Below are 72,089 nucleotides of genomic sequence, written 5' to 3'. Positions count from 1 at the left end.
ACACAAGTTGGGGGAAAAACTGAAATGGTGAGCTCAAATTATAAGTAGGATTATTCATTTCCATGATAGCCATAGTCTAGAACTTTCTTTCTTTTTCCAGGAAAGTCGTATTTTTATTTATTTTTAAACACTTTTTAAAAGATGTATTTATTTATTTATTTCTGGTTGCTCTGGACCTTGGGTGCTGCACGCGGGCCTCCTCCAGTTGTGGAGAGTGGGGGTTACTCTCCAGGTCCAGAGTGTGGCTTTCTCCTTGCGGTGGTTCCTCTTGTGGAGCACGGACTCTAGAGCACTGGTTCAGTAGTTGTGGTACTCGGGTTTAGCTGCCCTGGGCATGTGGGACCTTCCCTAACCAAGGATGGAAACTGTGTCCCCTGCATTGGCAAGTGGACTCTTTATCACTGAGCCACCAGGGAAGCCCCTAGAACTTTCTTATCTTCTTATTTATTAAGTGGGTGCTTTTACTACTTACTTAATAAGTAGCTTACTTATTAAGCTACTCTTTTGATGTGCAGACTTTTAAAACATTCTGTTTCATAGCTGATCACCAGAAAATCAGAAACATTGCAATTTTCTTTCTCAGGAGAAAATAAATATTGTAGGTATTCAGACACCACTTAATGTAGTAAAGCATGACATTGGCACCTAATCTAAGCTCCCCAAATGACCTTCTTCTGTTAAAAACTGCACAAGTCTATGGTTTTAAAAACAATAATAAATAGATAGTTTGAAGTGTAAAATAGTACCCCGACTTTGGAGAAAGCTTTGACACTTTCTTATAAAGTTATAAATATGCCCTTGTTCTCTGTTCTGGAAATTCTATCCCTAAACTTTTACCAAAAAATAAAAACACATATTCACTAAGCTTTACTCATAAGTAGCAAAAACTAGAAACTCAAATTCCATCAAGAAGGGAATGGACAAATTTTAGTACATTTCTGCAGTAGAGTACTATTTGGCAATAAAAAATATGTTGATAGACACAACAACATGAATAAGTCTAACAAATGTTATGTTTAGCAGAATAAACTGAAAATAAAAGGGTACACAGTTCCATTAACATGAAGGACAATATTATATAAAACTAAATCAACAGCTTTAAAAATCAAAAAAGTGTTTGCCTCTGGATAAAGGAGAAGATTCACAGAGAAAAGACTTGAAGATACTTTCTGGGATGCTGGCAATGTCTGTTCTTCACATGGGTGGCTGCGCGCATTTGCAAAAAGTCATGAAATCATACACTTAAAATGTGTGCATTTTTACCAGTGATTAATTTTATTTTGAAAAAGGATAAATGGATATATTTTTAAAGATTTTTTCACATATGTCAGGCAAATCAAAAGAAGGACTTCTATTATGTGCCTTCCGATATCACTGTTTGTGAACTTAAGTGGTTCTAACGACAAAATGAACAGATTTAACTCTGCAACTGTGCATCATTTTTCTAACCGGTCTATTTTCCAGAAGGTAAGAGCTTGCCTTTTTTTAAAAAATTTAAATTGTTTGTAATACAGCACATAAATTGCCGTTAAACATGGCAATGCAATGAGAACCTCTAGAAGAAACAGGTGGGATCACTTCCCATTTTTTTCCTTATGACTTTGAGAATAAATCTCCCCCAAATGACACCTTTCTCCTTCAAACACTTCAGTTGTATATTTTATAACTTTTACATATGTCATTTTTACATGACAGTCACAGCTCCCACCTGGAGTTTTGCAACACTGTCCGCATGTTACCCTTTTTTTTAGAATATGCATGTTTTATTCTGAATAATTTTGCATAATAAAAATGAAAGTACAAAATAATTAACACAAAATATTTTAACAAGCTAAAATAAATCTTGAAAAAAAAAAGGGGGAAATGTAATCCATGGCAGAGTTTCCAAAAGTCATATAAGTTTGAAAACATCCTTCCAGTTTCACTAACTGAAAGATTTCAAGGTCAAAAAGAAATCTCAGGATCAAGGATCTAAAATAATATACTACATCCTCTCTAGACAGTTAATATTGATATTGAAGTATAACAGATTCAACAAATTTTAAAAAATCATGTAAATGGCTTAATAGACACAGAGATTTTAACTAACAAGCTGAGAAAAACTTAAATACTAACAGATTGATTTTTTATTGACTTGCACATTCATTCATTCACTTGTTTGTTAATTCTATCAACAAATATTTATTGGGAATAAATAAATAAATTGGGAATAAATTGGGAATAAATAAATAAATAAATATCCAAGTTCTTAGAAGGTTCTAAGAACTTGGACTATGTAGAAGACAAACAGATTAAAATGCCAGCTTTTCAACATGAGAAGAATGCTTGATATTGTACCAAAGGTAAGAAGGTAGGAAAGCAAAATATAAAATTAAAGGAAGAGTATTGAAATTCTTAATAAGGTAACCAGGAAAAGCCTACTGGTAGACATGGATTTTGAGTAAGGACCTAAAAGAAATAACAGAGTTAGAAATGCCAATACCTGGGCAAGAACAGCCCAGACAGCAGCAAAAGCAATGCAAAGGCCCTGAGGTGGGCCAATACCTGACTAGTTTAAGACGTTGAAAGCAGCCCTTACAGCTAAAGCAAAGAGAAGGAAAGAAAGGAAGAAGGTAAGATCAAAGAAACACTGTGGGCCAGATTACACAGGGCTTTTCAGACTGTTGTAAAGAGTAGTTTTTATAGTGCTTGGGATGGGGCTACTGAAGGTTGAAAGCTGAGGGGTGACATGGTCTCATTTCCATTTTAACTAGTTCCTTCTAGTTTCTCTTTTGAGAACAGAATGGTGAGGGTCAAGGGTAAAAACAGGAAAGTCATTTAAGAGGCTACTGCAATAATTCAGATAGAATGATAGAAAGCAGTAACTTGGAACAGGATGGAAGCAGTGGATAGTGGAGATAAATGATTGAGTTTTAATATATTTAATATATAAATTTATATATTAAATATATATATATTTAATATATATAGGGACTGGATATATATATTTAAATTTAAAATATATGTAAATTTATATATTTGATATAAAATTTTATATATTTAATATATAAAATTGAATATATATTTTGAAAGTAGAGTTAAGATTTGTTGACAGATGAAAAGCAAGGTGTGAAAAAAAAAGTCAAAGATTAATGCAAAGTTTTTGGACTAAGCAAAAAAAAAAAAGGATATTGATTCCCAATATTCCCAATTTGGGTTAAGTCCTTGTCATATTAATGTAATTATACCCATTTGACAAGAGGGAATTACAGCATTCTTCTGCAGCAAAGAATAAAACAAATAAAAACCCCTTCCTTGTGTCATAGGATCTCTGAAATTCTTTCACAGAAGTGTTAGTCCTTTAACTTGAGTCTTTGAATCAAATTAAATGTAAACTCTATGTCTTATTGATCTTTACTAATACATGATTTTAAGGTAGAGTAAAATGACATCTCTCTATAGAAGAGGATAAAGTTATAAAAGATACAGCTTAAATAGGAGGTAGAAATTTTAAAGGGTCCAGTTCAGAACTGTGTCTAAGTATAGGTGATGATCTAAAACATAAAATAATCTTTATGCAATCAAATTGTTAAATGTATCACTAATTTGTAGTGCTCATTACTCAATAAAATTGATATGGAGGTCAGCTGTTAGCTCTGAGTCAGCACTAGGTTGAAATCCAAAGTCCACTTCTTTAAGCTGCGGGTGTTAGGCAAGTTATTTAACTTCTCTAGATCAGTTTCTTCATATCACAAATAGATATACAAATACCCCCTTAAGTTCTTATTTTAATACTTTTATTTATTTAATAATTTAAAGTGTCTGGCATATTTTCGGTACCTAGTAATAGTTTTCATTATCATTTGACATGGAGTCAAATTTTCTAACTTACTAGTAATATATGAACTATTTTAATTTCAGAATCCAGTTAGTTAATTAGAAAGTACAAATAATAAATATTTATTGTTGGACAAAAAGTTATATTGAGTGTTTTTTTACATGAGTGATATTTAGAAGATTTGAATTTAGTTTCAGGAGCATCTCTTCTTTAGCACATAACTTTGCTTGGTACCAAGGGTGAAAGTTAATCTGTTCAGTAGACTCACTAAATATCATCCCAATCATCTCTTCTCTTACCTTCCCTACTACAGAGCTTTCTATTGCAGCTAAAAGTAAAACATGGCATAGTTCTAATCAATAAAATCTAAAGAAAACTCCTGGGTAAGGTGTCCAGAAAGATTTTTGTTTTCCCAGTAAAAGGGACACTCTCAGCTGATGTATCTGTCTCTCTCTTTTCCCCCTTTATGCCATTGATTTTCCCCTTCATCTGTGCCTAAAACATGGATAAAAATGCCTTGAGGTCCAGCAGCCATTTGGGGATTATAATGTAATAACTATGGGCTTCCCAGTTGGCGCTGGTGCTAAAGAGTCTGCCTGCCATTGCAGGAGATGTAAGAGACACAGGTTCCATCCATGAGTCATGAGGATCCCCTGGAGGAGGAAATGGCAACTCACTCTAGTCGCCTAGAGACTCGCATGGACAGAGTAGCTATGGCCCATAGAGTCACAAAGAGTTGGACATGACAGAAGCAACTTGGCATGTGGGTAATAATTTGAGAACAAAATACAACACATGGCAGAACACAGAGATGAAAATAATATGCACCTCTGAAAAAATTATCAAGAAGTACTAATATGAACTATCAACCTCCAGATATCCTATTTTGTGAGAAAAAAATTAAAACATATTTAAGCCATAGTAGTCAAGTTTACTTGCAAAAAAGTGAAACAGTGAAAGAATTAGTCACTCAGCAGTGTCTGACTCTTTGTGACCCCGTGAACTGTACCCCACCAGGTTCCTCTGTCCATAGGACTTTGCAGGCTGGAATACTGGAATGGGTTTCCATTCCCTCATCCAGAGGATCTTTCCAACCCAGAGATCAAGCCCAGGTCTCTTGCATTGCAGGCAGATTCTCTACTCTCTAAGTCACAAGGAAAACTCCAAGCTTACTTGCTCTTGCAGCCAAATACAGTTCTAACTGATTCACTACTTCTCTTTATGTTAGGCAAGCAATAGAGATCCACCTTGTTCCTTTAAATTTTATCTTGACTTTTTTTTCTAGTAATATACAATATCATTACTACCCAATTCTCTTTATTTAAATCACGTAAGGTATGCCAGCGGAGAAGGCAATGGCACCCCACTCCAGTAATCTTGTCTGGAAAATCCCACGGATGGAGGAACCTGGTAGGCTGCAGTCCATGGGGTCGCGAAGAGTCATACAGGACTGAGCGACTTCACTTCCACTTTTCACTTTCATGCATTGGAGAAGGAAACGGCAACCCCCTCCAGTGTTCTTGCCTGGAGAATCCAAGGGATGGGGGAACCTGGTGGGCTGCCGTCTGTGGGGTCGCACAGAGTCGGACACAACTGAAGTGACTTAGCAAGGTATGCCAGCAAATTTGGAAAACTCAGCAGTGGCCACAGGACTGGAAAGGTCAGTTTTCATTCTAATCCCTAAGAAAGGCAATGCCAAAGAATGCTCAAACTACTGCATAATTGCACTCATCTCACACGCTAGTAAAGGAATGCTTAAAATTCTCCAAGACAGGTGTCAGCAATATGTGAATCATGAATTTCCAGATGTCCAAGCTGGTTTTAGAAAAGGCAGAGGGACCAGAGATCAAATTGCCAACATCCGCTGGATCATTGAAAAAGCAAGAGAGTTCCAGAAAAACATCTATTTCTGCTTTATTGACTATGCCAAAGCCTTTGATTGTGTGGGTCACAATAAACTGGAAAATTCTGAAAGAGATGGGAATACCAGACCACCTGACCTGCCTCTTGAGAAATCTGTATGCAGGGCAGGAAGCAACAGTTAGAACTGGATATGGGACAACAGACTTGTTCCCAATAGGAAAAGGAGTACATCAAGGCTGTATATTGTCACCCTGCTTATTTAACTTATATGCAGAGTACATCATGAGAAACACTGGGCTGGAAGAAGCACAAGCTGGAATCAAGATTGCCAGAAAAAATATGAATAACCTCAGATATGCAGATGACACCACCCATATGGCAGAAAGTGAAGAACTAAAGAACCTCTTGATGAAAGTGAAAGAGGAGAGTGAAGAAGTTGGCTTGAGGATCAATATTAAGAAAATTAAGACATTCATGGCATCCGGTCCCATCACTTCATGGCAAATAGATGGGGAAACAGTGGAAACAGTGGCTGACTTTATTTTTCAGGGCTCCAAAATCACTGCAGATGGTGACTGCAGCCATGAAATTAAAAGACGCTTACTCCTTGGAAGAAAAGTTATGACCAACCTAGATAGCATATTAAAAAGCAGAGACATTACTTTGCCAACAGAAGTCCATCTAGTCAAGGCTATGCTTTTTCCAGTGGTCATGTATGGATGTGAGAGTTGGACTATAAAGAAAGCTGAGCGCAGAAGAATTGATGCTTTTGAACTGTGGTGTTGGAGAAGACTCTTGAGAGTCCCTTGGACTGCAAGGAGATCCAACCAGTCCATCCTAAAGGAGATCAGTCCTGGGTGTTCATTGGAAGGACTTATGCTGAAGCTGAAACTCCAATCCTTTGGCCACCTGATGTGAAGAGCTGACTCATTTGAAAAGACCGTGATGCTGGGAATGATTGAGGGCATGAGGAGAAGGGGACAACCGAGGATGAGATGGTTGGTTGGCATCACTGACTCAATGGACATGGGTTTGAGTAAACTCTGGGAGTTGGTGATGGACAGGGAGGCCTGGCCTGCTGCAGTTCATGGGGTCGCAAAGAGTTGGACACGACTGAGCGACTGAACTAAACTGAAGGTATTTCTGGGCTTCCCTGGTGGCTTAGACAGTAAAGAATCTGCCTGCAATGCAGGAGACCCAGATTTGATCCCTGGGTTGGGAAGATCCCCTGGAGAAGGGAATGTCTACCCACTCCAGTATTCTTGCCTGGAGAATTCCATGGCCAAAGAGGAAAGCCATTTGGGGGGAAATTTTTCTAAAAATATACCCATGCTTTTCTCACAGAACCTTTTAGTAAACTTATGTGAAATATATACAATAACTATTGCTTCTAAATGAAGAGGAATTTTTAAACAAAATTAACATCACAGTATAGGAATTTTTTAAACATGCATGTTTTTTCTTTTAAAAAGTTAACAACTTTTCTCAGAGAATTGATAAATATTCCCTAAAGGTTGAAAACAATTTTTCTCCATTTTAAAAAGGTGCACTTTTTTAGTTTGTTTATCATAGAAGGAAATAAAGTATACTTTTAACCTAGAGCTACTGTTGTTTCTTCCTCTAAATGAATAAATATGATATTAATGGTAGCATTAAGGCATATCAAATAGTTCCCTAAGTAAATCAAGCTTATGTCCCAAAAGGGCACTTCCATTCGCCTTTTCTTTGCTTTCCTTCCTTCCTTTTCATTTTGGCCTGCTACATGGCAATTGCAAAAAGGAACAAAAATGGAAATGGAAAGTGACCTTAATTTGCTGACATCACATAAGGTTAGCAACCTATAAGGCCCATTTGCAGTAGTTTCACTTAAAGATAAATATGACATAGGAAATGCATTTTATAGTGGTAATACTGATGGTGCAAGAGTAATATAAGTTGACTAAGTGGAGAATCACTTTTCTTAAAAGAGAACACTTTGGACAAAAATCTCCAGATATTAAATTATTTACACATTCCTATTTATAGGTGGTCAACAATGGTTACAATAGTCCATATGACAAAGAACTTCTGAAAAAGAATATTTCTGGCAGAAGAATCCAAAGGTAGCTATATGGTCAAAGTATTTGTTTATTTGTTCTATCCATGTGCTAGTGTCCTCTCAGATAGACCAAACATTCAACTGCCAAGACCATTAAATTTTATCATAAGAACTCAAAAGCATATATCTGGGATTTGATTCAGTACCACAGCAAATGTATTGCTTTTCACATGCACGCACACACACACACACACACACACACACACACACAAACACACTACTAAGCAAGTTTCCATGCAGTCAAAAGGAATAGGAATGTGTGTCTCTATGTGTGTAATGAGAGACAAAGATATAAAATGGAAACCTGATGAAAATAAAATGCTAGAAAAAAAACTCTTCATAAATTTAAGAGAAAAGAATACTTCCAAATTCATTTTTTGAGGTCGGCATTACCCTGATACCAATGCCAGATAAAGATACCACAAGAAAAGAAAACCCACAGGCAAATATCCCTGATGAATATAAATGCAAAAATCTACCAAAAAATACTAGAAAGCTAAATCTAAGCATATTAAAAAAATTATGTACCATGACTAAGTGGTATTTATCCTTGAGATACAACGATGGTTCAACATTAAAAAATCAATTGATGTGATATCCCACATTAGGACTTCCCTTGTGGCTCAGCTAGTAAAGAATCTGCCTGCAATGTGGGAGACCTGGGTTCAATCCCTCAGTTGGGAAGATCCCCTGGAGAAGGGAAAGGCTACCCACTCCAGTATTCTGGCCTGGAGAATTCCATTAACTTCATAGTCCGTGGGGTCACAAAGAGTTGGACACGACTGAGAAACCTTCACTTTCACCCCATTAACAGGAAGAAAGAATAAGTATCACAGGATCATTTCAATAAATTCAGAAAAAGTATTGGCCAGCATCAACGTCAATGGTATAAAATTGCATACTTTTCCTCTAAAATCAGGAACATGGCAAGGATATCTACACTTGCTACTTCTCTCTAACCTAGTTCTAGAAGTTCTAGCCAGAGTGATTAGTCAACAAAAAACAACAGTCATCCTAATCATGAAGAAAGAAGCAAAATTTTCTCAGTTTCCAGATGACATGATCTTGTATATAGAAAACCCTAAAGATTCCTAAATACTGTTAACTAATAAACACAGTCAGTAAAGCTGCAGGATACAGAATCAGCATACAAAAACCAGCTGAAATTCTACTCACTAGCAATGAACTATCTGAAAAGGAAATTAGGAAAGCAATCTCATTTTTAAAAAAAGAAAAAATATGTAGGAATAAACTAAGTAGGTAAAAGATGTGTACACTGAAAACTATAAAAGACTGATGAAAGAAATTAAAGAAGAGACAAATAAATGGAAAGACATCTCATGTTCATAAACTAGAAGATCTAGTATTGTTAAAATACCCATCCTACTCAAAATGATATACAGACTCAGTGTAATCCCTATCAAAATCCCAAAGACATTTTCAAAAAAATCAGAAAAAATTCTAAAATTTATAGGGAACCACAAAGAGAATAAACATACAAATTATTCATTAGAGACAACAGATATCAATATCACACTTTCTCATTTCAAAATATATTATCAACACTACATTAATCATGAAAAAAAAAAGCATGGCACTGCTAAAGACAGACACGTAGACCAACAAAAAAGAATTGAAAACTCAGAAAGAAATCCACACACATATGTATAGTCATCTGATCTTTGACAAGGGTGCCAATACACAAAAAGGAAAGGGTAGTCTCTCTGTCAACAAATGGTACTGGGAAAACTGAATACCACACAAAAGACTGAAGCTGGACCTTAATCTAACACCACACACAAAAATCAACTCAAAATCTATTAAAGACTTCAGAATAAGACTCCAAGCTATAAAACGTGTAGAAGAATACAGAAACAGTTTCAAGACTCTGACCCTGACAAAAATTCGTTGGATATGAAATCAACAAAAGCAAAGGCAACACAAGCAAAAATAAACGAGAGGGACTATGCTAAACTAAAAAACTTCTGCATTGCAAAGAAACTAATCAATAGAGTAAAAAGACTATGGAATGGGAGAAAATAGTTGGAAATCATATATCTTATAATGAATTAGTTTCCAAAATATATAAGGAACTCATACAACTCAGAGGTAAAATGATGGCAACAACAACAACAGGAATAATAACTAACAATAATCCTATTAAGAATGGGCTAAAGACTTAAATGGTAATTTCTCCAAAGAAACCATACAAATAGGCAACAGGCATATTAAAAGGTGTTTAACATCACTAAAAATCAGGGAAATGCATACGAAAACCATAATGAGATATCACCTCATACTTGTCAGGAAAGCTATTAGCCAAAAAGCAAAAGTATTGGTAAAGAAGTTGAACTATTAGAACCCTTGCACAATGTTTGTGGGAATGTAAAATGGTGAAATTGCTATGGAAAACACTATGCAGTTTACTAAAAAAATAAATAAATAAAATTAGAAATGCCATATGATCTAGCAATCTTACTTCTGGATATTTATCCAAAAGAACTACAATCAGGATCATCCTGTGTTCATTGCAACAGTATTCATAATACCCAAGATACTAAAATAACCTAAATGTCCACTGGCAAACAAATGGATAAAGAAACTGTGGTATACATGTACAATGGAATACTATTCAGCCTTTTTTTTTTTTTTTTAAAAAAGGAAACTCTACAATATGCCACAAGATGCATAAATCTTGAGGACATTATGCTTAGTGAAACAAGCCAATTACAGAAAGGCAAAATAGTGCATGATTCCACTTATATGAGATTCCAACTTATATGAGATCTCTAAAACAGTCAAGTTCATAGAATCAAGGAATGAAATGGTAGTTGCCAGGGAGTGGAAGAGGAAATGGGAAGTTACTAATCAATGGGGATAAAGTGTCAGTCAAGCAAGATGATTAAGCTCTAGAAATCTGTTGTATAACACAGTACCTATACTCAATAATAGCATACTGTACACTTTAGAAATTAAGTGAATAGATTTCCATCAAATGTTTTTTCTAAAATAAACCCCTTTTTAATGAGATACTCACCACTATCTGATTTCAAGATACATGGTGATTTCACAAATATTCTTTGGAAATGTTCAATAATTAAAAAAGACTTTTGTGAAAAATTTTAATTTAAGATCTAAGAGCTGAGGCAAATATCAGTACTTACTGCTAGTAAGACAGGATTAATTCCTTCCACTATGTATTCCTGTTAGAATTTGAGACAAAATGACAATAACACAATGATAAAAGATGACAATTTCAGACATCATAGGTAGCTTTCTTCCTACAGCACTCCGTAAGCAGTACTAACTACTGTCAGACAAACAGTGTAAAAGGTTATGAAAAAGGATTTAAAACCTCATGCACTGGCTATCCAATGTATTAGTTAGAGATTACTTTCTAAAGTGAGTAACTGAAATCCAGGCTTATTTCTCTCTTACATAAAAGGAGTCCAGAAGTTGGGAGACAAAGCCAGCGTGGAGGTTCTACAGTCACGAGTCCTGGGTCCTTCAGTCTTTCTCCTCCACCATCTTGCCTTCAGGCCCAAGAGGACTCCTGGAGCTATAGTCATCACGACCATATCCCAGGAAATTGAAGACAGGCAGATAGCTAGGGACAGAGATTTTCCCCAGAAATCCCACCTAACAACTTTCACTGATATTTCATTGTTCACTCCTATCAGCAAGAACGGCTAGGTGAATAGTGTTTCAATTGTCCAAGATTAGAAAGAGTGAATGGATATTGAATAGTCCTTTATACGACACCAGTGTTGGAGGCAAAGATTAATTATATCCTTTTACCTCGTAGAATATAAAATTATATCTGTAGTTGCTATTAAAAGCAAACAACTAAGTGTTTAGCACATGTCAAACAATATTCTAGTTATTTGTGGCATTTAATAATGTACTAATTCACATATTTTTTATAATAACTATAAAATAGGTCTATTTTATCCCCATTTACAATCACAGTTTAGGAAACACTCGAATTAATAGAGGTGGTAGGAAACTTGCTCAAATTAATAGAGATGGTAAGTGTCAGAGTCAGGATTTAAACCAAAGTAGTCTGCTTGACTCTATAGAACAAAAAACTGTATAATAAGAGAAATGGTATTTTTAAACAAAAACAAACATAAAGTGATTCAGAAATGCAAATCTGTCCTAAAAATTACAGTATTTCATTAATGTTAGCCATTTTTTTTTTCTGAATGATAAGAATCTATTATTTTCTTCTTTAAACTTTTCTGAATTCTCCAAAATCCCCTTGATGGATATGCACTACTCTGGTAATAAGAAAGAGAAAATATTTCATAAAATTACACTATCACCAATACATAAACGGGAAAAAGGTAATTGCTCAACATGACAAGTATATAAAACATGAGGTTGAGGGAGCACAACATTTTACTCTTCATAAACGCTAACACCCAACCACTGATGCATTCAGAGCTACGTCAACTAATGCACTTAAATGTAATTCTCTCTAAAGACAAACACTGTTGATCAACAAGCTTTCTCTAAGTAGCCATCAACTTAAGTGTGCTATGTTTAAACAATGCACATTAAATTCATCTCAACCAGGCACAAATTCTAATAACAACATTTATTGGAAATACCACATTGTGGTTCAACAGCCCTTAAAAGACGCTTTAATCAAATTGACAAAGACTGATTGAAAAAAGTCAAAAGGTGTGTGAGGGTGAGGGGAGTGCTCTATGGTCAAAAAGACTAACTTAATGCTACCTCTGTGTAACTCTCAATGTGACAATGTGATAAAGATAAAATCTTCATGCTAATGGAAAATAAAGAAAAAAGGTCTGGAAACTACTAACAGGGTGGCTGACTAAGCATTGTATGAGAATACACTTTGCTTCATAGGTCTTTTATGCAGAGCCATTACAATATAATCTGTGACAATTGAACATTATTGAACCTAAATTTGGGGTTTGGGTCTTTTACATCAACAGCAAAACAAGAGCAATAAAACAAGTCATAAAAAAAAAAACCTTTCCAAGAATTGATTCTATTGCAAGACTTATTCAATTATAGGACTCTTAAGAGCTGAGAATGTTTTTAGAAAAAACAAACAATTCCACTTCACCCCCAAATTATAGACCTTCTAGAAAGAGAATTACCAACAACTGAGGAAATGAACAGAAAATGTTTAAACGCTAGTGAAGTATTCAAAACATGAATTTCAGGGTTCTGTTAGGTTTGATGGAATTAAATGGAGAATGACTTGAGTTGGAGACTGGGAAGTCAACTAGGTCATGAAAAGGCCAATCTCTTTTTCTAAAGTACAGTGAAGGGGGAAAAAAAAATGGAGTTGTGAATGGGTAAATCTCAAAAAAGTTCAGAGTTCAGGCTCAGTGGGTTTAAGAAATGAAACAGAAGTTCAGATGCTTATCTGAATCTTCGATAGACCATTTGAATTTACAAAATTGAGAATGAGCATCTGTCAAAAATAATAGTTTTCTTAGGAGATGGCTGGTTTTTCTACATCTCGTCCAGGCAGAACTATCAAAATCTGAGCTTATCTAGAAGGCTTCTCTGGGCATCTCTCTTCAACAGAAACCAAAAATCAAAACTATTCACTTCAACAGTTTTCAACTATAAGAGAAGCTTGTACAATACTTTGTGTTCTTAAATTGAAAGGTCTTGAAGGGACCTCTCAGTTTATTGTATTTCACTCACACTTATAAAAGAAAGAAGAAACAGTATTCCGTTTTAATTTTGTCACATATTTTAATGAATGTCAAAAGCCCTACTTTCTAGGAAAGTACTCAGCTGATATCTAAAATTAATTCCATAGAATCGTCGAAGCTGATCATGTGCTTTCTATGCTTCTTTTATTTTCTTTCTTTAAAAGGAGATATAATGAGAACATAACATTTTTTCTTCACTTTATTCTAAACAAATCCATTTTTATATACATGACAAAGCTTCACTTTAGAGAATTTTGTGGAGTGATTTTTCTGTTTCTTTAGTTGACTGGTAGGGGAAAAATATTGTGTAGGAGGCACAAGGAGGTGTCTCTCTCAGTGGCAGAACTGAGCTAAGCCATAAATGTAGACATCACTTGTAAAAACCAACATATGTTTTCTAATTTTCAAGTATTGTTACATTTTCCTAATTTTTCTTGAGTGGTGATCTTATTTGTTATACACAGAAGACTTAAAAGAAAACATCACCGGTATCTTTTAAAGTTCATCATCTTGTTCTCTGTTCATGAGGAAGTGAGGTGGAAGGCAGCAGAGACTACTAGTTGTCCCCCAAATACTTCACCCCTTCTTCCATAATGATTAAAGTCTTAGCCATGCAAATAGTTTCCCATAAAAGAAGAGTGGATTTTCCAGCCTCCCTTGTAATGAAGTGTGGGAAGGTTACTAAGCATTATTTAGTGGCATGTAAGCAGACATTTGCTTTGGCAGCTTCTGTGAACTTTCCCTATGGTACAATTACTGCACACACTTTGCTGCATTTTTTCTCTTTCACTAAACCTGGGCTCTAGAATACAAGTAGGGTTGTCTTAGATTCTGAGGATAATGGCTATTCCCTAGAAATAGCAATGAACTAGAAGAAGGCTGAATCCCCGAGCACTTGTGAAATAGATCTACCTGATAAAACTTGCAGGTTTTCTATGGATATAAAAACATTTCACAACACCCTCCACGTTGTTTTTCCTGAACTTGCTAAGCATTCTCCTGTCTCAGAGCTATTGCACTTGCTCTTCCCTCCTCCAAACCCACCCTTATGGTTTGGACCTTTAGTCATATGTTCTTACTCAGATATTCTTTCTCTGGGCAGTTTCCTGCCCACCCATTCAGTGCAGTTCAGCTGCTCAGCTGTGTCTGGCTCTTTGCAATTTCATGGACCGCAGCACACCAGGCTTCCCTGTCCATCACCAACTCTTGGAGTCTACTCCAACCCATGCCCACTGAGTTGGTGATGCCATCCAACCATCTCATCCTCTGTCATCCCCGTCTCCTCCCACCTTCTCCTCCCACCTTCAATCTTTCCCATACCATATATTTTCCTATTTATCTTCTTTACTCTTTGTCTCTCCTACTAAAATGTATAATTCAGGGAAGGTAAAAAATCATATCTGTTTTGCCTATTCATATCCCCAATACTTAAATCAATGACTCATATTCCTTCAAATACTTTTGGAATGAATGAAATCAAAATCAGAAGCTCACAGATATCAAAACAAAGGAGTGATTGTGATGATGTGAAATTAATCACATGAAATTTCTGATTCAGATTAATCATATTAATGCTTTTTAAGCATTTACTGGGTCAAGTGTTACCACATTATCTTCACATGTAACATAATCCCAAGAGATTCTGCCTCTTGTTGTTGTTCAGCTGCTAACTTGTGTCCAACTCTTTGTTACCCTGTAGACCCCAGAGGAACACACCAGGCTCCTCTGTCCTCCACTATCTCCCAGAGTTTGCTCAAACTTGAGATGGTGATGCTATCTAACCATCTTATCCTCTGCTGCCCACTTCTCCTTTTACCGTCAATCTTTTCCAGCATCAGGGTCTTTACCAATGAGTCAGCTCTTCACATCAGAAGGCCTAAGTATTGGAGCTTCAGCATCAGTCCTTCCAATGAATATTTACAGTTGATTTCCTTTAGGATTGACTGATTTGATCTCTTTGCTGTCCAAGGGACTCTCAAGAGTCTCAGCCTTCTTCATGGTCCAACTCTCACATCCATATATGACTACTGGAAAAACCATAGTTTGACTATATGGACCATTGTCGGCAAAGTGATATTTCTGCTTTTGAATATGCTGTCTGGGTTTGTCATAGCTCCATTACAAGGAGCAAGCATCTTTTCATTTCATGGCTGAAGCCCCTGTCTGCAGTTAATTTGAAGCCCAAGAAAATAAAATCTGTCACTTCTTCCACTTTTCCCCCTCCCATTAGCTGTAAAGTGATGGAACCAGACGCCATGATCTTAGTTTTTTGAATGTTGAGTTTCGAAAAGCTTTTCACTCTCCTCTTTCACCCTCATGAAGAGTCTCTTTAGTTCCTCTTTACTTTCTGCCATTAGAGTGGTATTATCTGCCAAAGTGAGTTTGTTGATGTTTCTCTCAGCAGGCAAACTTGATTCCAGCTTGTGATTAATCCAGGGTCGCAGTTCACATGATGCATTCTAAATAGATGTTAAATTGGCAAGTTGACGATATACAGCCTTGTCATACTCCTCTCCTGATTTTGAACCAGTCAGTTTTTCCATGTCTGGTTCTGCCTGTTGCTTCTTGACCCACACACAGGTTTCTCAAGAGACAGGTAAGGTAATCTGCTATTCCCATCTCTTTAAGAATTTTTCACAGTTTATTGTGATCCACAGAGTCATAGATTTTAGCACAGTCAATGAAGCAGAAGTAGACGTTTTCTGGAATTCCCTTGCTTTCTCTGTGATTCAATGAATGGTGGCAATTTGATCTCTTGGCAAATGTTCCATTGCCTTTTCTAAACTCATCTTGTACTTCTGAAAGTTCTGGGTTCAGGTACTGCTGAGGCCTAGATTGAAGGATTTTGAGTATAACGTTGTTAACATGGAAAGATGACCAACCTAGATAGCATATTAAAAAGCAGAGACATTACTTTGCCAACAAAGGTCCGTCTAGTCAAGGCTATGGTGTTTCCAGTGGTCATGTATGGATGTGAGAGTTGGACTATAAAGAAGCTGAGTACTGAAAAATTGATGATTTTGAACTGTGGTGTTGGAGAAGACTCTTGAGAGTCCCTTGGACTGCAAGGAGATCCAACCAGTCCATTCTAAAGGAGATCAGTCCTAGGTGTTCATTGGAAGGTCTGATGCTGAAGCTGAAACTCCAGTACTTTGGCCACCTCATGCGAAGAGTTGACTCATTGGAAAAGACCCTGATGCTGGGAGGGATTGGGGGCAAGAGGAGAAGGGGATGACAGAGGATGAGATGGTTGGGTGACATCATCGACTCAATGGACATGAGTTTGAGTAAACTCCAGGAGTTGGTGATGGACAGGGAGGCCTGGTGTGCTGCGATTCATGGGGTCGCAAAGAGTCAGAAATGACTGAGTGACTGAACTGAACATGTGAAATGAACACAATTGTATGGTACTTTGAATATTCTTTGGTATTGTCCTTCTTTGGGATTGGAATGAAAACTGACCTTTTCCAGTCCTGTGGCTGCTGCTGAGTTCTCCTAATTTGCTGACATATTGAGTGCAGCACTTTAAAAGCATGCCTCGGTTGCTATTAATCAGTGTCTCATCTTTACCGAGGAGTAACTTGAGGTATAAAAGCATATTCTGAGGAAGCTACTGAAGCAAATAAGACAAGGATTTTCAAAGAGGAAAAATGCCAGATTGGATTGTATCTACTTCATGAAAAGATGAGATAGGAAGATATCCATATTTACCAGTGTCTAAATAAAAAATTAATAAGACATAAATAATAAGGCAATTGCCTTGAAAGGGGCTGCTTCTTCCCTCTATGTTAGTCACTCAGCCATATCTGACTCTTTGCAACCCCATGAACTGTAGCCCACCAGGTTCCATGGAATCCTCCAGGCAAGAATACTGGAGTGGGTTGCCATTCCTTTCTCCAGGGGTTCTTTCCCCACCCAGGGATTGAACCTGGGTCTCCTGCATTGCAGCCAGATCTTTTACCATCTGAGCCACCATACTTCAACTAAATAAGTAACCTGACTAAAGAAAATTTGTGCAAAGTTGGCATGATGAGACTTAAAGAAAATCACTAATAAAATACATAAGGGTGTTATCTTAGTTAACAAGTGTGTCTAGACCAATCTTGAAAATCATGTAATAGCATTTCTGCCTTCCATATTTACCCTGGTTAGTAAACTGCTAAATACATTATCTTCTGAATGAAAATGAATCAAAGTGAGAAAGCAAATTAATTAATTAGAAAATCACGTTTGTATCTTCAGTTACAATAGAAGTAAATCATTCATATTTATCCAAAATTTGTAAGCAGTATATTATAAAGCAGACATTCTTTGCTCTCTTTACATGACTTTATTTGCAGGAGCATGTGAGTAGATACATACACAAAAAAGGAACAGAATGCTGATCACCTTCTCCAATCAAATCAAGTAATAGCTGAAATACTCATATTATTATTATCATTATTTCAAAATTCTTCTCCAGTTTCTTTGGATAGGGGTAGAATGTGTGAAAAGAGGAAACATTTCAGTTGAAAGTGGATCTAAAAATCTGGTTCCTAATCTACCAATGGTATAATCATAGGTAAATTACTCAGTCTCTGAGTAGAGTAGTTTCCCTACCAAAAACATGAAAGAAAAAAAAAAACAAGGATTATTACAAGAAATAGAGATAACAACATATGTGAAGTGTCTATATATGTCTAGCTCAGACTGGGTGCTCAATAAACATTAATCACCATTTTAACACTTCTGAAAAGTTAGCCCATGAAACTTTGTCTTATCCCTCTCCTTTCCTAGAAGGTCAATTAAACTTTTTTCTTCCTACAAACCCTTAAAAAAACAGAAAGAAAGCAACATGGCATTAGATTCTCCTGATTCAGGTAACAGGTCAGTCCTTAAAACTTATTCTTCATAGTGTTTTATTTGGTACATTATTCAAGTCCAGCCTCCAAGATATTCTTTTTCTATTGTTCAAATTACCTAATCAACAAAGTGTAATTCTATCAAGAGTTCTACACACAAAAATAAATGGATGAGAAAGTATACGGAATTTGGAATGTTTGAAAGAACCAGATCACAGAAAATGCCAATGCCTCCTTCATAAACATATTTACTGCCTCACATACTGAATAGTGTTCCAGATCTTTGTGGGCAACACTCTTCCAGTGCAGCTGGTCTCTGCAGCAGTATACCTGAGATGCTCTGACACTTCAGTCCTTCTAAGAGATGTGCTAAGTAACACTTCATACGAGACGTTCATCTGGGCTATCAGTAGCTAGCTGATTAAAATGAAATAAGGTGAAATGATTATTGGTAAATTTGAGATCTAGCCATTTGAGTATGTGTTCATGGTGTATAAAAGAACAGTATCAGATATTAGTAAGAAACTTGTTTTTTAATGTGTCATGTTTTCAAAGTGCCACTATAGTAAAAAAAAATAAACTCCAAGGAAATTTATTAGATTACCTTTGTAATTTGTTCTTTTGATAACATAATCATGCCAGACTCTGATTAAAATTTTCCTTTAACTAATGAGTTTAAGATCAAGTGCCCAATATTTAGTTGCAAAGAACTAAATTACTGAGTTCAGGATGAAAATATTTCATGCAATCTAAATAGAAAAGCTGTATTCATAAACATTACAACATCTGTAAAATACTAATATGAAGAAGCAGTTTCTAACTAACTCTCCCACTTGTATATGACATCCTTTCTTTCTATTCAAATATAATGATTCACTCTATCTCCTATATATTTCAATTTTATCTACTAGGACTTCCTTTCAGCATGTCAACAGGTTCAAGTCTCTACAAACTTATTAAAAATAAAAATTTTCCTCAATCATGTGACCCCATATCCTCTAGCCCCTCTCTTTAGTTCTTTTTTCCTATCTAAAGTTAAAATCTTTAAGATAAAGGTTTATACTCACTGTACCCACATCTTCAGAACTCTACAGAAAACAAAGGTCACCAGAAACTTTTGTTGTCACAAACCAATGGACTCCTTCCACTTGACTTCTTATTTCTCACTATTGTTTATTCAGTTAAACTCAGAAACCCACTCTTCACTTGGTTTCTATGACAACACACCCTCATGATTTCCACGCTAGTTCCTTGGCTGGCTCCTCCTTTTCAGTGTAATTTTCAAGTGTTTCATCCTCCACCTGTTCCTCAGAGTTTGATCTTTAGTCCTCTTCTGTACAACCCATCTTGACAAATCATCCACCATTCCCATGGCAACAGTCAGGAATTCCCAGTCATCATTACTTCCCACTCCATACCTTCTGTACTCCTTGCATTTCCTATTTCGGTAAAGTCTTCATCAATACATTGCTGCTCCCATCTCCTAAATACCTCCTGAACCCATTTACTTCTTTTTCACCTCTGTATCTAGAATACTATCCTCTCAGTCCTGAAAGATAGCCATAGACTAGTCTTTTTGTTTCTACTTTTTGCTTAATCTCTATTCATCCTTTATACTGCCATGAGGAAAATCTTTCTAAAACACACAATATTTCTAAGATCAATTACCACCCTGTTTGAAATGCTTCAGTGGAAGCCTCATGCCCTCATAATAAATTATAAATTACCTAGCTTTTTATATTAGACCTTCAATGAACCAAACCAGGTTTAACTCCCCAACCTCATCTCCTCCTTTGACTCCACCGTCCATCCAGGCTGTGCTAAGCTACTTGCAAATTCATCAGTATGACAATTCCCTTTGTTCAATGCAATGACTTTCACTTTCTTCTCACCAGCCTCTAATCTTTTACTTTGATGCCACCTGTTCCCTTTGCTTACCATCTCCTTTCCAACCTAGGTTAGCTGTTCTTCCTATGAACTTGCCCATCTCCCTAGGCCTATGACATAATATCTCTTACCTTCAGTTCAGTCACTCAGTCATGTCCAACTCTTTGCAACCTCATGGACTGCAGCTTGCCAGGCCTCCCTGTCCATCACCAACTCCCGGAGTTTACTCAAACTCATGTCCATTGAGTCAGTGATGCCATCCAACCATCTCATCCTCTGTCATCCGCTTCTTCCACCTTCAATCTTTCCCAGCATCAGGGTCTTTTCCAGTGAGTCAGTTCTTTGCATCAGGGGGCCAAAGTATTGGAGTTTCAGCCTCAGCATTAGTACTTCCAGTGAATATTTAGCACTGATTTCCTTTAGGATGGACTGGTTGGATCTCCTTGCAGTCCAAGGGACTCTCAAGAGTCTTCTCCAACACCACAGTCAAAAATATCAATTCTTCGGCACTCAGCTTTCTTTATAGTGCAACTCTCACATCCATATGACTACTGGAAAAACCATAGCTTTGACCAGATTGACCTTTGTTGGTAGGGTAATGTCTCTGCTTTTTAATATGCTGTCTAGGTTGGTCATAACTTTTCAGCCAAGGAGCAAATGTGTTTTAATTTCATGGCTTTAGTCACCATCTGCAGTGATTTTAGAGCCCAAGAAAATAAAGTCTCTCACTGTTTCCCCATCTATTTCCCATGAGGTGATGGGACCGGATACCATGATCTTAGTTTTCTGAATGTTGAGTTTTAAGCCAACTTTTTCATGTTCCTCTTTCATTTTCATCAACAGACGCTTTAGTTCTTCACTTTCTGCCATAAGGGTGGTGCCATCTGCATAGCTGAGGTTATTGATATTTCTCCCACAATCTTGATTCCAGCTTGTACTTCATCCAGTCCAGCATTTCTCATGATGTACTCTGCATATAAGTTAAATAAGCAGGGTGACAATATACCTGACTAGTTCTAATTATTTGTCACCTCCCTTCTCCCCCCCCCCCCTCTAGATTGTAAGCCGTTTTAGGGCAAGCTCTTTCTTGCATCCCCAGCACACTCTTTGCAGTGCCTGACACAAAGCAGGTCCTTGATAATATTCCTTGAGTTTGTAAATCCTTAAATGACAGGACTCACCAATTGGAAATTGGTCTCCAGATTTATCATTATTTCCCACTACTCCTCTATATCAACCTTCCCCGAACCATAACCAACCAACCAGACAATGTCACTATATGGTCATGAGTTTCTCTGCCTTTTAATTATCTATGATCTTTCAACCCAATTCATATTCTATCTCCTTGAGTTCTAAAATGACATCTCAAATCTAAAGTAGAATTTTCACACTCTTTATAACGTTAATCACCCCATGGTCACTTCTTTTCAAACCACTTAGATATGTAAATATATTAGTGATTTATATTGACACATATTCTGCTCGTCTCACATCTAGACCAGAAGCCTTTCAAGGGCAAGAACTCAGATAATTAGAATTTAATAAAATTCCACTGCATCTAACACCACAGTATCCAGGAGCACTATAGAAACATGTATGATCTTTCTTCATTTAATTGGAAGATAATTATCATGGCAGATTATAGATGGCCACAAATTATTGGAAGCTCCTCCAATTGAGTGGTACAGTCTATCTTCCCTCCCCACAAATCAGTAAGGCTCTATGAATGCTTTGACCAATAGAATATGACAGAAGAGAAGTTATACTAGTTTCTGGGCCCAGATCTTAAGAGGCTGGCATCTTTCACTTCCTTTATCATGAAACATGCTTGAAGCCTTGAGCCATCATATAAGAAGTCCAACTACCTGACAGTTGTATCCTATATACCCTAACATTACATGGGGAGGGAAACCAGCCCAACTCACTCCAGCTTCTAGCCATCATCAAAAAAGCACCAAGGAAGCAGTTTTGGTCCCTCCACAGCTGGACTATCTGCCAATCACCAAATGACTCAATCTATGCTATGTGGCCAGCATAACTACCTCAAAGTCATGCCTAAATTCTTGACTAATAGGTCATGAGCATAATAAAATAATTGTTATATAAAGCTACCCATTTTGGGGTGAACTTATTACATAGCAAGACAACCAGAGACATTTATGGAGTGCCATGTTCTAAGCATTTCATCTAGCACATTCTTCTACATTCAACTTCCTTTACATTATATTTTTAGTTTTTGACAGTCTGACTGCTGGGAAATGCTACCTCATTTAGGTTTGAATACACAGAGGAGTCTGGCAGGCTACAGTCCATGGGGACGCAAAGATGGGTATGATTTTGCGACTAAAAGAGCAACAGCAACGCACTCTTCTTCACATGAGGTTAAACTCCTTTTCACATGTTTGTTACTATTCAGGCTCACACGTCAGTGAATTTCTTGTTCATTATTTGTGCTCATTTTTCTATTTTGTTGTTTGCTTTGATGTTCATCATTCATAGGAGTCTGTTATATAATATTATGGGACACCAGTCCTTTATAAGTTGCATGTACTATAAAGGTCTCTCCTCTATTTGTGCCTTGGCCTTTCCCTTTCTTTATATTTTCTTTTGATGAAGTTTTATTGTAGTCAAATTTATCAGTCTTTCTTTCAAAGTTCATGCTTCTTGTACTTCTAAGGAATTCTTCTATAACCTGAGCTCATAAAAACAATCTCCTATATTTTCTTCTCTGCATTCTGAAGTTTTGCCTTTGATATTTAACTCTTGATCTACCTCAAATTTACTTATTTATTCACTCATTTAGACATGGTTTGATGCAGGAATTTTTTTTAACCAAGAAAAAAAATCACTTGTCCCAACACCATGTGTTAGACTGCCCTTTACCCCAGTGATCTCAAATACCAGTTCCCCCAAGTATCAGGTTCCCATAGACACAGGACTATGTTTCTGGGTTCCCTGTACTAGCTTATTGGTTGACTTGATTATCCCTGTGACAATATCAAATTGATTAATTACTGTAGTAGTAATTTTTGACGTTAGGTAAGGGAAGTTGTCTCATTTGTGCAAGTGTCTTAGTAATCTTGGCCCTTTGCTCCTTCATGGGAGTTTTAGAATTGGCTTGACAAGTTTGGTAGAAAATCTTCTTGGAACTTGGGTTTGTTTATGATGTGTAGGAATGCAATTGATTTGCATGAATTATTAAACTTATTAACACTAACAGATTGTGGATTCTTTAGGGTTTCCAGTGTGGTGGACAACTATCTCATCTGTGAGAGAATGCCTCATTGTTTTGTTTATTTCTTACCAATCTTTATGCTTACCAATCTTTATTGTACAAACTAGAACCTCAAGGACAATGCTGAAAGGACCTCAGGTATAATGTAATAATAGTCATTTCGTCTTGTTTTTGCTTTCAAAGAGAATGCTTTTCATGTTCCTTATTAGTGTGATATTTATTCTAGGTTTTTTGTATATATCATTATCAGATTAAGAAATTCCATTTTATTTTTAATTTCCTAAGAATGTTATTATAAAAGGTTGTTGAACCTAGTTGATTGTTGTGTCAATATTTAATGAAATGTTAATTTTTTCTTTAGTCTGTTAATATTGTGAATTTAGTAATAGATTTTCTAATGTCAAACTAACTTACATAAATTCAAAGGTTAGGTTTTAATCATGTCTAGTTTCATGTTTTAAATGTTTGATTTAGAATTTTACCATCAATGTTCAAGTTGATGTTGACCTGTAATTTTCTTTATTCATATATTCATTTCTGGTTTTGATATCGAGGTTATACTGGGCATATAATATTAATTTGCATAAGATAAAAATAACCTGATTTTGATTCCAAGAGCTCACAGGTTAAATTATCTGGAACTGATGTTTTCTCTATAAGATGATATTTGATTTCCAATTGAAAATGTCAATGGTCATAGACTATTAAGTTTCCACTTATCCTTGAATCAATTTTGTTAATTTTTTACTCTTCTAGAAATTTACCTATTTTACCTATGTTCCAAATGTATTATAAAGTTTTCTGCAGTACTCGCTTCCTTTTAAATATGGTATACATTTATAGTTGCATCTGCTTTATTATTCATAGTATTGATATTTCTTTTCTTTTTAGACTCTGTCTTCCTGAAAAGAGTTAACTATATTTTCCTATTCAAATAATCCTCAATCTTGTTGAGTTTGCATTTTATATCTTTTTTCTTCACATCATAAATTTTTGCTTGTCTTTTCTCTTTCTTTCATATATATTCTCTGAAATTATATTGAAGTATTTGTGTTTGAATGCTCAGTTTACTTTCAGATTGCCTTTTTTTAATAAAAATATTAAATCTATTAATTTTTTTCAACATATTGCTTTAACTATCTCATGAGTTCAGATACATAATATTTTCATTGCTAAAGAATCCAAATTTTTTTTCTAATTCCATTACGATTTTTTATACCTAAGCTGTGTAGAAATATAGTCTTGAATTTCCAAATATTTTCAGAGGTGTGCAATGGGTTCCTAACTTTACTGAATAATGATAATGGTCAGTGAAAATGATTGGTAAGAAACTGATTTTCTGTAATTTTTTGAGATTTTCTTTATGATATGTAATTAGTACTTTCTGTTTTTAACCTCCATATACTTGAAAATAATGTGTATTCTTTGTCAGGGAAACCTTCTAAAAAGAAGCATTAAATTAAGCATTTATCATAATTTTTTTATCAACATGATCTATCAACTTCTGACATGGATGTGTTAAAATCTCATCATGATGGTGCATTTGTCATTTTATCCTGGCTCTCTTAACTTTTTCGTAATATGTTTGATACGATAATTAATTAATTGCATGATCTTACTCATGAATTCAAACTTTAATCAATATTTAATCAACATTAGCTCTAGCAATATTTCTCCCCCTTCAAAATCCTAATTGTTTCATATTAATGGTGAGAGGATGAGATGGTTGAATGGCATCACCAATTCAATGGACATGAGCTTGAACAAACTCTGAGAGATAGTGAAGGAAAGGGAAGTCTGGTATGCTGTAGTTCATGGGGTTGCAAATAATTAGACAGGACTTGGCAACTAAACAACAACAACGATGTAACTATACCAGCTTTCTTTTGACTGTTATTGACCTAGCATAGCCTTCTTCCATCCTTTGACATTCTACCTCACTGTGCTGCTATGTTTTAAGCACCTTTCTTGTTAAACAGAATGCAGCTGGCTTGTTCTTTTTATTCAATTTGACAAACTTTGTTAATGAGAATATTTAGTCCACTTATTTTGACTATTATTACTGTTCTGTTTGAAATCATTTCTCTCAATTTATCATGTAGCCTCTTTCATTCTATTTGACTTTGCTCTGGATTTTTTAGCTTCTTTTAGATTAAAATTTCTTCATTTTTACTTTATTTCCCATTAATAGCTTGAATGTTACAGGCTCTTATTTATCTTCCTCTAATGATTACCCTACAACTTTTAACATTTGCATTTGACATTTTTACTTTAGTGACTCTAAAGTTAATTATTTTTATTATTTTCCTGGTAAACAATAAAAACTTTAGAACATTAAAGGAAGCTAGGGCAGGGAAGGATGGGGGAAAGAGATCTTAGGGAATTTGGGGTATACATGTACCCCCTCACACTACTATATTTAAAATGGATAACCAACAAGGACCTACTGTATAGCACAGGGAACTTTGCTCAGTGTTATGTGGCAACCTGGATGGGAGGGGAGTTTGTGGGAGAATAGATACATGTACATGTATGTGCTAAATCACTTCCATCATGTTTGACTGTGAGACCTTATGGACTGTAGCCTGCCAGCAGTCCATGGGATTCTCCAGGCCAGAATACTGGAGTGGGTTGCCATTTCCATCTCCAAATACAAAATAAAAAGTTAAAAAAAAAAAAAAACTCCAGAGGATCTCCTGTTCTTATTTTATATGCAATTATCATTCTCCATTCTAGCTTTTAATCTTGAGCTGTATCTCTACACATTGATAACTTACAGTGAACAATGTCAGATTCATAGCCTCCAGAGGAGAGAACCTCGATCCAGAGCTAGAGACAAGGATTGATCACTCAGAGCTTTTGTGTAGCAGAGTTATATTACAGTGAAAAAGAGACAGAGAAATATTCTGACACAGACATAAGGAGAGGGCAGAGTGCCCCACTTGCTAGTCTTAGCAAAGCCTTACATACTATTTCATTTGGTTACTAATAAAAACAGAAAAGTCTTACCAGACCCACTCCCAGGATTAGTCAGAAGTTTCTTGTTATGAAGGAGAAACATGTTCTTCAAGCAAAATACATTGTTGACATGTAATTATTAGCACAGAGTTTAAGGAAAAACATATCCTTGAGCAAAATGAGTTGTTTTGTTGGGTAATCATTAGCTCTGGGCTTAAAGACAAAGAAATGTAGGAAAAAAAAATGTTTGTCCTTTTCTCCTCCTTAAGAACCCTGGACTACTTTCTCCTCCTTGAGGGCCCCAGACTCCTTACCAACCTACCTAAGAATTAACTCTCTCAGCATTAGATATTACTGTTTTTATTGTTTAATAAAGTCAATTATTTTTTATTGCATATCTATCATTTTCTTTACTCACCAATCCTTGTGTCTAATTTTCATTATGGGATTATTTTTCTTTTGAGTTTGCTGTTAAAATTTCTTAACTGAAGATATTTTTAAAATAAATATTCTTGATCTCATATTTTGAATTAAAATATTTATTTTGCTTTCATTCCTGAAATGTTATTCTACTGGGTATATAATTCAAGTATAATATTTGTTTTTCTCAGTATTTGAAGATATTACCCCACTGATTTCTAACATCCATTGATGTGTTGAAAAGTCAGTTGTCAATATCAACCTCACTCATTTGTTAATATTTATCTTTTCTTCCAGCTTGCTTTTAAGATTTTTTCTTTGTACTTAATATCATATATATTTACTATAAAAAGCTTAGGTTCAAATTTCTTTTCATTACACAGCATAGGGTTTCTTTGGTTTCTTAAATCTAAGAAATTTAATGAAATTCTGGGTATTTTTCAGACATTACCTCTTTGAATATCAGTAACCAATATTCTTTTGAAGGGATTCTGGAGTACATATATGTTGGAACTTCTAACTCTGTCTTTCAAGTTCTCTAAATTTCTGTATTTATCAGGATTTTTCCCCCTTGTATTGCAGTCTGAGTAATTCTGACCTATCACCTGATATACTAATTATCTATATTAATCCAATTTTATTACCAAATATAATACACATACAACAAAGTGTATAAAAGACAATGAACAATTATAAAGCTTGAACCCCCACATATGACAAAACATATAATATTGGTAGCACCCTAGAATATCTCCCTCTGCACCATGTACTTCTCCTCAATCATAACCTCCTCTCTATTCTCTAAAGACAACTGCTCTCCAGATTTCTTTGTTTTTGTTTTCACATGTTTTTTTTTTTTTTAGAATCTTCTAAATACACATCCATGAGCACTGGGTTTAGTTTTGCCTGCTACTGAATTTTATGTAAATTTAATCATACAGCATGCATTATTTTGTGTCTAGCTCATTTTACATCAATAGTACTATTGTGATATATCTACATTTTGTCATACATGCTATCATATTCATTTTCACTCTGTAATAAAAATACCTTAGGCTAAGCCAGCCCCAAATATTCATCACACTTTTGGAGTCTTATTTTTTTCTAATTTTTGAGTCAGTAATCTTATTCTACCTGTTTGCCCTTCAATGCCGTCAAACAGAGGCATTGTTTAACAAAAAAAAACTGTCAGTTTTTCTAGTTTTTAAAAATACATTGATTAGTCCAAATTATTTAATAAACCACAACTAAGTTACAAGTCTCAGATCCATCTTCTACTATATCCTATCCATTGAGTTTGTAAATTCAATTATTATTTATTTCTAGAAGTTCATTTTGCCCATTTTCAAGTCTTCCTGGTCAATTTTCATAGTCTTTTGCTTCTTTAGTACACCTGCTTTTTTCTTTCTTTTTAAATATATTTACAGATTTATTTAATACTTTGTATCTTTGATTCTTCCACTTGCTGTTTCTGTTGACTCTCTGATAGAAATTCATCTCTTTATATATTTAATTTTTGTTGTGTGTATCTGTCATAGTAAGTTTATGTTCTTGGAACTTTTATCTGTGGAAAATATCTGAGTCCTGTGTTTAACATGTAGTATGTTCCTCCAACAGAAGATTTGCGTTTGTTTCTTTCACGTATCTGAGGGCATAACCAACCTGAGACATTTAAAGGATATTTCAGCTCCATGCTTGGCTTTGTTTCATTTTTTATCACACAGCAATACAAATTGCTGCCCCAATTTCAGTACAAATTTGGAACTAGAAAAGTCTCCTCTGAGCATTCTTATTTCTCACAAAGCCAGGCTTTAAACAGCTATATTCTTCACTGTCTCTTTTCAAAGAATGTTTCCTTCCAAGTACACTCTCTTGAAAGTCTCATTCTTAGATAAGCCTAGCTTTATGAGAGGGTGTCTGGTGTAACATAATTTATAACACCTTCATATGACCCATATGACCCAGTGTTCTACTATTAACAATAGCAGATGCCCATGGGTCAAGTGCCAGCTCCAGGATCCACTAATTCCATTGATTTATATAGAATTTCTGACCTCTGAAGATTTCCCTTTTGGGGGGCCAATTTGGCTACTATTGTAAAATATTATATTTAATTTATTTCAGCATTAGTTTTGCTATAACTGACATGGTTTCTCTGAATGTCTAACACATAATATGCAGAAATAAACATTTAAAAAGGTATTTTTAGTATGGGCATGAATCTCTGCTGATTCAGTGACATTTTTTACCCTTAACACCTTTGCAAGATGATTAACCAGATGTTAAAAAGAAAATTTGTGACTGTGGAACACAGCTGTTTTCTTCAAGTCAGTTTATCCACAGATTCCCAGGCCCACGGATGAAGCCTGATAAGTTTGAGCCTCTATAATGTTGTTTTATCCAATTCACCTAACCAGTGTTCTTTAAATGACATATCAAAAACATTTCACATTATCATAACAGATTATTGCTTTATTTATTGCAGGAAACATTACAAAAGCCCTAAAATGTAGCATTTGTTTAGAATCAAACAATTAGAATATTTGCCATAAGTGCTAATTCTTTGTGGCTGATTAGAATTCCTCTTACAACCACAATGAAAGAGAAAAGAGGGACTCTGCGTTGCTAGGGCAGGTGAAGCAGAAACGCAGAAGGTAAACACCTTGGGGACTATTTTCAGAAGGTGACACATTCTTGCAGTGACACCAAGACTGTGGCAGAGTATAAAACAACTGACTCATTAGCACAAAGTTTGAGATTTTTCATTGCATTCTAAATATTTGCAGCAAGCACATTAAGGAGATATATGACAATTTTTTAATTGCATGCTGAACTTTTCATGATGTCTTAGCTTAATAATTTTTTTTAAATTTTAGTTTAATTTAGTTTTAGTTGAAATTCATGTCTCTGAAAGTAAATTTGTTTTAGTAGAAGAACTTAAGGGTAGAGATTGGGATCATACATAATACATTCAAAGGACAGTGTTCTTTAAATGGCTTTCCACATAAATTTTGTTTGGTATATGCAGTCTTTGATCAAACCAATGTTAAACTCAAGTCATCATTTTTCTTATGATTCATAGTTTAGTTCAAGTGAATTCCTTTTTAAAAATCTCCTAGTGCTACATTTTTAACATTTGCGTAAGTTTTTTCTTCTGCTTTTAGAACTGCTTTTAGTAAAAGGCATTTTAGAAATTATAATGTAGATACAATGTAAAAAGCATACAGAGAAGTACAAAATCACAGTAAAAACCATTCAGATTCTACCATCCAAGGACAACATCTGTTGACATTTGCTTCATTTTCATATTTACTTATGTTTAAAGTTGTTTTATAAAATTGCAGTCATTCTGTATGTATTATTTTATGTACAGTTATTTTCACATTAATTCTTAGCATTCTAACCATGTCATTAGATATTTATCTCATGAAAATTAAATATGTCACAATTGTATTTAATTTTTAATTTACTCTTTTTAAAGTTTTACATTTTTAATGTTATAAATTATGCTGTCATTAAATCCTTAAACTTAGTTCTTTGTCTTAATTCATTGTTATTTTCTAAGATAAACTCCTTGAAGTTTAATAGTTGGATCAAAAATACTACTTCCATTAAATGCTATTTAAATATTTTAATTTATATACACACATATGCGAATATACATTTTAATATTGTGTGTAAAGATCATTTGTTCCCTGATGCCTCATAATGTTAGAAGGTATCATGGGTGAAATATTTCTTCTTCATGTTAAATATTAATAAGCTCCCTAAGACTTCTATCACCTTATTTTCCTTCTCTTTTCATACATTTAGTTCATACACAAATTAAAACACCAACAGAAAAAAAGAATACCAACAGAGATCTCCCCGTGGGAAAATTGGAATGGTATTTCTTTTATTTACTTGTCTCAAAACCAAAGCACTTTTCATGATCACTTTTCATTATTTTATGGCCTGAGGTATGCAGTGCAGGCTATTATGCAACAGCCAGTCAATATTAATATACAAAAAGCTTGGTTGTCCAGCTCAAATCCAATGATAAGCATACTTGAATTATAAATGATGTATATATAAAATACAAACACAAGATGTGCACACTGATGATAGTTTTGTCATCTATATATCTATATATATATAGAAGCTCCTTTACTTTGAATTTCCCAAATTAATTAGAAAACTTGTGATAATTTTCCTCTTTGCAAATCTCACAATGTCCTCTGCATTTACTATACCATTAAAACCTTTTTGAGGGATTGTAGAGTATGCATACTAACCAAGAACACACAAAATGAAAGTGAAGGTCACTCAGTAGTGTCTGACTGTTTGTGACCCCATGGACTCTACAGTCCATGGAATTCTCCAGGCCAGAATACTGGAGTGAGTAGCCCTTCCCTTCTCCAGGGGATCTTCCCAACCCAGGGATCAAACCCAGGTCTCCTGCATTGCAGGCAGTATCTTTACCAGCTGAGCCACAAGGGAAGCCCACAAAATGCAGGTGCAAATTATCAACAAATTAGCATGTCTCATATATAGAACTTATTTATCTACTTTATGGTATTGAACCAAAAAATTTTTTTAAAAACTCATACACTCAGTCAGAATATATTTTACCTAATCTCATCTAATCAAATGCATTTATTTCAGTAAAAGCCTCAGACTGTCACTTAAGAGCATATTTACTATTACTTTGGTTACAATTCTAACTACGGTAGTAATCGTATTTCCCAGTGAGTCACAGATTAAGTGTGGCAAATAAGAAGGGCCAGGAGAGTATGGACCCAGAAGTGCCTGAGGCCATTTAATGTGTTTAGTAAACATCCGCCCATGGAGACCTCAGCACAGACCCAAGTTGCGTTCAGTAGGGCTCATACATTGACTCAGAGTCATTAGTTCAGTTCAGCTCAGTTCAGTTGCTCAGTCATGTCCAGCTCTTTGTGACCCCATGGAGCCCAGTGTCCCATGTCCAGTTCTAACTGTTGCTTCATGGCCTTCATTCAGATTTCTCAGGAGGCAGGTCAGGTGGGTCTGGTATTCCCATCTCTTTCAGAATTCTCCACAGTTTATTGTGATCCATTCAGTCAAAGGCTTTGGCATAGTCAATAAAGCAGAAATAGATGTTTTTCTGGAACTCTCTTGCTTTTTCAATGATCCAGCAGATGTTGGCAATTTAATCTCTGGTTCCTTTGCCTTTTCTAACTCCATCTTGAACATCTGGAAGTTCACAGTTCACATACTGTTGAAGCCTGGCTTGGAGAATTTTGAGCATTACTTCGCTAGCATGTGAGATGAGTGCAATTGTGCAGTGGTTGGAGCATTCTTTGGCATTGCTTTTCTTTGGGATTGGAATGAAAACTGACCTTTTCCAGTCCTGTGGCCACTGCTGAGTTTTCCAAATTTGCTAACATATTGAGTGCAGCACTTTCACAGCATCATCTTTTAGGACTGGAAATAGCTCAACTGGAATTCCATCACCTCCACTAGCTTTGTTCATAGTGATGCTCCCTATGGCCCACTTGACTTCACATTCCAGGATGTCTGGCTCTAGGTGAGTGATCACACCATCGTGGTGATCTGGGTCAGGAAGATCTTTTTTGTACAGTTCTTCTGTGTATTCTTGCCACCTTTTCTTAATATCTTCTGCTTCTGTTAGGTCCATACATTTCTGTCCTCTATTGAGCCCATCTTTGCATGAAATGTTCCCTTGGCATCTTTAATTTTCTTGAAGAGATCTCTAGTCTTTCCCATTCTATTGTTTTTTCTACTTCTTTGCATTGATCACTGAGAAAGGCTTTCTTATCTCTCCTTGCTATTCTTTGGAACTCTGCATTCAGACAGGTATATCTTTCTTTTTCTCCTTTACCTTTAGCTTCTCTTTAGCTCTCAGCTATTTGTAAGGCTTCCTCAGACAGTCATTTGCTTTTTTGCATTTCTTTTTCTTGGGGATGGTCTCGATCACTGTCTTCTGTCCGATGTCACAAACCTCTGTCCACAGTTCTTCAGGCACTCTGTCTATCAGATATCCCTTTAATCTATTTGTCACTTCCACTGTATAATTGTAAGGGATTTGATTTAGGTCATACCTGAAAGGTCTAGTGGTTTTCCCTACTTTCTTCAATTTAAGTCTAAATTTGGCAGTAAGGAGTTCATGATCTGAGCCACAGTCAGCACCTGGTCTTGTATTTGCTGATAGTATAGAGCTTCTCCATCTTTGCTGCAAAGAATATAATCAATTTGATTTCAATATTGACCATCTGGTGATGTCCATGTGTAAAGCTTTCTCGTGTGTTGTTGGAAGAGGGTGTTTGTTATGACCAGTGTGTGCTCTTGGCAAAACTCTTTAAGCCTTTTCCCTGCTTCATTTTGTACTCCAAGGTCAAATTTGCCTGTTACTCCAGGTATCTCTTGACTTCCTACTTTTGCATTCCAGTCCCCTATAATGAAAAGGACATCTTTTTTGGGTGTTAGTTCTATAAGGTCTTGTAGGGCTTCACAGAACCATTCAACTTCAGCTTCTTCAGCATTACTGGCTGGGGCAGACTTGGATTACTGTGATAGTGAATGGTTTACCTTGGAAACAAATAGAGATCATTCTGTCATTTTTGAGATTGCACCCAAGAACTGCATTTCAGACTCTTCTGTTGACTATGAGGGCTACTCCATTTCTTCTTTTTTTTTTTTAAATATTGTAGTGGTTTTTGCCATACATTGACATGAATCAGCCATGGATTTACATGTGTTCCCCATCCTGATCCCCCCTCCCGCCTCCCTCTCCATCCCATCCCTCTGGGTCTTCCCAGTGCACCAGCCCTGAGCACTTGTCTCATGTATCCAACCTGGGCTGGTGATCTGTTTCACCCTTGATAGTATACTTGTTTCAATGCTGTTCTCTCTGAACATCCCACCCTCATCTTCTCCCACAGAGTCCAAAAGTCTGTTCTGTACATCTGTGTCTCTTTTTCTGTTTTGCATATAGCGTTATCATTACCATCTTTTTAAATTCCATATATATACATTAGTATACTGTATTGGTCTTTATCTTTCTGGCTTTCTTCACTCTGTATAATGGGCTCCAGTTTCATCCATCTCATTAGAACTGATTCAAATAAACTCTTTTTAATGGCTGAGTAATATTCCATTGTGTATGTGTACCACAGCTTCCTTATCTGTTCGTCTGCTGATGGGCATCTAGGTTGCTTCCATGTCCTGGCTGTTATAAACAGTGCTGCGATGAACATTGGGGTGCACGTGTCTCTTTCAGATCTGGTTTCCTCGGTGTGTATGCCCAGGAGTGGAATTGCTGGGTCATATGGCAGTTCTATTTCCAGCTTTTTAAGGAATATCCACATTGTTCCACCAACAGTGTAAGAGGGTTCCCTTTTCTCCACACCCTCTCCAGCATTTATTGCTTGTAGACTTTTGGATAGCAGCCATCCTGACTGGCGTGTAATGGTACCTCATTGTGGTTTTGATTTGCATTTCTCTGATAATGAGTGATGTTGAGCATCTTCTCATGTGTTTGTTAGCCATCTATATGTCTTCTTTGGAGAAATGTCTGTTTAGATCTTTGGCCCATTTTTTGACTGGGTCATTTATTTTTCTGGAATTGAGCTGCAGGAGTTGCTTGTATATTTTTGAGATTAATCCTTTGTTTGTTTCTTCATTTGCTATTATTTTCTCCCATTCTGAAGGCTGTCTTTTCACCTTGCTTATAGTTTCCTTTGTTGTGCAAAAGCTTTTAAGTTTTATTAGATCCCATTTGTTTATTTTTGCTTTTATTTCTGATATTTTGGGATCCATTTCTAAGGGATTCTTGCCCACAGTAGCATACATAATGATCATCTGAGTTAAATCCGCCCATTCCAGTCCATTTTAGTTCAGTGATTCCTAAAATGTTGACGTTCACTCTTGCCATCTCCTGTTTGACTACTTCCAATTTACCTTGATCCAGGACCTAACATTCCAGGTTCCTCTGCAATATTGCTCTTTACAGCATCAGACTTTACTTCCATCACCAGTCACATTAACAACTGGGCGTTGTTTTTGCTTTGTCTCTATCTCTTCATTCTTCCTGGAGTTATTTCTCCACTCTTCTCCAGTAACACATTGGGCACCTACTGACCTGGGGAGTTCATCTTTCAGTGTCCTATTTTTTGCCTTTTCATAATGTTCCTGGGGTTCTCAAGGCAAGAATACCGAAGTGGTTTGTCTTTGCCTTCTCCAGTGGACCACGTTTTGTCAGACCTCTCCACCATGACCCGTGGGTGGCCCTACACTGCATGGCTCATAGTTTCATTGAGTTAGACAAGGCTGTGGTCCATGTGATCAGTTTAATTAGCTTTCTGTGATTGTGGTTTTCATCCTGTCCACCCTCTGTTGCATAAGAGGCTTATGGAAGCTTCCTGACAGGAGAGACTGACTGGGGGGAAACTGGGTCTTGTTCTGATGGGCAGGACCTTGCTCAGTAAATCTTTAATCCAATTTTCTGCTGATGGGTGGGGCTGTGTTCCCTCCCTGTTAGAGTGACATGGTTACTATAGTGACATGGTTACTCTAAATTTGTGCTGTCAAATTTCATCTCCTCACTGTTTCTTGGGTTTCCCCTGTGGCTTAGCTGGTAAATAACCTGCCTGCCAATGCAGGAGATGTACGGATTTGATCCCTGGGTTGGGAAGATTCCCTGGAGCAGAAAATGGCAACACACTCCAGTATTCTTGCCTGGGAACTTCCATAGACAGAGCAGCTTGGTGGGCTACAGTCCAGGGGGTCACAAAGAGTCAGACACAACTGAGCGTGCACACACACATACGTATTGCTCAGTTAGTGTTCTATATATTCCTTGTTGATTCTCCAGCTTGGATTTCTAAAGACAAAGCTTTATTTTCCTTAGACTCACAGTCCCCCTACCCTGTTCTCCTGAAAATCCTCCTAATTTATCTTTTGCTAAAAGAAAAAAAAAAAAAAAAAATTGCATCCTGAGGCCTTCTGAGTTCCAGCAGATTTAGTTTGATTTTATGAGTCAAAATGTCCTCTGAAAATCCTATTCACTGTCAAATGCTATTCACAATGCTTCTAAAAATTGAGACTATAACCTGTTGTCAAATATGAGGGCAGGAGAGTGGAGAGATGGAGAGTCTACTGTGATTAGTGAGGCTGCACTCAAAACAAAACAAAACAGATTTCTTATTATCTCACTCTGTGTACGTTTTTATTTCTGACCTACAATAATATCTATTTTTAAACCCTCACCAAAATGGTAAGTATTCATTAACATTCAGCATTTGTGGCTATTAACCTGGTCTTCACCTTAACTCTCTTTCATATATCAAAGCTATTACTAGTCTAATACTGAGCTCTAAGTTCAGTATTACCACCATGTCCCAAAATTAAAAGTTCAGCACTCCACTTTGTGGATACTGGTTTTGTAGGCAGTCAGGGTCTTCTTAGACTTTTACCTCCCAAACCTCCATTATCGCCCATGTCACACTATAAATTAGATGCTCCCTTTCTATAGCCCTTCAGTTACATATTGCTCATTCACAATCTTCAAGAAGGAAGCAAGATACACAGATCCTGTATCATGCAGTTGCTGAGTGCTGTATTTGACTGAGTCAGAGTAGAAATAGGAGAGCGGCTGAAAGCAGCACAGATCTGAGATAATAGCTTTTCATGTTCTTTACCTGGTGTCAGATTCTGAGAACCCAGCAGAGAGGACAGAAATACCTCAGTCCCACAGAATACACTATAAAAGCCTATCAGACACTGGGAACTTGAGCTACGGCCCACCACTTCTCACTGCCAAAATTTCTCAAAAATATTGTTTATATTATTTAACTCTACTTCACCTTTTCCTTTAGCCCCCTATAATTTGTCTTTAATCCATACTGTCCTGTTCCAACAATACCCTCAAAAGCTCAACAATGACTTTCTAACCAACCCAATGGCTTATTTTGAGGCCTTTACTCTCTGTGACTTCCTGGCAACATATCATTGTTGAAAATTCCTCCCTGACGTTCTTTCCACTCTTATTTTTAGTCTCTCTACATTGGCATTTTCTAAAGTGTTTTCTTCAAGTCAGTGGTCCAAAAAGATGAAATTCAAAAGAATATTTTTAGGCAATTAATTTTGCCAAACACTGCTCCCTTGGAAGATCCATAATCCTTATTAGCATATTAAGATCTCTGTGAAGTCTGATAGTAAAAGAAACTTGCACAACTGTGGTGATTACATGATTTACAAACTTTTTGGACTAATGGAATCGCTTTCATCAAAACACATATCTTATCTCATCATGTCTAAGACATACATTTTTATCATATTTTAATATTATTGATAGCAGCCTGTATTTAATAACCAATAGCACTTTTAAATCACTGCTGGCTGGTAACAGTCATGATGTAGTAGGTAATGGTCATTTCCTGAGTATAAACAAATGTGGTCATAACCATTCATGTTTTCATCATAGCAATTGAGTTGTATGTTTTGTTGGTACTACATAGCTAGTTTTTATTGCCATGTAAAATATATCCAAAAATATTACACTGTAATTCAGTATTGAAACAAAAAACTCATTTTGTATACAGAAAGACAAGGAAATAGAGCCATAGAGTATAAACTGATTTTTGCAAAGGAAATGTCATCAGAAATAACTGAAATCGCTTAGTTTTCTTTTAAAACATTCACCAATTTGCTTTATGGGACCATAGGAAAGAACTACCTTCACACAGATGAGTTGTTTTGTTACTGAGAAATAGATAAATATTGCTTATGACATACCAAACAGTTTGATCGAAAACTAAAGAAATTGCTAAATTTCTCAAAATAGATCAAAGAAATTTCAAGAAAAAGGGGTCCTATCTCACAGAACTATTGTTTGTGTTGATACTGAAATTATAGTTAAATTGCTATCATTTTTTTTTTCATCTAGAGTCACATACAATACTGTTCATCTTATAATTGATAATATCTTAGGTTCTCTAAAACATGGCATGAACATTCTGTGAAAGTACTGTTCTTTACTTATAAAATGCTGCTCTAAATTTCCTCATATTCCAATAAGGGATAAATAAATCTTTTCCTAATTCATACTCTTTCTTGTTCTGTTAGTTCCTCAGTCATGTCCAACTCTTTGTGACCCCATGAAATGTAGCCTTCCAGGCAACTCTAATCCATGGAATTCTCTAGGCAAGAATACTGGAGTGGGTTGTTCCCCCCCCTCCAGGGGATCTTCCTGACCCAGGGATGGAACCCAACTCTTCCACATTGCAGGCAGACTCTTTACTATCTGAGCCACCAGCCACTCTTTCTACCACTCCCTTAGATATCTATGACCTGCCCTCCCCAGGCTGATTCAATTATTACCTTGCTTTATTATTCCTATAAATAAAATTATTAGATCCCATCTTTCTGAGTTTATAAGGCTAACAATCTCCATATATTCAAATGTAAGGTGTCATGATCATGGAGGCAAAAGATGTCAAAGACAAATTCATTATTCCCAAAGAGGCCACCATGCATTTGCAGATAATCCAAATTCTCTACATGGCCTTTGCGTCCTCCTACAGAACAGGATACTACTATCAGAGAAGAACATGGGGCAGGAATTGGCAACCCACTCCAGTATTCTTGCCTGGAAAATGCCATGGATGGAGGAACCTGGCAGGCTACAGTCCATAGGGTCATAAAGAGTTGGACATGACTAAGCAACACACACACATGCATCAGTGAAGAACACGGAAACTTTCCCAGTGAATGAGATTGTTCTTCCAGGACCAGAACTTTCTCTGATCAACTGTGGGCTCTTAAGTGCTAAGACGTGTCTTCTGACAAGTGAAATCAATTAGCAGAAATGCAAACCTGTAGGTTTCAAAGAGAGCAGAGAAATCTTTGTGAGGGGACTGTGGTCAAACTTATTTCTCCTCTTGTCTATAACCATGACATACCTTGATTCTGAGTGCCAAGAAGGGTGTAAACAGGGAAAAAAAGCAGAAAGAGATAATAACTAATTTTTATAGTAGGTTCCCACATATCTCAAATTACCTATATGGCATATGCTACTTTGAGAGTTATTAATTCTCTCATTTTACAGATGAAAAACATCTTCTGGGAAATTAAAGTCATGTTTGAAGAATCATAGAGCTTGTAAGTCACTCACTGAGTTATCTACACTTGGTATTCTTGGGGTAAATCACATATCTGATTTCTTGACTAGCAAACACTCAAGAAAATATCCAATCTGTGCCTAAACAGTTATCGTAAAACACTATTGTAAACACTTATTATAAAAACTAATCCCCAAGATAGGTCAGTCCATCTTTAGACAGGTCATAATGCACATAGGAGCTTGATCTTCAGGAGCCCGGGGAATTCAGTAGACAAGGTAAGTGAGCAGAGGGAGAAAAAGGAAGTCAGTGGAAAACTGATCAACTGTAATACATCTCTGAATTGGCAGTCAGCTGTCCACACTCAAAGTCTGGCATACTTTTTCATGCTTTGGCCTGCCAGTGATATTCAAAAGGTCTAATTCAGAGGCTGGTGTCCAGGGGCTGAGTAGGAACAGCAGGCTTTATTTGATATCAAGCAAGTCATGATCACGGCCTGATTCCATAGTTAAGATGATAGAGATGCAGGGTTAATCCTTGAGAAGATATTAGAGGGACTGAAAGCAGAGAGAGAAAACAGACCAGACAGAGTATCAGGAGTCTGTCTAAATGGATGGAGTTCAGAACAGCATGTCTCAGCAGGGGTCAGTTAACCACAGCAGTACATTAGAAACAGGGTCTGGGCCAACTTTGTAGGGATTAAAGGAAATTTTTTATCACAAAGGACATCACAGATTTAGGTTTAGGCAAGACCTTACCAACAGGTGAGTCAAAACCTCAAAAACCTAGGACAGATCTGCCTTAAGAACTGAGACTACTCTGTGAAGAAATACATCCCAGATGACTCAGGTTGGCTATGAGCAAAGCTGCTAGAACCCTACAACTTAGCACAAGATCTAGCACCCAGGAGAGGTTCAATAAATACTTTTCGCATAGCTAAATGGATGTCAAAAGTACAGCTCATGTTCACCTAAATTCATGTAGAAGAATGAATGAAATACTACATAGCACCGAATATAAACAAACTACACAGCCACGAGGTTGAATCTCACCGACATAATGTTGAACAAAAGAACATAAAACGAATATTACATACAGCATGATTCCTTTCATGTGACACTTAAGAAAAAGGCCAGATTTGTCTATGATGATGGAATTCAGAATAGCAGTTATCTTTGCGTAAGGGTATTGATTTTGGAAACGTTTCTTATCTTTATCTGGGTGGCAGTTTCACAGAGGCACATGTATGTAAGACTTCTTTGAGCAGGACGATTACAATTTGTATGACTGGGTGTGTGCTCAGATGTGTCCAACTCTTCGAGACCTCATGGACTGTAGCCCAACAGGCTCCTCTGTCCATGGGATTATCCAGGCAAGAATAATGGAGTGGGTTGCCATTTCCTTCTCCAGGGATCTTGCCAACCCAGGGATCAAACGCGAGTCTCTTGAGTCTCCTGTACCGGCAGGTGTAGACTGGCAGGTGGGTTCTTTACCACCAGGGCCACCTGGGAAGCCACGATTTATATACTTCACTGATAACAGATGGCAGTTGTGTTCCAAAAGGGAAAATTTGTTAAGTATAATTAACATTTTTATGAAATTTTCTTTGCATTGAATGAAAGATGTTACTTTGCAATTTAAATCTATTGTTGATTATTTTACCCCGTAGGGCATCAGAGAATAAACATATCCTTTTTAAGTATTTAATATATGCGAAGTCTCCATCTATTGGTCCCCAAGGATGCTCTCCTCTAGTAGACTATCCCAGTCCCTCCCTTCAACCAAGAGTCCCTTTACTTGATTTATTATTCCTAATTGTAGAGATTCCCAAATATTTTTTGGCAAAGAAATGACATCCTGACCTCTTGGATAAAGGGCCTGAATACTGTAGTCATGGCTCTAGTGCAAACTTAAACATCAGTGGCCTCCACAATTTTGTACCTCTCTCTCACAATCAATAAAGCAACAGTGTCCTAGCTCACAGTGATTATTCTAAGACACAGTTTTGAAAAGCACCATGTGGGCCTGGGAAGATGGCTCTTTCATCACAAGAAGCATAGCTTTTAAAAAATGGTATGCTGCTTTTATGCTCCTACATGCGTATTCAGTTCTGAGAGTTGTGAAAAGAAATACAGATCTAAGAATGGAAGGTAAGCAACTTATTTTTCAAACTGAACTCTTCTACTTCAGTTAAACTGAAATCACTTATATTAGTTCTATAACTAGACTAATTTGATCTGAGGTCTTGAAATAAAGTGTTAGCACATTGCTTTCCATTGGCCAGGGTTTCCCAGCCCTAGTATTGTTGACATTTGGATGGGCTAATACTTTGTTGTAAGGGATTTTCCTGTGCATTGAAGGATAGCACCTCTGGCTTCTACCTGCCAGATGCCAGCAGCTCCTCCTCCCCAACCGTGATGAAGGAAAGTGTCTAAAGACATTGCCAAAGACCCCACCACCCACATTAAGAATCACTGTTTCAAGTCATTCATAAAAACACTGTTGAAACTTTATGATATAAATTTTCTACCAGGCTGACTTTTAGGAAGTGTAGTATATTGCTCACCACTCATATAAATTGAGAATTTCCTAAATGATACTATTATTTTTGCCATTCAATGTATGAAAGTCCTAAAACTGAGTAGTTTTAATATCTATTCTTGAAAATCTCACCAGCCTCTCTTTGCATGCTAAGATCCTGCCACAAGGAAATAAAGAAGTTTCACTTTAAATCATAATTAGCCATGGAATTCTACCAGGTTCTTCTGTCAATACCAACATCTTCTGAAATCCCATCATAGAAATGGTACACCTACTTGGGCAGTCCATTCTAGGTGCAACAAGGCGGAAGGCCTGTGGATTCAATCAGTTCAGTGGAAAATAAAGGCATGCAGGTGGCATCTGGGAAGGTGAAGAAGTGGGTTGGGAGGACTGACTCAGGAGAAATGGAACATGAAGACAGGTCAGTGAGTCAGAATTCCCCCTTTGTTCCCAAACTTAAAAACATGTATTTCCTACTAGAAACTGTGTTTAAATAAGTACTTCCAAAGAACACTGTTAGTTCTGTGGTACCGCTACTTTCTGTCTTAAATAGTGTGTTGGCTTTTATAGGGAGGTGAACCAACACTTCTCATGTTGTTTATATGAAGAATGGAATTGTGAGTACCAAGCTACCGATTTGCAGAAGAACTCACAGAACATAATTTGCTCCTAAATTTAGAGCCTTATATGAATGGGAAACATGAAAAGATCGTTTTATTCTCTAGCACAGAGTCATTACACTCCATTTTCAGGTTCTGTTGCTCAGGGAAACCACAGTAGTACCTGCAAAGTCAACATCATATAGAGTTTGACTTTGTGATCCTTTAGGGAAAACAAGAACTCTTCACACCTTTTAGCATCTGCATGGCAGAAAACAACATAATATTGTGTGCTTTGAACATCGTTTTTCACAGAAAATGGGACTCCAAAATTTTTCTAAGTAACATCTTGACAGAATGGGCTTCTAACTAAGAGAATATAGTTGGTGTGTGGTCATACTCAAAACTTGGAGAACTAAAGAAAGAGAAGTAAGTTCCATTTGCATCCCTTCCTAACAAAACTCTCTTAGCCCCAATTTCGTATCTGTCAGAACAGAGTATTTGTAGTTATCAGAAGGAGTCAGTCAAATCTCACAGTGACTATGTATAGTAGGAATCCAATTAATTTTATTCCTTCCTCCTTCCCATCCCTTCACTCATGAGATACCACAAGCTTTTGTTTTGTTGGAAAGAGAATGACAGAGAGAGAAAGTGAGTAGAGAAATAGAAAGCAGACAGCGTGCTTGGTCATTGAGAAGCTAAAAGACAATCGATTCATTCTCCAGTACTTCAAGAAAGACTAGAACAAATATTTTATTATGATGCTGAAAATTTGTGTATCTTCCCTCTGTGATAAAGTCTAGTTATCTTGAGAAAACCTTATTTTTTAAAGTAGACAAGGATTTGTAAGAAATGAACCCTCTGTTCTATTGTAGTTAAGAATATGCCATGAAAACGCTAAATTTTGCGGCTGATTCTTTCTATAGCCCCTTCTGACCATGGAATTCAGAAGACACTGCAGCCCAACTAGTTGGAGACAGAAGTAAACATAAACTATGCCTTCATCCCCAGTCCAATGACAAGGTTTAATACCTCCTCACTCTTGCCTTTCATACTTGCCTTTCTGCCAAGGTTGCATCGTTGTAAAGTGGTGAGCTTTCAAAATATAAGCTATAATACTCATATAATATTAGACTTACTTCATTCACCATATGAAGTATAATTCAATCATTATTAATTAGTGTACTTGTGATTATCAGTTTATAATAGACATTATCATATGTACAGTTAAAATGTTAACCAAGACTGCTGATAACATAAAGGATATACTCAGCTGTAATCTTCACCTAGATTCCTGAGCTCATAAAGCCTGGTAATATAAATTTATTTTCATCTTCATTGCTATTAAAAAAACTATACCTGAATCCTTAAAAAATGGTTGTTGGTATTTCCTGAAAGACTAATATTTGCTTTAATTGTGAACTGCACCATTATTTGCCTTGTAAAGGTATTTTTGATTAGGTCAATTTTAAATAAAACTGCGTTTTTCTCAAGGACAACTTAATACATAGGCATTAAAAGAGCTTGAGTTGATATCTTTAATAAGCCATAACCAGATAATTAGGGGCTATAAAGGATTAATTTTTCTCTTACATTATCAACGAGCAGCTGTAAAAGTACAAAATCCACTGCTAAGCATGTGTTTACAGATCTAATGGCAGATTTATAAAGTACTGTGTTTAGCAACGGTTTCTCTACCATGGTTTTTTTTTTTCTTTTGACAGAATCGAAAACTCTATTTTTTTGAGCTTAATGTTGAAGGTTCCATGGTAACTGTCTTTTTATTTGGTTTCCTTTCTTAGCCTTTGTTGTTCTTTTGCTTTGCTTTTAAGTTGGAAAAATATTTTGCCTAAAAATACAGTACAAGAAAATCAACAAGCTATTCTTCAGTGTATACAGTAATTCTGAAGACTTCTCATTTCAAGAGAAAAACAGACTTCTCTGAAAGTTTTGTGTTAGGTCACAATACTAAAAAGCATTCAACTGAAATCATAGGAGTGGAGCAAGTTGCTGAAATACTAGATTGAACAATTCAGTGTTCCATTTCCTTACACTGTTCTACATTTTTTATTTTCTTGATGTTTGTAATCTATCACTAGTTTGTAAAAATTAATTATAGAGAAGCACTGAACACTGTGAGAATTACCAATTCTTTTCATATTGTAAAAATAGCCCACTTACACATATTTCATAGATTTAAGTCATTCTATTCATAAAATGAAATTGAAAATGCTTCCCACCTCTTCTCATTTCAACAAATAAAGTGATCATTAATAAGCCTGGGTCTGCAAGGCACTTGGGGCTGTTTTCCTCTGCATAAAATAGCACTATAAATAATCCATCAATAAAATTAATATTTTTCTATTCTTATTTTCTGCTTTCATGTTATATTTTAATGACATTATTGATGACTTTGAACTGAAAAATTCAGGTTAAAGGCCTCCCAACAATATTTCACTGTTTTCAAACTGCCAACAGATATAAAGGGCTACAAAAATGTAACTTTTTTTCTTACTCAAAAGTTACATGATTTACAAGTGAGTTTCAATGTTTAATGTAAATATTTTAATATAAAATTTTTAACTGCGAGACTTTTTAAAACTATTTTTTATTCATGATTTATCATACTTCTCTGAGGAAAGTCAAAATTATAGCCTTACTCTAAGAGTTAGTGAATGCTACTTGGTTACCAATAATTGATACCAGAAAACCAGCTAGAATATATAACAATATATCAACCACAAGGTCTAACTGACATATATAGAACTCTGTACCTAATAAGGGCAGAATAAGCTTTATTTTTAAATGTTCAAGGAACATTCACTACGATAGATCACATCCTTGGTCACAAACAAATGTTAACATATATAAAGAGCTGAATATTTCTCTGACTATACTGGATTCAAACTAGAACTTAATAACAGAAAGATAAAAGAAAAATCTTCAAACATTTGCAACTAAAAATACATGCTTAAGTAGTCCATTGGTCAAAGAGGAAATAGCTATAAAAATATGGAGAATTAAATGAAAGTGGAAATACAGCATGTAAGTTTTAACACACCTAAAGCATCACTGAGAGGGAAGGTCACAGTGCTAAATGCTTACAGACAAAGAAATGCTCCAAATCAATACTTTAAGTTTCTATCTGAATAGGAAAAAGAAGAGCAAACTAAATCCAAAGAAAGTAAGAAATAAATAATAAATGTAAGAACAGAAATCAATGAAATTTAAAACAGTAAAATAACAAACAAAATTAATAAAACAAATCCTGGTTCTTAAAAAAAAAAACTTAACAATTGATAACTTTCTAACAAGATTAACAAAGATAAAAAGAGATAAAACACAAATCACCAATATCAACTGAAACAAGATAGCCTGCAGCACTATAGGATAATTACAACTTTATTCTCATAAAGACTATGCACTATCATAATTCAGCCAACATGAAATAAACAACCTGAATAGCTCCATAACTAATTAAATAAAGTTCACAATTTAAAAATCTCTCTCTCACACACACACACACACACAAATGGTATCTTCATGCCCAGGTGGTTTCACTGGAGACTTTTATGAAATATTTGAAGAAGAATTAAGTCTAATTTTATACAATCTCTTCCACAAAATTAGGAAGAAGAAAAACACTTCCAAACTCATTTTATGAGACTAGTGTTATCCTGATACAAAAACCAAATGAAGAAAACAAAAAGGACAGAGCAATATCTCTCAAATTTAAACGCAAAAATTCTCAAAAATATATTAGTAAACCAAATCAAGCAATGTAAAGATTCATACACCACAACCAAATGGAGTTGATTTTAGCAATTAAAAAGTGGTTCAATATTTGAGAATCAATAGATGCAAGACAAAATATCAACTACTAAAGGAAAAAAAATAACATGATCAAATCAATTGATGCACATAAAGGATTTGACAAAATTTAACACTCATTAATGAAGAAAATCCTAAGAATAAAGGGGCACTTCCTATATAGCCAATTTTATAATATATTTATAATATTTATATATATTTATAATATTTATAATTAAATATCTATAATATTTATAATTAAATATTTATAATATTTATATATTTTTATAATATATTTTATAATATATAAATCTATTAAATAGCAATAACCTCAGATACACAGATGACACCACCCTTATGGCAAAAAGTGAAGAGGAACTGAAGAACCTCTTGATGAAAGTGAAAGAGGAGAGTGAAAAAGCTGGCTTAACACTCAACATTCAGAAAACTAAGATCATGGCATCCGGTCCCATCACTTCACGGCAAATAGATGGGGAAACAATGGAAACAGTGAGAGACTTTATTTTCTTATACTCCAAAATCACTGCAGATGGTGACTAAAGCCATGAAATTAAAAGACACTTGCTCCTTGAAAGAAAAGCTATGACCAACCTAGACAGCTTTTTTTTTTTTCATTTATTTTTATTAGTTGGAGGCTAATTATTTTACAATATTGTAGTGGTTTTTGTCATACATTGATATGAATCAGCCATGGATTTACATGTATTCCCCATCCCGATCCCCCCTCCCACCAGCTTATTAAGAAACAGAGGCATTACTTTGCCAACAAAGGTCTGTCTAGTCAAAGCTATGGTTTTTCCAGTAGTCATGTATGGATGTGGGAGTTGGGCCATAAAGAAGGCTGAATGCCAAAGAATTGATGCTTTTGAACTGTGGTGTTCGAGAAGACTCTTGAGAGTCCCTTGGACTGCAAGGAGATCCTACCAGTCAATCCTAAAAGAAGTCCTGAATATTCATTGGAAGGACTGATGCTGAAGCTGAAACTCCAATACTTTGGCCACCTGATGCAAAGAACTGACTCATTGGAAAAGACCCTGATGCTGGGAAAGATTGAGGGCAGGATGAGAAGGGGGATAACAGAGGATGAGATGGTTGGATGACATCACAGACTCAATGGACATGAGTTTGAGCAAGCTCTGGGAGTTGGTGAAGGACAGGGATGCCTGGCATGCTGCAGTCCATGGGGTCATAAAGAGTCAGACATGACTGATCAACTAAACTGATTAAATATTGAACCATCATGTTGCACAATGGAAATTTATATAATATAGTAAGTCAACTGCATTTCAAATAAAAATGGGCATGGGCAATTCTTAAACCTCATAAAAAGCATTTACAAGAAAACCCAGAGCTCACATAATACTTAAAGGTGAAAGACTATGTTCTTCCTCTATTAATGAGAATAAAGTGTTTTTTCTCACCATTCTTATTCAACCAATTACTGAAAGTTCTAGCCATTGCAATAAAATGTCCTATATAAAATGGAAAAGAAAAACACTATATTTGCAGATACCATGATTGTCTACATAGAAATACCAAGGAATCTAAAAGGAAAGAAGGAAGGAGAAAAGAAACCTCAGAAACATTCTGGAACTAATAACTTAACTCAGAAAGGTCACAGAAACCAAATTCAAAAGTGTAATATCATTTACAAATGCTCCAAAGATACTTTTTAAATTAGGCATAAATCTTAAAATATATAGATATAGAATATATATAACAAAAATTATAAAATGCTAATCAAAGAAACAAAAGAATACTTACTTAGAAACATAATATTCACAGATTAGAAGACTTAACATAATAAAACTATCAACTCTTCCTAAAATGATATAAAGTTTTAATGAAATTCCTATCTAAATCTCTGCAAGGTTTTTATAAACATAAACAAACTTATTTAAACTATTTATGGAAATTAAAAGGCTCTAGAATAATCAAACAGTTTTGAAAAGAAGACTGAAGTGGGAGGAATTCTTTTCCCAATGTCAAGACATACAATTTAGCTATAGTAATCAAGACAAATTAGTAATGGTGAAATGATATATACATCTATCAATGGAATAAAATGAAAAACTCAGAAAAATATCCACAGAAATATGCCCAATTAATTTTTGGCAAAGATGCAAAAGCAATACAACAAGGAAGGATAGCCTTTTCCATATATAGTGCTGGATCAGTTGAGCATACAGTGGCAAACATGGGCCTTCTCTTGTGGCTCAGATGATAAAGAATCTTCCTGAAATGCAGGAGACCAGGGTTCAACCCCTGCATTGGGAAGATCCCCTGGAGAAGGGAATGGCAACCCATTCCAGTATTCTTGCCTGAAGAATTTCATGGACAGAGGAGCCTAGCAGGCTACAATCTACATTTGAACCTCAACCTAAACCTCTCATTTTATACAAAAATTAACTGTTTAAAACATTAAACTATAAAAGATCTAAAAAAAAGAGAGAGGAGAAAATATTCAGGACCTAGAATTCAGGTCAGTTCAGGTCAGTTGCTCAGTTGTGACCAACTTTGTGTGACCCCACGCACTGCATCATGCCAGGCAACCCTGTCCATCACAACTCCGGGAGCTTGCTCAAACTCATGTCCATCAAGTCAGAGATGCCATCCAGCCATCTCATCCTCTGTCGTCCCCTTCTCCTCCTGCCTTCAATCTTGCCCAGCATCAGGGTCTTTTCCAACAAGTCAGTTCTTCACATCAGGTAGCCAAAGTATTGGAGTTTCAGCTCCAGCATCAGTCCTTCCAAAGAATATTCAGGACTGGTTTCCTTTAGGATGGACTGGTTGGGTCTCCTTGCAGTCCAAGGGACTCTCAAGAGTCTTCTCCAATACTACAGTTCAAAAGCATCAATTCTTCAGTGCTCAGCTTTCTTTATAGTCCAACTCTCACATCCATACATTACTACTGGAAAAACCACAGCTTTGACTAGATTGACCTTTGTTGGCAAAGTAATGCCTCTGCTTCTTAATAAGCTGTCTAGGTTGGTCATAGCTTTTCTTCTAAGGAGTAAGCGTCTTTTAATTTCATTTTCTACACTTGAACTCAAAACTTGATCCCAAAAACACAATCAAAAAGAGGAAAACAATAAATCATACCTCATCAAAATTAAAAACCTTTTGCTCTACGAAAGACTCACTTAAGAGAATGAAAAATAAATTACAAACTGGGAGAAAATATTTGTAAATCACATATCCAATAAGAACCAATATCTAAAATATACAAAGAACTCTCAAAATTCCACATTCAAAAATAAACTACCCAATTAGAAACTATAAAAAACATGCAAAATATTTTACAATAAGGATATATGGATGATGTGCAAATAAGAACTTGTAAAGATTTCAGCATTATAAGTTATTAGGACAATGCAAATTAAAAATACCATGATTTATTGCTTGTAGACTTGGATAGCAGCCATCCTGACTGGCGTGTAATGGTACCTCATTGTGGTTTTGATTTGCGTTTCTCTGATAGTGGGATGTTTCGAAAGAACAGTATGTATATTATCTATAGTGAAACAGATCACCAGCCCAGGTGGGATGCATGAGACAAGTGCTCGGGCCTGGTGCACTGGGAAGACCCAGAGGAATCAGGTGGAGAGGGAGGTGGAGAGGGGGGATCAGGATGGGGAATACATGTAACTCCATGGCTGATTCATGTCAATGTATGACAAAACCCACTGAAATGTTGTGAAGTAATTAGCCTCCAACTAATAAAATAAATAAATAAATAAACATAAAAAAATATAAATAAAAATAAAAATACCATGAGATGTCACTTTATACCTATCAAAATGGCTAAAATAAAAAACCAGATACTATGATAAAATCATATAGTCACTAGAGTTTGCAGAAACCAGATCACATATACTTTGCTGGCAAAATTTTCTAATGATACAGTTAGTTTGGAAAATAGCTTTGCATTTCCTTCTGAAATTAAAATGTAACTTACCATCTCACCCAGAAATTACATTCTTGGGCATGTATCCCAGAGAAATGAAAACTTATTTTCATTTAGAAACTTGTACACAACCTTCATAACAGCTTAAATAATAATAGCTAAAATCTGGAAAATACTCAAATGTCCTTCAATTATTAATGGTTAAATAAATTGTAGCAAATCCATACCATGGATTACCAACTGACAATAAAAAGGAATAAACTATTGATAAATACAACTTGGATGCATCTCAAGGAAATTATGTGAAGTGAAAGAAACCAGTGTCATAAAGATGCATAATGTAGATTTCATTTATGCAACATTCATAAAATAACACGAATGTAAATGTGGAGAACTTGGTAGTAATTAATGCAGATTAAAGGAAAGGAAAGGATAAGTCGAGCTCATCCTCTTGATGAGGGTAGCATGAGGGAAACTTGCAGTGATGGTTAAGTATTGCAGTTGTGGTTCTACGAAGCTACATAAGATGAAATTGCCAGAGCTATTCAAACATAGATACATACACATACGCACACATGACTGCATGTATAACTGGCAAAATCTGAATAATCTCAATGGATTGAATAAATGTTAACTTCCTGGGTTTGATTTTGTACTACTACAGTTGTGCAAAATATTAACATTAGCAGAGGCTGGGTAAAGGGTACCTTGGATTTCCCTGTAAATTTCTTTGCATATTCGTATGAATATATAAATATTTTAAAGTAAAAAGTTTTTTACTTTAATAATAATCATTTAAATTAATTTAAAATTATTTTAAAATATTATTTTTAAAATAATAGTTTAAGTTATTTTAAAAATTATTTAATTTTAAAAATTAAAATTATCTAATTTAAATTAATTAAAGTTAAGAAATAAATGAAACACATCAATTGAGTCTAAGATGCATGCAAAGTCAAAGCCAAATGAAGATTCTCTAGAATATTATTTTACAACAGCATAATGTTTTTAAAATTATCATATACCACTTTCTTATTAATAATGAAATAAACAAACTTGGTCACACACTTGTATAAATCCATAATCATTAAATTCATTTATCTTTAATCATTTCTTCCTTAAATATGTTGTGAATTTTTAAAGAATAATTATAGTTGACTTGTCTATGTTATAAACTGCTTCATTTTCTATAACCTGGGTGATAGGAATATCTTAATTTACAATACATCATTTTAAAAAAACTATGAAGGTTAGGAAGTCATTTGGAGGTGACAAGAGAGAGTCACACTTTTTCTCTTTGAAGCATTTTTACAGTGAATTCCATGATAGTTTCAAAACAATTCATATGAGAAAGAATTGTGCCATTTAAGCTTTAAGAGATAATTGAAAAAAATTTGGTCATTTTTCTGTATACTTCCTGTTTTAAACCAAAAATAACTTTAAAAGAGTCACGTTTTGAGATAGCATTTAATATTCTTGAAAAATGGCTGAAATATTGTAGCACGTTGTTGTCATTTCATAAGTCGTGTCTGACTTGTGACCCAGAGGACTGTAGCCAGCGAGACTCCTCTGTTCATGTGATTTCCCAGGCAAGAATACTGCAGTGAGTTGCTGTTTCCTTCTCCAGGGGATCTTTCCGACCCAGGGGTAGAACCCACATTTCCTGCATCGGCAATCAGATTCTTTACTACTGAGTCACTAGGGAAGCCCATGTTTTAAACATTTTTCAGCCAAATTTATGGTTTGCTCTTTTTCCATGTTAAAACACATAGATTTAATTCATTCATTTAAACTGCTAAATTAAGTTGCCTTGTGTGGCTATTCCCCTGCTTACTTATCTATTTTCCTTCATGGCAGTGTTTCCAATATTTTATTATTATACAAAATGCTTCAATAGAGATAATATTTTTCATGTCTTGAAAGGACAAGAGATTTTAACTTAAAATACTCCATACTGAAGAGAATTACTGGTAGGAATACAAGTTGATACCATCTTTCTGGAAAACAATTTGGCAACATGTGCCAAGACCTTAAAAAATATGCATACTGATTAACCCTATAAAGAAACTTCTAAGATATACTATTCAGTGGTTCTCAAACTGTGGTCCCCAGACCAGCAGCAGCAGCACAAGCAGATCCTCAGGGCTCTACACCAAACCTACTCGATCAGAAGTTCTGAGGATGGGAATAAGCAACCCATGGCTTACCAAGCTCAACGGGTGATTCCAGCACTGCTGCTGCTGAGTCGCGTCAGTCGTGTCCGCCTCTGTGCGACCCCATAGACGGCAGCCCACCAGGCTCCGCCGTCCCTGGGATTCTCCAGGCAAGAACACTGGAGTGGGTTGCCATTGCCTCCGGATTCTAACACTAAGCTCAATAAACAACGGTTCTAGATAAATGATTAGACAGTCTCAAGGATACTCACTGTAGGATCATAGTTAAGAAAGAAAGTCTGGACTCACCCTCAATGTCTTCATAAATCTTAAAAAAAAAAACAACGGTGATATATATAATGAAGCAAATACAGGATGAAAAATTAAGTTATGTGGGAATATAGCTTTAATATTATACTGTAAGAAACTGGCATAATCTAAAGTTGTGTGTAAGTGATATCCTATAGTATTAGTCTTTTTCTGCCTGAATTATTTTGTATATGGGACCTAAGAAAAACAACAAATTGGTGAATAAACAAGAAGGAAGTAGACTCTCAGAACAAACTACTGGTCACCAGCAGGTGGAGGGAAGGGGAGAAGGGTAATATATAGGTAGGCGATTTAAAAGAAGGGTTATTTTAAGAATACATGAAATTGTGTGTAAAATTTTTGAAAACAGTAAACCATTATGTAATTTAAAGAATTTTTCATTCAGTAAAAATGTTTTAAAAATTAGGGAAAAAATAAAATTGCATATATGGCAAAATCATAACTTTTAAAAGGAGATATATATCCAAAGATATTAAGAATTATCACATATATGTACACATACATATAGTCTGAATTAATATATTTACATTTAGTTACTATATCACTCATTTATGCTATCATTTGAAATCCCTCCAGTTGTATTTATTAATGATTAAAATGATAAATAATGCTTACATTTTTATAAAAATAAATGTTACTGACTTTTTAAAGCCCATATACCATGGTGTTTTGATATGCAAATAGGTTTGCAACAAGGTAAACTGAGTTTTAGAAAGATGTCATCTTATGCAACAATTTGCTTAGGATTGACAGTTAAAGGTTATATTTAGATGATGTCTATAACATGTATTCACACGTATTTTAAAAGTCTATTAAAAGAAATATAAGGAATGTTAAAACTGGATGGTGTGATATCTAGTGAAATACAGACTTAAAATCTATGCCATTAGAACCTGCAAATTTATAAGAACGAGCTTTAAATCTGTTAGCAGTTGAATTTCTAGGTAAAGTTCTCACTATTCTCTATGGTTATCAAATGGATCGTTATAACCTCAACATTCATTTAAATAATTCAAATGTTATTTATCCCATTATATATAACCCCATTATTTTTTTAAATAGCTAATATAATTTAGCTCACATCTGATGCATATATCAGGATCAAAATTTAATTCTAATTTTCCTGAACTAGAGAATAGGTTTTGTCTGAGCTCTGTAGAACCTTTAACTTTAGCTTGTAATTCTCAGTATGCTTCTATTACATTCACAGAATAATAGGGAGTATGCCTGTAGGTAGTTTAATACTGTTAAACTCCTATGGATCATAATGAAATACCATGGAGCCCAGCATGCTTTATATTTTAAAAGTTATGGGTTGTTAACAATACACTTTTATTAAAATTCCTATTAATTTTTGCTGTCAATCTGAATATAAAATTACTTTATCACTTTTCTGCAGAATAAAAAAGTGAAGAAAACATTACTTTATTTCTAAGTGTTTATCTGGCCAAAAATGGAAAAAGAAGTTTAGAAAAAGGCAACTATATTATAGTCTAAGAACAGACAATTTTTGAATATTTTAGTACTGAAATGGCACAGTTATACATCTATTCATGTAGTGATTTGTTCAAAAGATATTTATATTGAGCCAAGGAATTGTATGAAGCATTAAGGATAGGGCAGCTAGCAATGATTAAACCTCTGCCCTCATGAAGCATTCAGTCTAGTGGGAGTAATAAACAGTAGACATATAGTAATTCAAGTACTGATACTATGATAAAAAAAAATAGGAGTATTACCTAAAAAATGAATCTGAATTAAGCATGAAAAGTGGATGAAAGCACTCCAAGAATAAAGCAAAGCCTGTACAAATGACCTAAGGTGAGAAATGACTGAGTAACTGAACTGAACTGAATGAACTGAAGGTGAGAAATTGCTGGTGAGGAACGCTCCCAGGAGTGCAAGTAGATTAGAGTGGCCAAAGAATTGTGAACAAGAGAGCCCAAAGCACCAGATGAAGCTGGGATGAAGACAAGGACAGATACTCAGGCCTCTGTAAATCGTGGTGGGATATTGAGCTTCTCCTAGTACCAAGAAGCCATTGATGTGTCAAAAGGCTGCCCCTGGATACTGAGGGAGAGATCATGTGTGAACATCATTTAGTGTCAAAAAGTGGAAAACATGAATTAATTTCTTTTGCAAACAATGATAAAGTTCTGGATTTTGCTTGAAATGTTAAACGTTTTAAAACTGCAAGTAGAAATACAGATACCAATTTCAACGTTAGGAATGAAGACTTCTTAGTATATAGGAAGATGTAGTGTCTAAGGAGTAAAAATAATATATCTATTCCATTAGACCTCCTACCTTTCTTCTCTTTTAGTCCACAATAAAGACCCTGTCAAGATGTCAGGGTGGTGCTTCCTTTGGTAATATATATGTGAAAACTGGAACAATGCAGAGAAGATTAGCATGGCCCCTGCACAAATATGACACAGAAATGCATATGATCTTTCATATTTTTAGGTTGTTAATAGAGGAGATCCTAAGAGTTCTCTCATGATAAGGGGAAGTTTTCTTTCTTTTAGTGTATCTATATGAAATGATGGATGTTAACTAAATTTATTGTGGCAATCATTTCACAGTATATGTAAATCAAGCCATCATGCTCTGTACCTTAAACTTACACAGTGATATATGTCAATTGTTGTTGTTCCGTTGTGCAGTCATATCCGACTCTTTGCGACCCCATGGACTGCAGCACACAGGCCTCCCTGTCCCTCACCATCTTCTGGAGTTTGCCCAAACTCATGTTCATTGCCAGTGAGTCATCTGTGCACATCAAATGACCAAAATTCTGGAGCTTCAGCTTCAACATCAGTCACTCCGGTGAATATTCAGGGTTGATCTCCCTTCAGATTGCCTGGTTTGATCTCCTTGCTGTCCAAGGGACTTTCGGGAGTCTACTCCAGCACCACAATTTGAAGGCATCAATTATTTGGCATCCTGCCTTCTTTATGGTCCAGCTCTCACAACCATATGTGACCACTGGGAAGACCATACCCTTGACTATACAGACTTTTGTGGGCAGAGTAATGTGTCTGCTTTTCTTTCTTTTTTTTCCATTTATTTTTATTAGTTGGAGGCTAATTACTTTACAATATTGTAGTGGTTTTTGCCATCCATTGACATGAATCAGCCATGGGTTTACAAGTGTTCCCCATCCCGATCCCCGCTCCCACACTGTCTAGGTTGTCATCGCTTTCCTGCCATGAAGCAATCGTCTTCTGTTTTCATGGCTGCAGTCACTATCCGCAGTGATTTTGGAGCCCAAGAAGAGGAAATCTGTCACTATTTCTACCATTTCCTCTTCTATTTGCCATGCGGTAATGGGGCCAGATGTTATGCTCTTAGTTTTTTCAATATTTAGTCTCAACCCAGTTCTTTTACTTTCCTCCACCCTCATCAAGAGTGTCTAGTTCTTCACTGTCTGCCATTAGAGTGGTATCATCTGCATATCTGAGTTTGTTGATGTTTCTTCTTCCTATCTTGATTCCAGCTTGTAACTCATCCAGCCCAGCTTTCTCATGATATGTGCTCAGCGTATAGGTTAAACAGACAGCGTGACAGCCTGTCATACTCTTTATGATGTGTCAATAATATGTCAATTATTTCTCAATGAGATGGGAAAAAAAAAGTCCGGGTGTCTAAAGATTGTTAGCGAGGTATGAGCCTGTTTTGGTTCTGGAGTCCTAGCTCTCGTGTGTCTCCATCCACACATTCTCTAGCCCTGGTCTCAGTTTATTTGGTCATATCATCATTTGTAATACATACAAGCACTTTTTCCCCTAAAATCCAAAGAGAATCCTGTTTGCAGTATTACATTTTTGAAAACAGCACTCCAGGGCTGTGCCCCAGGAAATACAGAGGTACCTGATGAAAGCCATTCTTTTGGAGAAAGATACACCCCCTCTTTGATGCTTTTCTCCAAAATATTTTCCTAGCAACAACAAAGACACATGGGCTATCTGGCTCCTTTAAGAGCTCACTCACTGCTGAGCTTGGGGAGAGGGAGGGGTTGCTTGCTGGTCTTAGTAACAGTATCCCCTATACATTTTAACTCCCTTTGCCACCCCCAATTCCACTTGCAAACTGAAAATTGAAGAATGAGATATCTCAAAAACATAAAATCCTCTTTTGCCTGGCGGGATGTCTTTATTCCTGAGTAATTTCTCCAAATAACACCCTTGAGTCTCTGAAAATGTAAAAATTGCCTGTAGAGTCAAGGCAAATGAGGGCTAAATCCATTCATTATTTCTTTCTAGACCCTCATTCACCTCTAGTTGTAGGAAGCATCACAAACACAGGACTGATGAAAAGTGTGTAAACGTATTGTCCAGATACTTAGGTTGTCACAGGGAGCAGTTTTTGTTTTTGATTTTAATATAAGCAAAGCTGGGCAGTGAAAATGTTCAGGTGAGAATAGAGATTTTTCTTTCTGAAAGATAATATTTCTTATCCTGAATGATTTGATTCTTTGAATTCCATGGCAAATTCGGAAATCTGTTCTTATGTGACCTACTCTTGGATCCTTGCTTATATCTTCATTACCCAGCAAAGAGTAAGCATAATTGATAAGCAATCCATGGTCCTCTTCATTTTGCTATGGATTGTCTTTGACTCTTTCAAGATAGTTTCTAAGTCATGTTTTGGTCCTAAATTACTCCAAACCCTCAGTGACTAAATCCAACTTAATAGTGTTCACCACTCAAGGGACCCTGGCAGATAGATCAGCCATCACCTCAAACATTGCCAGTCAACATGCTTAAGAGATAGGATGTGCTCAAAGGTCTCATGAATTCAACTTAATGCTCTGGACCAGAGATGACATGCTCCAGTGGCTTCTGTTCACAACTTCCTGACTAGAGCTAAACATGATGCTACCAAAAAGAAACCAAAACATACAATCCTAACATGTCTCTGAAAGCAAAGAGCCAGAAATAGTTGAGGAATAGCAGTAAGGACCATCCCAATCCTGTACAAGAACTTTTTTTTTTCTTTCAAAAATGTAGAGAAAATTGAGAAAGACTAAACAGATAGTAAAGTACACAAAACACATTTTTCATTGTTAAGAGTCTGTTTATAAAAAGTAATGTTCCACCAGCTGTATGAATGATTTCTTTGTAAATAACAACATGGGAGCTATTAGTCTTTTATCTCCAAATGTACATACTATGGGACTTCTGTCATTTACATCTCACCTTAGCAAAATGGTAGCTCAGATGGTAAGAAATCTGCCTGCAATGTGGGAGATTTGGGTTCAATCCCTGGGTCCAGAAGATCCCCAGGGGAAAAGCATGGCAACCCACTGCGATATTCCTGCCTGGAGAACTGCATGAACAGAGAAGCCTGATGAGGAGGTACGGAGTCAGACATGACTGAGTGACTAACATTTTCACTTTAGCAAAATAGGATGAGGAAGAATAAATCAGGAGAAAGGGCAAAGAAGGAGTTGATAAAGCTAAAAACAAAATTAGAATCCAATATTTGACAGGAGATCTGGTATGCTTTTCTAGGACTCAGTGACAAATTTGGCTCTGAACATTCCAGGAAACATGCAAAAAAAGAAATATAATCAATGGTGTGATACATAGTAGCTACAAGTTAAAAGCAAAATGTGTCATGAGAAGAAGCACAGTAATATCTGGCCCATGAGTCCTCAGGCACAGGGAATATATAATGTAGCAACAGAAAGTAACAGAAAGCATGTCTGCCATAGCGTAAGACTGTAAGGCTGTAGCCTACTCTATCTTTTACTAAAATCTCACATGCATACATCACAAATATTTTTACTATTATTTTCAGGCTTCCTGATGATTATTATAATGATTTGGCTGTGTTTGTCAATATCCCACACCTTTACGGTCATCCAGGACATGAATGAGGAAAGAAATGTGCTTTTTCTCCCTAAGGTAACACTTACATAAACCACAGCTCACAAACAGGCATCAAGACTGCTAAATGTGGCTTTCAACTGTGTACTTCACACAGTATTGTTTTTAAACTCGAATTTGAACGTCTTTAGGTCTAGAATTCACTCTCCAGCTTGGCCATATTTCTCAGCACTTCCTACCATGATCCACTTTATGCCCTTCATGTAGCCCCTATAGGAATTAGAGTTTGAGGCCCCTGGTATAAAATACAGTGATTCAGTAAAATAAAATGTTCCATAAATTCAGTGTCTATTCCCTCTATACCAGCTGCTTTGGGAAAATATAAAACAAACAATAACTATACTGATGTTTCTCAAACAGCTAAGTCTGTTGGGGAAGATAATTGCAAAACATCTGAGAACTTATAGTACTAAAATAACAATAACTATTCTATATATTTTATAGCTCAATATTTTAGCAAGTTATTTCACATTCATTCTTGCAATGGGTTCTCTAAGGAATACCATTAACCAATCAAAATAGGATTATAGTTCCCATTTTTCAGATAAAAACACTGAGATTCAAAAAGTTAAGTTGCCTTACTTCAAGTCACAAGGCAATGTACTTCAATGTCACAGGCAAAGCATAAGCTCCATGGAGGGCTTTTTTTAGTTTTAAATCATACACAGACTCACATATAGTAGGCATTTCATATTCTCTAAATTAACAAGCAAAGGAACCTGTACACCAACATATATTGATATATAGACATGAATAGTAGAAGAAAGCTTATGGATAAGAAAGATCAGAATGCACAAGTCACACCATCCCACACCTAATACACACAATGTAAATAAAACAAATAACATAACCAGACATTATTTACAAACTCAAGGCACTTGTGGTATGTAGGAAAGACAAAAAATGCAAGATACCTAAAAATTAAATGCAAATATAATAATCCAAAATATTTATGAAAAGAATCAGTAAGTACTCTTACCTCTTAAAAAAAAAAGACCAAGGATTTACACAGAAGGAAGTTTCCTAGAATTTGTGGAATTTAAAAATAAGCGATGCTAAAGGATTTATAGTATTTATTGCAATATTATCTATAATAGCAAAATATTGGAAAAGAAATCAAAGATGACACAAACAGATGGAGAGATATACCATGATCCTGGATTGGAAGAATCAGTATTGTAAAAACAACCTTTGTATCCAAAGCAACAGAATCAATGCAATTCCTATTAAACTACCAATGGTATTTTTCAAAGAACTAGAAAAAAATTTCATAATTTGTATGGAAACACAAAAAATCCCGAATAGCCAAAGCAATCTTGAGAAAGAAGAATGGAGATGGAGGAATCAACTTGCTTGACTTCAGACTATACTACAAAGCTACAGTCATCAAGACAGTATGGTACTGGCACAAAAACAGAAACATAGACCAATGAAAATAGATAGAAAGCCCATAGATAAACCCACACACCTATGGGCACCTTATCTTTGACAAAGGAGGAAAGAATACACAACAGAGAAAAGACAGTCACTTCAATAAATGGTGCTGGGAAAAGCAGACAGCTGCATGTGAAAAAATGAAATTAGAACATTTCCTAATACCATACACAAAAATAAACTCAAAATGAATTAAAGACCTAAATGTAAGACCAGAAACTATAAAACTCTTAAGGAAAAACATAGATAAAACACATTTTGACATAAACCACAGCAAGATTCTCTATAACCCACCTCCAAGAGTAAGGAAATAAAAACAAAAATAAACAAATGGAACTTAATTAAACTTAAAAGCTTTTGCACAGCAAAGGAAACTATAAAGAAGGTGAAAAGACAACCATCAGAAAGGGAGAAAATAATAGCAGCTGAAACAACTGACAAAGGATTAATCTTCAAAATATGTAAGCAGCTTATCTGGCTCAATACCTGAAAAACAAGCAACCTAAAAAAAAAGTGGGCAGAAGACCTAAACAGACATTCCTCCAAAGAAGACATATAGATAGCTAATAAACACATGAAAAGATGCTCAACATCACTCATTATCAGAGAAATGCAAATTGAAACTGATGAGGTATGACCTCACACCAGTCAGAATGGCCACTATCAAACATCTACAAACAATAAATGCTGGAGAGGATGTGCAGCAAAGGGGCCCCTCTTGCACTGTTGGTGGGAATTCAAATTGATACAGCCACTATGGAGAACAGAACGGAGATTCCTTAAAAAATACTAGGTATAAAACTACCATATCACCCAGCAATCCTGCTACTGGACATATATCCTGAGAAAATAATAATTGAAAAAGACATATGTACCCCAATGTTCATTGCAGCACTATATAAAATAGTTAGGACATGGAAGCAACCTAGATGTCTATCCATAGATGAATGGATAAGGAAGTTGTGGTACATGTACACAATGAAATATTACTCAGCCATAAAAAAGGATGCATTTCAGTCAGTACTAATGACTGGATGAACCTAGAACATAAACCAGAAAGAGAAAGACAAATGCTCTAAATGAATGCATATATATGGAATGGTAATGATGAGCCTATCAGCAGGGCAGCAATGGAGACTCAGACATAGAGAACAGACTTAAGAAGAGGCCTGTGGGCATGGAGGGGAAGGAGAAGGGGGGACTAACTGAGTGACTGGCATTGAAACATTTGCCTTACCAGATGTAAAATAGATAGCCAGTGGAAATTTGCTGTATGGTGCAGGGAAATCAAATCTGGTGCTCCGTGACAACCTAAAGGGGTGGGATGGGATGGGAAATGGGAGAAGCCTCAAGAGGGAGGGGACATATATATATATACCTATGGCTGATTCATGTTGATATATGGCAGAAACCTACATAATATTGTAAAACAATAATCCTCCAATTAAAAATAAATTTTAAAAAAATCAATGTATTTACTCAGAGGAAAGAACTCTAGAATTTGTGGACTTTAAAAATAAACAGAGCTATAGTACTTACAGTATTTATTTTAGTATTATCTATGATAGCAAAATATTGGAAACTACCTTATTATCCATTGATGGAATCCAGTTTAAGAAACTATAGTGTATCATGCAATGGAGTATTATACAGCTTCATAAAAGGATAATTAAAGGGCGATACATAAATATTGGTGAATTTTAGGCTACACTGCAAAGTGAAAAAGGTCAAGATACAGAAATAATGGGTATATATATGCATATACACACACATATATAAGCATATGCATAAAATCTATGTACGTGTGTATATATAATATACACATGTATACACATACGCAGGCTTCCCAGGTGGCTCAGTGGGTAAAGAATCTGACTGTAATGCAGGAAATGCAGTTTCTACCCATGGGTGGGGAAGATCCCCTAGAGAAGGACATGGAAACCCACTCCAGTATTCTTGCCTGGAAAATCCCATGGACAGAGGAGCTTAGTGGGCTACGGTCCATAGAGTCACAAAGAGTTGGATGTGACTGAAGTGGCTGAGCACACATGCATATACACACATAAACATCAGTAGAAATAGGTAAAAAGATATGAATACACACATATTTCATTACATCTGCAAAGGAAAAGAAGAAACTGGCAGTGTAACAAAAAACTAATAAAAACTGTAACCTTGGGAGTGTAAGGTATGGCAGGGATTTTTATAAAACCTGTGACTTTTAAGAATATACTTTGTTACAGAATCTTGACTTCGGAATCATACAAATGACTTATGTATCAAAAAACATAAATTAAAAAAATAAAAAACAATCTCCAAATATCAGAAAGAATTTTAAAGGAATGAATCTAATTTTACCATCGCTGTGACATAAGAACAGAGAAAAAGGATCCATTTCAAATGATCTTAGCACAAAGTACAGAACTTTGACCATCCATCCTTTGTAGTTTATATTTTAGGACAAGTAGAATGGCACAGTATGCTGTCATTGCACTGACAGAAATTTCAGCTCCTTGTAGGAAAGGGATTTGGTTTTGGCAACAATGGATCAGACCAGGAAGGAAGTGGCTGAGCTCAGCAAATAAGGATACTTGGTAGCATTATGTTTCCCAGAAGGAAAAAAAATAAAAAGCTTAAGATGATGAAAACTTCATGAATAAGTAAATTTAGGCACGCCTCTCAGCAAGGCTGGGTGGGGATCACTGTATATATCCATCAACAAGGTAACTAGTACTCATCTATTTGATCCATTTGGACTGTTTCTTATAATGAGCCTATTTTATGAGTAGATTAAGGTGAAAAAGACACTGGATTTAAGACACATTTTCATAAGCCTGGGAGTGGCTAGAAAATTATTTAACCCATTTCTCTTTGCTGAATAGGAAGAAATGGAAAACAAAAAGGAAACCAGATCAAACTAAAGGTAAAGAATATCTTGAAAAAAAAAGAATATCTTGGAAAACAAGAAGTAAACACTGGAATAGCAAGATTATGCAACTTCTTTTCAAAACAACACATTATTCATTTACCTTGATTTGAAGCCACAGTGAAATTCATTAAGGCATATTAAAACATAAAATTTCTTAAAAGAAAATGACTACAGTGGCACTTGGGAGGATGTTAATATTCACAAAATAGAGACAAAATGTTGACTTTTGAGCCAAAATGTACTTTATGATTCTCAAGTTACTCTACTTAAGTTTTGTGCCATTTTTATTTGATTAAAAAAGAAACCTTTTCTTGCAATTGTTGTTGTTTAATTGCTAAGTCCTTTCCGACTCTTTGCAATCCCATGGACTACAGCACACCAGGCTTCCCTGTCCTTCACTATCTTCAGGAGTTCGCTCAACTTATATTCATTGAGTAAGTGATGCTATCCAACCATTTCATCCTCTGTCATCCCCTTCTCCTCCTGCCCTCAGTCTTTCCCATCATTAGGGTCTTTTCCAAAGAGTCTTTCTACTTACTTGTGAATATGCTTAAATATGCTATTGCAAAATTATAGAATTTAAAGAAGATAAAAATGTATTTGGTTCTTTTAATAATATTTCAAAATGTACTACTGACTAGTTAAACGTGAATGTATTTTTATATACATGAAAGTTTAAAATGTGCCTAAATACATTATTTCACGTTTGTTTCAGGGGGCGATATGTGTACACAATAAATGGATATTTTATTAGAGAATGAGATAATCTAAAACATCTCTTTTCATTCTACTCCAGTTTGTGTGCCTGTGTATCAGAGTGGTCAAGAGCAGGGAAACAAGGAGAATCCATAAATTCATCTACTTAAGGAAAAGGAATATAGATGAGATTAAAAGAAAGTGCTTCATTTACTAAGATAACCAGGAATACACTGTCAATATATTGATGTAAGAGATAAGGCAAAGGAAAGAGTCATGTCAAGAAACTGAATGAATCCTAGAGAACTATTGCCAAGAGTTCAATTTTTATTTTTAATATGGCCTCATTAGTGTTAAACAGTCAAAATCAACAGGAATTCTCACACACACTCATTTATATTAAATTGCCCAAGTCTACCTTTATCCCTACTGCCTCTAAAGAGAAGTTTTCTCTTCTCATATTGTCCTTTGAAAAGCCTTTAAAAAATATAAATTCTTAGATTATTTTAAAATAACAATATTACTAATAGGCAAATATCAGGAAGTTGCATTTCAATTCAGATAAATCTCAGAGATACAGGACTTCCAGGGCTGCTGTCTAGCCCAAAAAAATCAAATTGAAAGTCATATTTCAACAAGTGTGTTTATGCCATTTTCTATACATTAAAATTTTCTTACTATTTACAACATCAAAAAGCAGCATTGTCAGTACCCCCTGCTTTGTTGAGTAAGTTTTCTTTAGAAAACGTGAGGCTATAGAAATCAGCATTAAATGAAGATCTATGGGGTTTTAATGGCATTTTGGATAATGTCTAACCTGAATGTTGGTTAATCTGACCTTCATCAATAGTCCTTCAACAAATTAATCTCCTCAAACTTTCATCTTTTTTACCTGTATAATTTCTATCAAAGGATTCTACATGATACCAAGTGGCTACATATATCCTTTCCTGAATGAAACAGTCTTCCTGCCAGTGTATCTAAATGTTTGCTGTGAAATAATTATGAAACTAATCTTTTTTTAAATGTAATGTTCAAGTCTCAAAGAGAGTTTAATAGCTATAACATAGATAAGTCAAAAAGGCTTTATAAAATATACTTGATAAAGTATCATAAAGTTACACAAGGAAAGAGACAAAATAAAATAAATTCCCCTAATGTACCGCAAATATCAACCACCACACACTACCTACAAGCCATATGTTTTTTCCATCTGTTCTGTTATCGTCAACTAAATTTATAGTATTTGGGCTATCAGAAGGATTGTCAAACACAAGCTAGGCATGATTTTAAAACCTAGGTGTTACTGTTAGCTGTTTTATTCTCTTTTTCCTATTTTTTGAAGAAGAATCTACCCACTCCTATGCCCATTCCACCATTGATAATATTTCTTAGGTTCAGATTAAGATTCTGTGAGTTAGTCCTTAAGAAGATTATATCAGCTTTGGAGCCACTAATCACCTACTGTTTTCAACGTCTCAGTGCTGGATACTGGTTAAAGGAACTGGAATTTCTCAAGATAAATATGATTCTTCCAAGTGCTAGATCTGTGGCCTTTGTTTGGTAGATTATGATGTGGTAGGCAGAATCTCTGGGCTTCCCAGGTGGCACTCGTCGTAAAGAAACCACATGCATATTAAGAGCAAGACCATGAGCAGGTGACAAATACCATAAGACACACGGTATTCGGGCCAAAAATTCCATGAAGGAAGGACTCTCATGAAACTGAAACCCAAGATCATTACTTTGAAGACAAACCATTTAGGAAGAGCCATGGGTTCTAGTCTTAATGAAAATTCGGTGAATAGAAAAAAGTTTAAAATTCTCAAATTATGATGAAGAAACACAAAATTACTTACAAACTGCAGTAGATTGTGCTATTGTGCTCAGTAGCGTCTGACTCTTTCAGACACGACTTTCAGGCTCCTCTGCAGACTGTAGCCTGCCAGGCTCCTCTGTCCATGGAGTTTTCAAGGCAAGATTACTGCAGTGGGTTGTCATTTCCTACTTCAGGGGATCTTGCCAATGCAGGGATTGAACCCATGTCTTTTGAGTTTCCTGAATTGGCAAGCGGATTCTTTACCACTAGTGCCACCTGGGAAGCCCACTACAATCTGTAGCAGATTATAGTTCAGCAAACATTTGCTTCTACCTACTACTAGGCAAATCATTTTCGCCACTCCATTGATACTAGCTATATGACCTGGGAATATGGGTAGAAGTGACAACGCTCCAGCCCTTAGGAAGCATGGGTTCTTTTAGCTCCCTTTCAGCCTCTACCCTGAGAAAAACTTGCCCAGTATCAACAGCTTCTGGGTTCCCAAATTAGATACATGAAGCAAAGCTATCCCAGCTGTCTCATGGATCCAAGACTGAAGAAGAGCCACCCAGCTGACCCATGAGTATGAGAATAAATCTTATTGTTGGATGCCATTGACATCCTCTGGTTATTTGTTACACACTTGATTATTGCTTTGCATTTATAAACCATTTGATGCAAGTGTGATGTTAACTCAGCAATCCAGTTAAGTTAGTTACTTAACCCAAATACACTGAGATATCATATACTACAAGGTAAAAAACTTAAAAGTCAGGTACACCTTAATACTTATTTATTTTGGCTGTGCCACGTCTTAGTTGCAGCATCTTTTTTATTTTATTTTTTTTAATAAGTTGTGGAATGTGGGATCTAGCTCCTCAACCAGGGATCAAACCTGGGCCCCCTGCATTGTGAGTGTGAAGTCCTAGCTACCTGTTCAACAGGGAAGTCTCCAGATTCACCTTTTACTGGGCTGTGAGTAAAATGGAGGGTGACTAACAAATTACTCAAAGGAGTTCAGTTTGTAACTCTCCTTCATTCATTAATAACAAGGAATTCACAATAATAAAAAGTATATATCATTTGACATTCCTAAATTTTTATGTCATGAAAATTCTTATAGAAAACATTTTTAAAAGTAATCTCTAAATTTCAATTATAAGTATATAAAGCATGAACAAAACAAATTTTACTCATTTTTTGTTTCAAAGGAAAACTACCACTTAAATGCACTACATAAAGAAGTTTTTGAAATGATGCCATATGTACAAAGAGAGATACATTTAAGGTAAAAATGCTCTAGGGTAGATATATTTTTAATGTGCCCTGAATTCAGATTCATGCATAAATTCTTTTCTCAGAACACATACACACATAACATTCAAAGTACTCTTAATTGGGAAAATGAGTAAAACCACTTCTAATTTGAAGTATGCTACTGAAACTCAGATGGCTTTCATATTCAGCTCCAAAAAAAAATGTACCTTGAAATACTCTTAGGACCAATATCATATGCAGTCAAATGCATAAAAGCTATTAATTACATCATGACAATATACAGTACAATACATAATAAATGTATATAATAAACGGTTGTACATTATAGACAAATGGCAACTTCAGGGCCTGAATTAAATTATCCTCAGGATTACTGAAAATAAGTATGGTATGTACATATGTATATGAGACATAGATATAGAGATATAGATATCTCCTATGAGGCTGTTAACCATACCTAAAATAGTCCCAGGTAAGAAACACATTTAGCACTTCCTTTTATAACACTGGACAAGAAGAAGCTGAGATAGGAAAGCTAAAGATCTGATGAGCTATTAAGTAGAGGTAAAGCAAATTTCAGGGAGCAAATAAAGGTCTTTGTAATATTTTATCAGCTATTCTCAAAAATATACCTTTTAAATAAACATCTATAAAAGGCTAAAATAATTATAAGCATTGAAAAAATCAAGAATTTTACTTTCTCATTCTGTGGTAAATCATGATTTAAGCAAAAACTATTCATACTTGGAACTGTTTCGTAAGAATAAACGTTAAAGTCTAAGGTTCACTTTCATGGATAACTTTAGGTAATTAGAGTCTTTCCCTGAACTTCTAAGGCACTCCTATTAACATCTATAAAGTTATATATAAAGTTGAATATATTGAAGAGATGACCTGGAACCCAGTGATCTGTTAGATTTCTTTTCTTGAGCAATGTCGTATCTATAACTAGTTCTAGTTCTTCATTTGTTTACAGCATATTAATAACGCTCCATGAGATCTTACTCTCCAGATTTTTTGAAATGATTTCAGAACAACGTTAAGTGTCTGTATATATACACACCTATATGTATAAACACACACATATATGTATGTGTGTATTTGTGTATATACACACACACACAGTGGGAATTTAACAAATACAGTAGTGTCAGCACAAATTATGTGTGCATAGGAAGCTTGTGTGCCCTACTCATTTCCTTAAAGAAATCAATGATCTGTATGCATTCAATGGTTTTTTAGTGCTTAAACTATTGTTTCTTTCATTATAATTTTCTAGGAAGGGACATTTTTTTGCCAAATTGCAGGAGTATGATAATTTAGCATACAGAAGTGAATTTTGTTTATTGTTTTAACACTATAACCATATTCACTTAACCCTGCATTTCTCCAATAGAATATCCCATATACTGTCTCCTCTGAACATATCAGAGATGTTATATGTGATACATATATGTGTATCCACATATCCATATATGTGTGTATACATACAAATGTGTATTTGTGTTTATATGTTTGTATAATTCTATTTTTATATATATGTATATATATATTTATATATATAAATATATTTAGAGAGAGGTATAAATACATACATATATATATATATATATATATATATATATATATATATGGAGGGAATTGTGTGTATGTCTTGAAAAGAATTCTTAAATCTCCCTTATTGGTATAAACCACTGATATGCATGGTTTGGTTAAATTACCCCGGCCAGGTTTATTATCTACTCTTTTCCCCTGCTGTTAGCATGTGTAATTGTATGGTTTTAAGAACTTGAATGACTCACTATAAAGCAAGCTGAAAAAATACGGGACAGATGTGTTTCTATGTATTTTTTGAGGGTTGCTAGGATGGGAACCCTTTCAGCTTATTTTGGAATCTCATCCTGGAGGTAACTTTTGCCTCCTTAGCTTACCTCTCCCCCACCCCAATCCTCAACTCCTCAACCACAAGTAAAATGGAGTGCTCACACTGTAAATGCCACCCATCCACCTGAATGAGGGAGCAAACAATACAATGGCCACCCATCAGCCGAAGAAATAATTATTATAGTCCCCTCCAGTAAGGTTAAATGAAGGAGAATCTTTCTATGAACAAAAGATAAGGCAAAGTGCCTCCCTCCTCCTTCATAAGCGATGATTAATAAGAGACAGCCTAACAGATCATTTGTGGTAAGAGATCATAAACAAGACTATGAATGTTGATCAGATTTCAAAACTTTGGTCTTGATCCTACAACTGCATAGAAAAACCCACCCCATGGTTAACATAACCAGAAGCAGGCAGGAGCCAAAAGCTTTAATCAGAGGTCAAACCAACAGCAAAAGAGTTGAACTTTTACAGTTTCAGGGTCAGACAACTTATCAACAGAGTCAAATTCCCATTTTAACAGCAGCCAAGTAAACTCAGCATGAATAGAAGATGTAGCCTAGAAGTGACTGCTGACAAAAGTGTTTTATCTTTAAGTAAAAAACATGTTAGTAACGAGATGCTAGCTGGTTTAAGCCATGTCATTACACTTCTGGAGAAAAGTGGCTCTCAGTTTAGGGGTGCAAGAATTCCATATTAACCTTTATCAATTTGGAGGCTTTTTGTGATTCTCCTCTCTTACTTTCATTATTAGGCAATTGAAAAGAATACTGTGTTCTTGGTGAGTTGCTATTGCATGCTAATTTAAAAGATGACATTAAGCCAGATAGTGAACTGCTTAAGGCTTGTTTTGAGCTGAAGACTTCATCTCCCACCACTGGAGGGACAAAAAAAGAAACTCTGTATGTGGCCCTGCCTTCAATAGCACAAACTCTCCTTGAGTATATACAAGACTCACACTGAAGAAAATGTAGTAGTGAGTAAACACATCCTGAATGCAATGCCAGCCGTTCGAGCTTGAACTGAGCACTGCAGCCCTGAAAGACCCCTGCTGAAGGAGCGGCAGGAGTTTATTCCTTCTCTGCAGGCTTTCACGGGGCTTCCCTGGTGGCTCAGACGGTGAGTGAGTCACCGTGGGTGAGTGGGTGAGTCTGCCCACGACTCAGGGTTCCCGGGTTTGATCCCTGGGTCGGGAAGATCCCCTGGAGAAGGAAATGGCAACCCACTCCAGTACTCTTGCCTTGAAAATCCCGTGGACAGAGGAGCCTGGTAGGCTACAGTCCATGGGGTCGCGAAGAGTCTGACATGACTGAGCGACTTCACTTTCACTTTCATAGGCTTTTAAAAGGACACAGTCTTGACTGGCTATTTGATTATTAAATGACATAAATCCTATGTGGATATTTACTGCTTATTTCATAATTAGATACATATCTAATGAAAAAGGAAAGCGATGCCAGGAATAAGTATATATATATATATGCACACACATATATATATATAATTTATACCATTATGTGCATTAAATGCTAAAATAAGCATTTGATGAAGGAATTTCTTAAGATAAAATCCTAAAAGTAGAATTCTTATTTAAGATATGCAATTTTAAAAATATGCAACATTCCTTTAAAATGTTGAACCAATCTTTCATCCACAGAGTGTATGATAATGCCCATTTTTTCCATAGCATTATTTTTTATGATTTTTAATTAAACTTTTTACCTTAATAGATTCACATGTCCTACTAAAAAGATAACAGAGATTCCCTATAAACTTCACCCAGGTTTCCCCAGTGGTACCATAAAGCAACAGTATGCTATCACAACCAGGGTATCGGCACTGACAGTGCAGATACAGAGCGTTTCTATCAACGCGGGATTCTTCATGTTGGCCTTTTATAGCCACATCTATTTCCCTTCTACCTCCAACCCCCTCTTCAGTCTCTGAAAACCAGAAACCTGTTTTCCATCTCTATAATTTGTGATTACAAAAATGTCACATAAATGGAATCATATAGTATGCAACATTTTAAGACTTCTTTCTCCTTCAGCCTTAATAGCCTTCAATTCCTCTACGTCATCACATTAATAGCTTTCCCCCCTTTTAACTGCTGCACAGTATTCCGCAGAATGACATACCGCTGTTCAACCAGGGCCCTATTTCAGTTGTCACCAATTTTGAGCTATTATAAATAAAGCACTTCTAAAAGTATGTTAAATAAGAGTGGTAAGAGCAGACATTCTTGCCTTGCTCTCATCTTAGATGGAAGGTATAACCTCCTTTACAATTAAGTAGAATGTTAGCACCAGTATTTTTTCTCAAGTTGAGGTCATTCCTCTTTAATATTAACTTACTGAAAGTCTTTATCAACATTGGGTGTAGATCTTGTCAAATGCCTTCTCCATTCTTTCTCCTTCTTCATTCCTTCCTCCCTTCCTCTTTTTCTTTCTTTCAAGGCTGGAATTTCTTTCTTTGGGGCAAGCGTGGCAAGCCTGCCAGGCTCAGGTTATCAGGTCGGGATATCAGGTAATCAGATTCAACCCTTGGAGACAGCCTAAGGCTGGCACCCCCACCCACCGCTAGCCTGGGTTAGTGGAACATACAAAGCTCAGTCGTATAGTAGAGGCAGGGGTAGAAGCCACAGGGCCCAGAGCTGGGTGGAGAGGAGCAGGCAGCATTCGGCTAGACTGCCTTGGTCAGCCCAGACTGCCCAGGAGTCATGTGCAGGCCCAGCGGTGGGGCTGAGGCTCCCTTGGAGAAGTGGGCAGGCAGCACCCCAGGGTGGGAGTTCAGAGGTTCCAGGGTACGCTGTGCCCATGGTGCAGAAGAGGCCTGCAGAAGCCCAGGTACCCAGGCGGCATGCCTAAAAGCTGGGCAGTGGTGAGCCTTTCACCAGGAGGGTCTGTCTCCAGCCCAGGCCTGGGTCCTTGGGCACTGGGGTGTAAAGGGGGACACAAATTATTTGCTGCATGGCATGTAGGATCCTCCCGTACCAGGGATCAAACCCATGTCTTCTGCATTGGCAGGCAGATTCTTTACCACTGAGCACCGGGGAGGCCCCCCTCTTTTTTGGATTTCCTTCACATTTAGGTCACCACAGAGCGTTGAGTAGAGTTCTCTGTGGTATGCAGTAGGTTCTCATTAGCTATCTCTCTATATATTTATATATTATAGTGCATACATGCCAATCCCAATCTCCCAGTTTATCCCATCCTTCCCTTTTCCAACTTGTTGTTGATATGCGTGTTCTCTACATCTGTGTCTCTATTTCTACTTTGCAAATAGATTCATCTGTACCATTTTTATAGATTCCACATATATGCATTAATCTGCAATACTTGTTTTTCTCTTTCTAACTTACTTCACTATGCCTGATAATCAAGGTCAATTCACATCTCTACAAATGACCCAATTTCATTCCTTTTTGTGGCTGAGTGGTATCCCATTGTATATATGCACCACAGCTTCTTTATGCATTCATCTGTCATTGGACATTTGGGCTGTTTTCACATCCTGGCTATTGTAAATAGTGCTGTAATGAACATTGGGGTACAGAAAGCTATAGTTTCCTCAGGATATATCCCCAGTAGTGGGATTGCTGGGTCATATGGTAGTTGTAATTTTAGTTTTCAAGGGACCCCCATTGTGGCTGTTTCAGTTTACACTATTTTTAGTTTTTAAAGTTCTCCATGGTGGCTATATCAGTTTACACCTCATCAGCAGTGTGTGAGGTTTCCCTTTTATCCACACCCTCTCCAACATTTATTGTTTGCAGATTTTTTTTTTTAATGATAGCCATTTTGACCAATGTGAGGTGATACCTCACTGTAGTTTTGATCTGCATTTCTCTAATAATTGTGATGTTGAGCATCTTC

The 72,089-nt window shown here is 35.9% G+C and overlaps 1 non-coding gene across 1 annotated transcript; it reads left to right on the top strand.

Moving 5' to 3' along the window:
* The first annotated feature begins 54,637 nt into the window (after positions 1–54,637).
* On the top strand, positions 54,638–54,744 carry LOC122426992. The gene has a single exon (XR_006265333.1). It is a non-coding gene; the product is annotated as a U6 spliceosomal RNA (small nuclear RNA).
* The last annotated feature ends 17,345 nt before the right edge of the window (positions 54,745–72,089 follow it).

The sequence above is a fragment of the Cervus canadensis genome, chromosome 24, assembly GCF_019320065.1.
Source record: "Cervus canadensis isolate Bull #8, Minnesota chromosome 24, ASM1932006v1, whole genome shotgun sequence".
Classification (NCBI taxonomy): Eukaryota; Metazoa; Chordata; class Mammalia; order Artiodactyla; family Cervidae; genus Cervus; species Cervus canadensis.
Note: the sequence above shows the minus strand (reverse complement) of the source record. Positions and strands in the feature narration are given on the sequence as shown.